Source organism: Erigeron canadensis, chromosome 7, assembly GCF_010389155.1.
Source record: "Erigeron canadensis isolate Cc75 chromosome 7, C_canadensis_v1, whole genome shotgun sequence".
In the NCBI taxonomy this organism is placed as follows: Eukaryota; Viridiplantae; Streptophyta; class Magnoliopsida; order Asterales; family Asteraceae; genus Erigeron; species Erigeron canadensis.
Window position 1 is genome coordinate 22,611,524 of NC_057767.1, and position 71,519 is coordinate 22,683,042.

The 71,519-nt window shown below is 34.4% G+C and overlaps 7 protein-coding genes across 10 annotated transcripts in view; 3 read left to right on the forward strand and 4 right to left on the reverse strand.

Moving 5' to 3' along the window:
- Positions 1–667: 667 nt before the first annotated feature.
- Positions 668–9,679, forward strand: LOC122607839 (sulfate transporter 1.3-like). 3 transcript variants are annotated; one of them, XM_043780897.1, is made up of 15 exons: positions 668–956; positions 2,161–2,227; positions 3,455–3,811; positions 4,105–4,153; positions 4,248–4,455; positions 4,876–5,050; positions 5,397–5,462; positions 5,544–5,657; positions 5,742–5,858; positions 6,183–6,309; positions 6,416–6,702; positions 7,006–7,196; positions 8,526–8,611; positions 8,708–8,784; positions 9,214–9,679. In XM_043780897.1, the coding sequence occupies exons 3-15, from the start codon at positions 3,479–3,481 to the stop codon at positions 9,355–9,357; spliced, it is 1,974 nt and encodes a 657-aa protein (XP_043636832.1). In that variant the 5' UTR covers positions 668–956; positions 2,161–2,227; positions 3,455–3,478; the 3' UTR covers positions 9,358–9,679. The 3 variants fall into 3 exon arrangements, with proteins under 3 accessions (XP_043636832.1, XP_043636833.1, XP_043636834.1); XM_043780898.1 differs by having other exon boundaries at positions 668–913; XM_043780899.1 differs by lacking the exons at positions 668–956; positions 2,161–2,227 and adding an exon at positions 2,983–3,058.
- Positions 9,680–12,095: 2,416 nt separating this feature from the next.
- On the forward strand, positions 12,096–14,420 carry LOC122607943 (pollen-specific protein C13-like). Its single transcript, XM_043781025.1, has 2 exons — positions 12,096–12,352; positions 13,897–14,420. Exons 1-2 carry the CDS (start codon positions 12,193–12,195, stop codon positions 14,217–14,219), a joined length of 483 nt encoding a protein of 160 aa, XP_043636960.1. The 5' UTR covers positions 12,096–12,192; the 3' UTR covers positions 14,220–14,420.
- A 7,106-nt stretch (positions 14,421–21,526) lies between these two features.
- LOC122609104 (protein ALP1-like) lies at positions 21,527–23,775 on the reverse strand. Its single transcript, XM_043782164.1, has 2 exons — positions 23,159–23,775; positions 21,527–21,560 (listed from the first exon to the last, which is right to left on the reverse strand). Exons 1-2 carry the CDS (start codon positions 23,773–23,775, stop codon positions 21,527–21,529), a joined length of 651 nt encoding a protein of 216 aa, XP_043638099.1.
- Positions 23,776–27,423: 3,648 nt separating this feature from the next.
- On the forward strand, positions 27,424–32,490 carry LOC122607868 (2,3-bisphosphoglycerate-dependent phosphoglycerate mutase 1-like). Its single transcript, XM_043780938.1, has 8 exons — positions 27,424–27,754; positions 29,017–29,288; positions 30,611–30,834; positions 31,159–31,277; positions 31,374–31,530; positions 31,624–31,725; positions 31,809–31,928; positions 32,086–32,490. Exons 2-8 carry the CDS (start codon positions 29,018–29,020, stop codon positions 32,128–32,130), a joined length of 1,038 nt encoding a protein of 345 aa, XP_043636873.1. The 5' UTR covers positions 27,424–27,754; position 29,017; the 3' UTR covers positions 32,131–32,490.
- A 3,070-nt stretch (positions 32,491–35,560) lies between these two features.
- Positions 35,561–38,844, reverse strand: LOC122608181 (phosphatidylinositol transfer protein 3-like). 2 transcript variants are annotated; one of them, XM_043781272.1, is made up of 6 exons: positions 38,600–38,844; positions 37,468–37,549; positions 37,160–37,366; positions 36,593–36,691; positions 36,253–36,495; positions 35,561–36,140 (listed from the first exon to the last, which is right to left on the reverse strand). In XM_043781272.1, the coding sequence occupies exons 2-6, from the start codon at positions 37,531–37,533 to the stop codon at positions 35,745–35,747; spliced, it is 1,011 nt and encodes a 336-aa protein (XP_043637207.1). In that variant the 5' UTR covers positions 37,534–37,549; positions 38,600–38,844; the 3' UTR covers positions 35,561–35,744. The 2 variants fall into 2 exon arrangements, with proteins under 2 accessions (XP_043637207.1, XP_043637206.1); XM_043781271.1 differs by having other exon boundaries at positions 37,468–37,556.
- Positions 38,845–52,993: 14,149 nt separating this feature from the next.
- LOC122609532 (uncharacterized ATP-dependent helicase C29A10.10c) lies at positions 52,994–61,766 on the reverse strand. Its single transcript, XM_043782568.1, has 8 exons — positions 61,633–61,766; positions 59,576–61,029; positions 57,218–57,406; positions 56,991–57,086; positions 56,578–56,734; positions 56,356–56,488; positions 54,502–56,271; positions 52,994–54,099 (listed from the first exon to the last, which is right to left on the reverse strand). The coding sequence occupies exons 2-8, from the start codon at positions 60,876–60,878 to the stop codon at positions 53,671–53,673; spliced, it is 4,077 nt and encodes a 1,358-aa protein (XP_043638503.1). The 5' UTR covers positions 60,879–61,029; positions 61,633–61,766; the 3' UTR covers positions 52,994–53,670.
- Positions 61,767–70,194: 8,428 nt separating this feature from the next.
- Positions 70,195–71,519, reverse strand: part of LOC122607617 (SEC12-like protein 2) — a 6,681-nt gene continuing 5,356 nt past the window's right edge. Inside the window, exons 8-10 of the mRNA XM_043780630.1 lie at positions 71,244–71,360; positions 71,084–71,151; positions 70,195–70,546 (exon numbers count right to left, since the gene is read on the reverse strand). Coding sequence (XP_043636565.1) covers positions 70,464–70,546; positions 71,084–71,151; positions 71,244–71,360 — 268 coding nt within the window. The 3' untranslated portion in view covers positions 70,195–70,463. The remainder of the gene's footprint in view (positions 70,547–71,083; positions 71,152–71,243; positions 71,361–71,519) is intronic.

Consider the following 71,519-nt stretch of genomic DNA (forward strand, 5'->3'; position numbering starts at 1 on the left):
GAGAGGTTGTTTCCAAAAGGATCTAGGCCAAAAAAAGGCAAAAGATAGAGTGTAAAAAGTTTAGTAACCATACCTGTCGCCTGAATATCGTCTGACTACATTACAATTAGAGAAGAATAGCAGACACCATGTAACACGCTTTAGCGCAAAATGAACAATACATAGTAAAAAGGACATTTAAACCTATTAAACATGTCTATGTGCATACAACCAAGCAAGGATTCAACAATTACGAGCGGTATGTGTAAGAACTCCCCTATACCCCTCCCACCAAACCAAAGAAGCAAATAGAGTTAAACCAGACATACATAAAACTCTTCTAAATTACATACATAAGTCTAATATTTTTTGGTTTTAACTTTTTATTTAAGTGGCCCGAGTTGAACCGTGTATTCATCTTGTATTAAAATAAATCCGAGTACATATTGGCATCAAAATTGTAAAAGTTTGCCTCTTGACCAAACACACACACACGTTTAATAGCAAAATCACAAACATCAACCAGTCTCGAATTCAATGAATTTTGTCAAATCGAATCCGGCTTATTTCACGTCCCAATACATTATACATATATATCTTTCCATGTTTCTCTCAGGTTTCATGGGAGCCAACCCAATTGACTATTTAACATTTGACCTTCTTTTATAATAAAGCAGTGGTGCAAATAAATCTGCACACGTTTCTGCCTATACAAAAAACTTCGCATGCAAATATTAATCAAACCTATTATTACTATAATTTATCAGCTCCAACTTTTGGTGGTGGGAAAGTCATAGCAGTGTGTGTGTGATAAAGATATAAATACACTGTATATATTATATATATATAGAACTCTATTTGAAGCATTATCAAGGGTTCATATAGCTTTTACCCATTTGTGAAAAAAGTTACCAAATATTTTGTTCTTTTAAAGGTACATTGTATTTGGACAGGTTTGGAGGTGTTTCTGGAAATTGGTAATGTGTTTTTTGTTTTTAATTGTTTATTTAGTATAAATTTATGTAAAGTGTTTATGATTGTTTATTTATAAGTGATATATATACTCTTTATTTGTTTGATTCCTTTTTAGACCACTCAGACTGCCACTAGTTACCATTACCAATTTACCATTAGCCCTGGATGTGTATTAATTCTATGAAATACCTTCAATCCATCGTAAATCAACTATTAGTCTGGACCTATTATTTATTTAAGTAACAACCTATGTTTGAGATTAAAAAATAATAATAATATTGTTAGTTTGTGGTCGTTGGAACCACGAACGTCACACCAAGAGTGGTATTAGTCCCATGCAGTGGTGTAACGGTGTGGGCTCGTGGTCAGGTGTTGTATGAGTCTATTTTGACCTATTTGCGAGTAGTATTAGTGCTTGATTGAGTTATGTGTTCATCTCTTCCATGTTGATCGTTAAACCGGTTGATAGTGACTAAGGGCCAATTGTTTGGATGAAAAAAAATGCATAGTGGGTGGGTTGGGGGGAGGAGGGTAGTAGAAATAAGCCATGTGTTGACACGTATGCAGTTCGATTTGTTAAAGTTATACATGAGCCATCAAATGTGTTATGGAAAAGGCAAGATTGTAATTTGATTTAGAGTTTTAATTTTCTTGGCTTCTAATCATGTGATGATATGAGGCTATTATGCTTAATTTATTACTACTTTTGACTTTTTGTTTTTAAGTGAATTTGGTAAAGAATGTGTAACTAAATCAACATGATTATGATAACTATGGTGGGATATGAAAAAGGTTTCTAGAATTGATCTTATATAAATTCTAAGACTGAATTATGAGAAACATTAAGGATATGGAAATATTAAAGCCATATATAGTCAACTCTAGTTTTGTTGACAAAGATGATGTTTTGATATGATGTGCTTCAAGATTGATTTTGGTTAGCTTTAAGGACTTGGGTACAACTGTAAAAGTGATTAGGATTATTGGATATCTAAGGACAATTAGTGTAAGAAAACCAATTATCTAGATATATGTAAAATCATTTACAAAATGTAACTTTAATCTACTGATTTTGTGATTCTACAAGCTGTAATACTCCCTTTAATCTACTGAATGTGATTCTACAAACTGTAAAAGGGTGCTTCTATTAATGAAAATGCATGATTTTAAGTTGTGGGGGACCCCTTTTGGCTTTTGATTTTGCAGGTGCATCTGGTTAATCCATATCAATGGTATTCAAGACAGCATACGTATAATGGAGGAAATTAAATAGGTAAGAATTCATCTTTGCCTCAACTTCACTCGTGTCAATTTCATGCGAAATGCTGGTAGATTATGTATGAACATGTTGCACGGTAATTACAAGCATCTTTCAGATCAATATTTTACTTTGCATCGTTTTCTTTATTCCTTCTATATATTTTGGACAAAGTAATACTAAAGATATTTAGAGTATAGCTTGCTGACTGCAACAGAAACTAATTAAGTTGGAGTTATGGAAATTAAATTTTATCTTCACTTTTCATGCAAATCAAAGATGAATTAATATACTTTTCAGATTGTCATTTTCCATGGGAAAGCGGATTCACCCTTATATGACATATGAAGTTATGTAACAACTTTTAATGGTTGTGATACAAAGGAATAATCAAAAGAAGAAGAAAAAGGAGTACATTGGATATTAGTTCTTTAAACTGATGCCACTCATCCAATAATGATAAAATATGCCGTAAACATATGTCATTCTATTGCAGAACACACGAACACTTGTCCAATTGTCACATTAAAAAATTCTTTGTAGCGTTCACTTTCTTCTAATGTTAAAAATCTATTTGTTTTTAGTCTGTAAATAGAACTGTTTGGCCAAAAAGTTCCAAATGCAACTGGCAAATTCAAAATTGGGTTAGTGTAGTCAAAAGCTTAATCATGTCATCACCTTTTTACTTGGGAATCTGCTGAGAAACCAAGTTTGGACTTTTATTATTTATAATCCACATACTCTAGTAAGTGCCTTATTTAAGCGTACGGCTCCCCAATTTCATTTCACTGCAAACAAGATTTTGCATCGGTAAACTTTAAGAAAATTGTAGTCTGCTTCACTTGGGTACATATCTTCTTAATCCTTTGATCTTCATGCAATATCCATTTTTGCACGGAAGACTAAATGATATCTTATGCTTTCGTTATTAGCCTTTTTACCTTTGGCCTATATGTATGTAAAATACTTTGATTTCTTGAGATATGCATTTTGGCCCAAAAGAATATCTTATATTCAACATTTCTGATTTACCCTCTTTTCTTGTATATAATTCTTTTATACTTTGATTTTTGTGTTATGTGCATTTGGCCCAAAAGAATATAACTTGCATTATTAATAAAGTTCCTACTTTGACCCGTTCCATCTTTCTTGTTAAGTAACTTGAGTTTTGGCTTCAAAAAATAGAAGATATTTTGAATTTAGAGTTTTTAGTTGAAAATCATCATTTTTGCTGAAATACAGGTGAGTAGATAAGTGTTTTCTTCTATGGCTTATGAACGCAAGGTTATCGAAACTAAAGAAATGGAGACGAGGACCTTTTTTTCCTCAGAGAGTCAAAGACACAACGTGCCGTACATTCATAAGGTTGGAATTCCACCAAAACAAGATCTCTTGAAAGAATTCAAAATGACGCTGAAAGAAACGTTCTTCTCTGATGATCCTTTGCGCCCATTCAAAGATCAGCCCAAATCTAGACAGGTTGTGCTTGGACTTCAAGCGATATTCCCAATTCTAGAATGGGGTAGAAGTTATAATCTCAGAAAGTTTAGAGGAGACCTTATTGCAGGGCTCACCATTGCAAGTCTTTGCATTCCACAGGTAGGTTATTACTTTCTGAAATTGATAATGAAAATACTAAAGGTGGCAAAATGGGTTGGACGGGCTGGAACGACCTAAATAGATATTGTTTTTGTATGAGTTGAAAGGAGCTGCATTGCCCCTAAACGCTTTGGACTTAGGCGTCCTATTTTTTTAAAGCTAATCTCATTTGCTATATCTATTATCAGATAGAAATTATAACCTGAACCGACCCATTTAATAGTAAATGGGTTCTAATAGGTAAAATAATGAATCTTAATAACTTACCTATTTGAACATGCATATCATTACAGGACATTGGCTATTCAAAACTTGCATTTTTACCTCCGCAGTACGGACTATGTAAGTTTTATGTTGGTACTTATTGGATAAGTTCATTCAGGATTCATCTAGCGTAATTTAGTTATAATAAATTTGGATTTTCCTGTTTGTGTAGACTCGAGTTTTGTGCCGCCGTTGATATATGCATTTATGGGTAGTTCACGAGATATAGCCATTGGACCAGTTGCAGTGGTGTCTCTTTTGTTGGGGACACTTCTTCAGAATGAGTATGATCCGGTGGATAATGCTCATGAGTATCGTAGGCTTGCATTTACCGCTACATTTTTTGCAGGGATCACCCAAGCTACTCTTGGAGTTCTCAGGTAAACCAGTGGCAGGGGGTAAATATGAAGGTTCGCTAACATGTCAAAATTTGTTGGGGTTGAAATTGGTGGTTATTGTACGGGTTGGAAGGGGTGGGTCACATACACTTTTTGTTCATTTATTATTAAAAATAATTAAATATGTTAAATGGTTTGACTGATAGTACTATACCAGTTTATTATTTTTAAAACGTTCTAGGAGACTATATGATGAAAGTACACTTTAAACGAATTGTAACTCGCACGGTTTATTTTTTGTGTTTTATCATCAGATAAAAATGATAATTCAATATTAGACCATTATAAATACATAAACAAACAGGTCAAAGTTGCCTCGTATTGATGATCAACATAATATCTGTTGATTGCTTGGTGTAATTTAATTAACTAAAGTTGTTTATTTTGGCCTCCTTGATCCAGATTGGGGTTCCTAATTGACTTCCTATCCCATGCTGCTGTCGTCGGTTTCATGGGTGGAGCTGCAATCACTATTGCCCTTCAACAATTGAAGGGTTTTCTTGGCATCAAACATTTCACGAAGAAAACTGATATTATTTCGGTGATGAAGTCCGTCTTTGGCTCCATTGATCATGGGGTGAGCTTTTTCTGTCCTCACACATGCATAGGTAGTCTGGTCAACATGTCAGATTTAAATGGGTCACAAAAAACAATTTTAGTCCCATTTTCATAAAGAAAGAGAATATATATAGGTCTGTCAAATATGATTATGAAAAAGACGTTATGCACTTTCTCCAAATTCTGACACATTTCCTTTTTAGCTAAATCTTTTGCTTTTACCATTTCACCGGTCACAGTTATAACGCAACCCCAAATCAACCCATTCACAAATAGATGGGTTGAAAAAATCAGCTCTGCATACTCTCATTGTACTTTGTTAAGCACTTCAGCCCATATGAATAATTGTTTTGTGAATATTGCAGTGGAACTGGCAGACAATCGTGATAGGAGCAAGTTTTTTAGCTTTTCTTTTATCTGCTAAGTACCTCGTAAGCATATATGACATTATAACTTCAACTAGAACCCAAATATTTCTGCATGTTAGTAACTCTGTTGTTTATGTTAAACAGGGGAAGAAGAATAAGAAGCTCTTTTGGGTGTCTGCAATCGCGCCTTTAACCTCCGTTATCTTGTCTACTGTTTTTGTGTATGTCTCTCATGCTGATAAGGAAGGTGTTGCAATTGTAAGTACATTTGCTTTCCTTCTATCACCCTATACATATTCTTATTTGATGGAAATTGACTATTCACATATCTTTTTCCTATAGGTGAAACATATAGAGAAAGGAATTAACCCTCCATCCGTAAATGAGATTTACTTTTCGGGTGAAAATCTTTTAAAAGGTTTTAGGATTGGTATTGTCGCTGGTATGATAGCATTAACGGTAGGTGCATATCAATGCATCAAATTCATATCGCATGCTTAATACATCAAATGGGCGGGTCAAAATAACTTATAGTATGTGTCAGATGGGCTTGGGTTGAACAGACCTCTGTTCTTCCATTTTTCTGTTTGTAAACTTTTGTGGGGGCTTTAATCCATTTTTTCAGTTATAGCCTTTACTTTAACTTTTGAATATTTTACCAATTTGACCATTATTACCTTATCTCTTAGCCTTTTCTATATTTTAAAATGGTGCCTCTTAGGTTGGAAATTATTTTTCCTTGCTAAAAACACACCATCTGACCACTTTTGCTTGATACATCAGGAGGCTGTTGCCATCGGAAGAACCTTTGCTTCAATGAAGGACTACCAAGTCGATGGAAATAAAGAAATGATAGCATTGGGAACCATGAACGTTGTAGGTTCAATGACGTCATGCTATGTCGCAACAGGTAAAAAGTTTCAAAGAAAACAACATTTTTTTATCAAGATTATTCCTAAAGTACTATGTCTAGTGAGTAGTCTACTAGTTACTATAATTTTTTTATTTGTCTGCAGGTTCATTTTCGCGATCAGCTGTAAACTATATGGCAGGTTGTCAAACAGCAGTGTCTAATATAGTGATGTCGTTGGTCGTTTTTCTAACTTTAAAGTTCTTGACACCTCTTTTCGAATACACCCCAAATGCAATTCTGTCTTCCATCATTATATCTGCTGTTATCGGTTTGATCGACTATGAAGCAGCAATTTTAATCTGGAAGATTGACAAGTTCGACTTTGTTGCTTGTATGGGAGCCTTCTTTGGGGTGGTATTTGCGTCAGTTGAAATCGGTCTTCTAATTGCTGTAAGATATGGACCATCTTATTACTTCTTGAAATGTTCACTCTTATAATGTTCATTGAAAAGGACCAATTTGAGTTGTGATGACCTACAAATACTCTTTGTGTGTGTTTTAAGTAAGATAATTTGGGTGGCATTTTGCGATATTTTATTACACTTAGAACAACTTCTGACCCATTTCCATTGTATATATTTTTTTTAATTCCACCCATGTGGAGAAAAAGTAAAACCAAATCAGCCCATTTTTTGTATAAATGAATTACAATTGCCACCTTTAATTTTGCCTTTAATTTGTGTTGATTCCTAGGTCTCAATATCTTTTGCTAAGATCCTTCTTCAAGTTACAAGGCCACGAACTGCTATTTTGGGAAGAATTCCAATGACAAGTGTTTATAGGAACATCCAACAATATCCCGAGGCAACAAAAGTTCCCGGGGTTTTAATAGTTAGAGTCGATTCTGCTATCTACTTCTCTAATTCTAACTACACTAAAGAAAGGTATTACTTTTTTTGCTTTTGGCTTTTAGTTTTGTAGTTCATCATTGCTATAATGAGTTTTCAAAGTCTGGAGAGACACAAACTTGCTCTGATTTTACTTGAACATTACACAACATTTTTGAATGTAATATAAAATGAAAAGAAAGGGAAAGGAATGGAATGGAAAGAGAAGGAAAAAAAATTATATCAATAAAAGGCATTCTTTAGTTGAAGGAAAAATTAAAGAAAAGAAAAGAAAGTAAACTAAAGTTACAATCTCGAGTTAGAAAGAAATGAAAGGAAAGAGAAAAACAACTTGGACAATATAGTTGCATTATTGAATTTAATATAAAAAGAAAAAGAAGAAAATAAATGGGTAGAGTAGAGAAGGAAAATAAACTATATCCGTAAAAGGCATTCTTGAGTTGAGAGGAAAAATTAAAGAAGAGAAAGTAAAGAAAGTTATATTCTTCGGTCCGAAGAAAATAAAAGGAAATGAAAAAATAACCTAAGAAAGGAAAGGAGACATAGTAAATACTATTGTGGTCATAATATCTCTATAATAAGTAAAACAAGATTGTTTTCTACAAATATTTTTAGAAAGTTTTTGATTTGTCAAACTTATATTTTACCTTAAAAAGTTTTTTATTTATTTATGATGTCAAATGAAAAATATAGAAATAGGTCCTTACATGTTTAATAAAAGTATTAATAATTTTTATTGAAAATAAAAAAAAAAATCTCTCTTATATAATGTTACAAATAAAATGTCTTTTTTATCTATTTTATGCAAGTTACTTTTATTTTATAAATTATTATTGTGTTTGTTGATTTATTAACTATATAATTATTGTGTTAGTTGAATTTTTAGTTTTATATCAAGTTATAATGTATCAATAACAAACATTACATATATATATTTTTTTAATGATTTTAAAATTTTAATTAAGATGTCCGGGTTGAACCCGGGTTGATTAACTAGTTCCTTGAATAATTAATCAAGATTTGATAGTACATCTTGATTTAGTATTTATCTAATAATACATTAAACTACCTATATATCTTCATTCTAACAAAATTTATGAATGTTCTACTCTCATTTTACGAAACGTCTTGCAATAATTTATTTATTATTATTATTTTTTTGCGGTCATGATATCCCTTGCATAATCAAGATTTAATAGTACATCTTGTATGTGGAAACATCTAGCTATAATTTTATTCTAATGATCTCAAATCACATTCGAAATGCATATCAAGCACCTAGTGAATGTCCTACAAGTTTTCTTAATTTTATATATATCGTTGATGATTGGATTGCATAGATATAAAAGGTGTTCCATTTTGCAGAATATTGAGATGGCTAACTGAGGAAGAAGATCATTTAAGAGCAACTTGTCAACAGAGAGTTCAATTTTTGATCATTGAGATGTCACGTAAGGAATTTGTGTTTTCATTGCATCTCAAGACATCATTTGCCTTTTACATCATTCACGTTTTTCTCACTATATTGATTTTTTTTGTCTTTGCAGCTGTTACCGACATTGATACTAGTGGAATAAATGCATTTGAAGAGTTGTATAGTAGTCTGGCTAAGAGAGATATTCAGGTAAGTGATGGTCTTTGTATGGTTGAACTACGGATGGTCTTTTGACCCAGTTTATTATGACTGATTGATTTAAGTAGTGTTTTATGTCATACGGTTAAAAGTTGGCTAATATGGGATACGTCAAATGGGTATAATGAGATGAAAGCTGCCTTAAAGCCTTACATTACTTTATTCATAGATTTAGATTATCTGCATGCATATGGTTTTGTGTTTGTGCTAAAAGCGACTGATTCCTAACCAAACTTTCAAATTCTAGTATTTAGCTTCTGACTCTTCCTTTAGGGCGGCTCATTACAAGCCAGTTTCACCTTACAAAACATTACCTCAAATTGATCCATTCTCAGATTATTGACTCAAAACTGCGCGGCCCTAAAGTTTATACTACTAGCAAGGAAATCTGACATACAAAAATCTATCTTGGTTTTGCAGCTTATTCTTGCAAACCCTGGTCAACTAGTGTTAGACAAGCTATATGCATCCGGTTTCCCTAATATGATTGGCGAAGATAAGATTTTCCTCACAGTAGCTGATGCTGTTCTCACTTGTTCTCCAAAGATTGTTCAAGAGGTATGATCAAGTACAGCAAACCAAGCCAATGTAGAGTTATAGATCAACACTCTAGGAATCGGTTTAAAATTATAGGTACATATATGGACGGTCATTACTTAAAATGCCAATAACATGATATAACCAAGAAGAATTTTGGAGTGTAAAACCAAAAGCATGTAAGAGATAGTTTTTCTATTTATGGTAAGTCGACAGTTGATGTCAAACTTGTGAGTCTGTACATTGAAGAATGTTGTAGAGTTTGAAGCCCTTTGAGAAAAATCACAGCTTGTGAGTCTATATATCAAGATTTACAATAAAGAAACATACTGAACCAATATTATCACAACTTCAGAACTCTTCTTGACTTTTGTAACCTTTTCGTTATTGGACTTTAAATTTGATTCCCTAGAGTACGTCTAGTAGCATGATAAACATCAGTGATAGCAATCAGCATAAATCCTACAGTTTTTAGTTTTATTTTCTCAATAATTACCTACCTAAGCTCCAAAGTAGTTTGAGTATAACACCCTGAAACAATCTAGTATCCGTTTCCCGCCAAACATAATAGACAACTGCATCAAATAGAATCCTTATAATAACGCTCTTAATCTGTATGTTTCTAACCTTAAATTCATTCCATACCTAAAAGGAGTAATAAGAACAAGGATCATGCGACTCAATGATTTTCCTGCAAAGTGTACATCGATCTGCTTTCCAAGATTCGGTTTTATAAGCTTATCTCGAGTCATGAGTCCTTTCTGAACTTCTACAAATGAATGCTTAGGAATAGAATGTGAGAACCATATCAATTTATTTCATTCAACCTTGTTTCCATTATCCCTCCATATCCTGCTAGCTAATTATTTACTGAATTTACCTTTCCATTGTATACCCAGCCACACTGTTACATCATCACTATTAAACACTCTTGGAACAGAAATAGATTTTAACTAAATATGATGATTATTGTGAATTTAATTAGCAAATACTTCAACTAAATAATGATAGCTCTTAAATCAATGCATTGGGTAATGGCATTTTGGTTCTTTTGATATTTCTTTGACGTATTTACCATAAGTCAATCTTCCTTTGAAAATTTTGGCCAGTCGTACGTATATCATAATTTTTGGCCTCAAGAAATACGAGTAGTAACATAGTTCCTGTGTGAACTCTGAAATCAATAAAATGTAGTTTTGATGTAAATAAGTATTGGACCAAATAATGTATCTCGTGTTTATTAAGAAAGACACATTCATTCAATTAATAATACACAAATACTTCTGAGTAAGACTTAAGTTCACATATTAAACCACAAAGGTAAATACTGAACCGGTCTCATTGTATAAAGATAAAACTATCTCTATCTTATCTTTCACATATCTTATTAACTTGTGACGGTATTGGATATTGTTGATATTAACAAAGAAAACAGCATGATTGGATCAGTGGTAAACACCCTTGCCTCTGGAGACAGAGATTATGGGTTCGATCCTTATCCCATGCAAAGGTTGGAGGACCTTTTCTACCATTTAGGTAGAAACTGGAAGCAGCCTTTCTACTTAGGTAGAGGTAAGGTCTGCCTACATCTTAACCTCCCCCATACACCGTCGAGGTATTGGGGCTCAAAACCCGCAGAAGGCGGCACTGAGCAGTTACTTATAAACAAAGAAAGTTAAATGTCGACGGATACCACATTATAACTAGGAATGGATTTTGCAATGACTACAATGAATCGATAACCACTTAAACCATTCCATATTCCAACTTGTATCATTTTGCAAACGAGTTACTATACGTATAATGATTAATTGGTTCTTCAGATTGTTTGTGGTCTTTGACCACTCACAATAATCAGTAAAAACACCCGTTTTTGGCTGGTTTTTGAACTGGCCATAAGTCCACACCATTATGTGAGACTCGTGGACGACTGGCGGTATATGGTTTGTGATTGTGACAACGAGCGGATTTTTGTTTTACACACCGTGAAAAAAATTGATAGTTTCTGGTGTTTTTATGTAGTAATACTTACCGGTACTATTGATTTTCATCTTTATTTATACTCGCTAATATGTTACATGTCTTTGTTATCAACGTTCAACCAAAATCAATATACGGTCATTTCATAATCCCAAAAGGCATATTAGTAATGGACATGAGACTTACATGAACCGGTAATGATCGCATAAAATTGCCTAGGATGAATACCGGTTCTAGTCCATATGTAGCTCGGTACCAATTTTTCAATACCTAGACCGAGACGATTTGAGGAGGGATCGGAAATTAGAAAATGTGATTGATCCCTACTATACAACGTTAGGAAGCTAAATCCACCTAAATTAGTTAGTGGTAAAAACCCATTTACATCATAATCCGTTTTAAATCAGACTCATCACTTGTCTAATTCTCTTTGCTCACAAACACACACCCAAATAGTCAAATCCGATTTTTTTCAATTTTACCATGGCAAAGTTGTCCCTGTCCAAACCAGTTACCGTCATTTACGGAAAGAATTACGGGTAAAAGGGAATGTTAATTATTCATAAAACAGCATTTTACAGCGGGCATAATGCCAAATAATTCGGCGAACTCCTTATCCCACTCGCACTCTCAAACAAACCCACCCATCCAGCCATCCTTTACCATCCGTGATACCCACGCGCATTAAATCGCGTCAATCACCCCAATCAATACTTCCACCGCCACACATAAATCATTTCACAAGAATCCCATGTGACCCCAGCCAGCGCACATTAACACAAACCCGTGTATATCTTCATCTTTATTCTTTCTTCATAAAACTCACCGCTTCTCTTTTTTGACACACACTCAAAAACACACAAAACACATTTACACACAGTTATGGCGAAATCCGTTATGATGTTAGCATTGTGCTTAGTAGTGTTACCGGCGTTGATTAGCGCCGGACGTCCGATGTCGCATCCGTTCGTCTTACAAGGAAGAGTTTACTGTGATACTTGCCGTGCCGGTTTTGAAACTTCCGCTACTACTTACATTCCTGGTATATACATATTTTCTATTCAATTTCTATACATATATATGTCTGTATAGTTTTGTATGTTATTTGTAGAGGATTGCTTTTGATCTGTAAATAAATGTTGATTTTGTAGTAGATCTGAAGTTGTAAGAGCAGTTATATATATAAAAAAAATATATATTTAGTTAAAGATAAATTTACTTAGATTTTGTAAAGCATTTTTTTATTATGTGAATCTACAAGCATTCTTGATATAGTTTTAGGAGGATTAATCATTTTCGTTTTCTCATTTTCAACTTTCAACATTCAACATTCCACAATATTAAAACCACATTACATGAATAACCTACACTACTTGTCGCCGCTACCATCACCACCGTCATCGCGCTACCGCTACCACTGCGCCGCCATTACATCATCCTATATCTAATTCATTAGATCTGTATACAAATTTGTGAGTAGATCTAAGTTTCGAGGAGATTCTATTGGTGGATGGATATGGATCTAGTAGCCATATTTTTCATAACAGTCCCAGAGAATGTTCTTTTTTAGATATTGAGATCGGTTAAGTATTAGATTTATGAAGTTTTTGAACATATTTTTCATATTTTACAATACGCCGGAGCTTTTATATTGTTGAATTATATTATTATATTATATAAGTCTATATCAATATTTATGCCACAAACTAACGTTTGTTCAAGTGGTTGGGAACTTGGGATGTTCATAAGTATATTAAATGTTGACTGCCATAGATTCATTAAATTTTCTTTATTATACATTCAGATACATTATACGCCATCAAGGATTCACCTGTAAATTTGAATGATTACTATATGAGTCATCTGTGTTTGTGCATGTATATGGATCATGAAATCTATATCTGATATGCATTGTGGAGCATTACCAAATCATCTGAAACGACTAGGCGATGTACCCGAAATTGTCTTTGCATATTTGTTATAGTTATACGGAATCTTTAGCTTTTAGTCTGGAGTTTGTGATTTATGTGATACTTCTCGGATAAATCCAAATATTGGTTTGTGATTCATGTGATACCTCTCGGATAAATCCAAATATTGGTTTGTGTTTTTTCTAAGCTCATAATGGTCAAACACAATAACTTGTAATCTGTTGTATAATCATTATGCAAAAAAGGTTCTAGATCACAATAGTTTTCTATGTGGGCAACGTAAGAAATGAAAATCTTTCAAAGACTGATGCTATTGTTTGAACAATGTTTCACAAGTAGCTTTGTTTCTTATTCGCGAATATGCTTTTTGCATGCCAAATTACATATAGAAACCCAACTCTGCTCATAACTAGAAAAAGAGGTGATAGTACACATTGAATAGTGAACACCTTTGTCTTGCTAAATCATATTTGCTCCCTTACCTATGTTTTTGGATCTTATGTGTAAGATGGTTTTATTTTTGAATGTATGTGCTAAAACTAATGGATTTGAAGCTTTTGTTATATGTTGCATATCTTTCTGGAGTATCAACTATCCTCGGTGCCTGTTTAAAACTTATCATTTACTGACTCTGTCATTGTTTTTTGGTGGGTAGGTGCTATGGTAAGAGTGGAATGCAAGGACAAGCAACAGAAAGTCCTGTATACCAAAGATGGAACCACTGACTCAACAGGAACTTACTACATTAATATTAATGAAGACCATGGTGATGAGACATGTGATGTGGTTCTTGTAAGCAGCCCAATGGGTGGTTGCAAGACAGCGGACCCAGGACGTGACCGTGCCCGTGTGGTTCTTACCAGCTACAATGGAATTGTCTCGGACAATCGTTTTGCCAATGCTATGGGATTCATGAAGGACGACATCATGTCTGGTTGCACTACACTACTCCAGTCTCTCATGGAAGAAGAGGATTAGATGTATTTCTTAATGTTCAGCATTTGGCAGTAAGAAGCAGATTAATTTCTTCTATAGTATGTCGTCGTCTTTTATCATTAACTAATATGGTTGTTTAATCTGGAACTCCCATGTACACGGTCTAGCATTCTTTTCATTGTCGTTGAGATTGATATTTGGATTTATATATAATGAAGTAACAATGAAACATCTTGTTTCGGATGTCGATGAAATCTTTTTTTAATTTGATATTTCCCCATATTTTAACAATAGAAATCCATGGCCGTTGATGGTTGGTGGGTGAGATTCATTGCTTCTGTTTCCTCTATACATGTCGCGTGTTTTCTTCTAGTCAATTTTTTTCTATTGTTGCTTTCCGTCACCAGTTTCTTTCCTTTGTAAGTCATTCACGTACACTGGTCCTCAAAGCATTGGTATACGGTATACTAGGTTGGAGGTGTTTGTCATTATTTTGTGGATGCTAAACGGCTAATGGCATATAATAAAGATTATTGTTGCTGAGTATGGACTTCGTTTTACTTTGGTTAACTTGGACATGACATCAACTTTCGCTGGACCATTCAAGCAAATCAAGGTCCTTGCTCTTAGGGGTAAACCTGTCGTACTACTTGGGTTTGACATATGCCCAAATCTATGGATTTAATTTCTTATTTACAAAATCAAATACATCATACATTATATATCATACCTATTCTCATACTCTTATTTCAAACCGACAATCCAGACACGCAGTTTGTCATAAAGGATCTTACATGGCTTATCATTTATATTTTCGGTATGGTTCTTTATCCGGCTGATATTCAATACGATTATTTATTGTTAGACTGTTCGGAGTGAGGCTCCCTTAGCCTGACGCCGCCCCATGTCGCCTGAGTGTCGCCCGGCACATTGCCCTGAGGGGCTGCAAGTGCATTAAAAAGGTTGGTAGCGGAGGTATTTCGCCACCCAAATTGTGTTGTTTTCCAAAAAATTCGACCGTTACACCTAGTAAACTAGTCGTTTACTATTTTTTTTTTAATTTTAATTTACCCCCTATAAATACTCCTCACTGCTTCCTCATTTTTATACTTATATCTTCCATCTTTTCTCTCTATGTTTTACAAATTGTTTCATTTTTCCTCTCTATAATCAAATGACTTGAACTCGGTCTGAAGAAATAAGTTTGACACAAGCTTGGGTCGAGGTGTCAGGCGACCCTTTGTGCGGTAACTAAGGGAACATACGTTCTGGTCGAGAGTGACCCAACTATTCCTCTACATTCACGTATTCGATATGATATTCAACCGTTTGAACGAAGGTCACGACGATGAACATGGTGCAATGGTTGAAAGAACTATGGCCGAGTACACGAAGCTATGTCGAAACAGTTTTCATCACATGGAGGAGTGGGAATTGGTTCAAAGCAATTTGAAGTTTAAACGAATTTAATCGTTTAGTTGTAATGTAGGAATCGTGTAGTTGTAATGTTTGGAATAACTGTTTAGTTGTGTTGTGTGATGTTTGGAATAAAATTATGTTATTTTTTATATAAATTAGTATAATGTATGTCTTTTATTTTATATATATTATTTATATATATTACTTATATTTATATTTATAAAAACAAAAACAAAAAAAATAAAAAAATTGAAGGAGCTCCCCAAAGAGAAGTCCCACTCCAAGAAAAAGGAGAGGCATCTCTTTTGGGAAGGCCCGCCATATGACGGAAGTCGCCCCCATGTGAGGAGCCCCAAAGGAGCCTCACTCCTAATAGTCTTACTATTTATAGTTTGATGCGCTTACTTTTCAAATTTTATCATCTATCATCTATTTACTTTACATACATTCATCTACGGTCTATCTACTAACATTCATAAAAGTTTTTTTATGAAGTAAGAGTTCAATAAATCATCTTTAGCAGAATGACGAATATTCGTTGCTCATCATCATACAATCACTTGTTTACAAAATGTATGTTAGAATATAGTTTTCAATTTCCATCTCATAGAATACCCTTTTCGTTCAAGTTAGGTCACAAAACAATATCTCTTGATCAATATACAGGGGCGGATGTAATTTGTAGAAGCAATTTCTGAGAGGCTTTTGTTGTCCGTCGCAATGCAATTCTATGGGCTGATTATGAAGAAGAAAAGATGTCTTCAAGGTCGTGATGACGTCATCATCACTTCGCGATGACGTCAGCACGAAGTAGCAGTTCGTGTGAAGAGATCCAAAGCCCACGAAAGTGCTTGAAGTCCAGCCCACTTCGCAGCCTATATATAGACGACTTAGGTTATTGTTTAGGGTTAATTGTTTTAGACTAGTCAGAAAGCTATTCATAGGATCGGTGTAGAGATTTATACACCGTGTTCGCCCATGTAATTCATTATTGTTGTCGTCTCTTTGATTGTAATCCGTAATCATTGAGATGTTTTCTATACGGATTTATCATTGTATTGTAATCGAGATGACTGAATAATAAAGGAATTCGTTTTATATCTCTTGTTCTTTGTTCAATTCGTGCATATATGTTCATGTTTATTCAGAATCCTCAAAGACAATTACAATCGGATTCCGCACGTTTGTAGTTGTTTAGATCACGATTTGAACGATCCGACGTGTTTCTACATAATTGTATAGGAACGGGGGGCGATGCTCATGCGGGTGCATCTGAGTATTCTGTTAGTCTAAGACATGCCCATTTAATGACCCAAACTTGCAACGGGTCAGATTTTGATACAGAGGGAGTATTTGGGTTTAAAGCTATTGGAGGGAAGAACCTGATCACATGGCAACCCAACAACCCATAAGTCAGACCAAAACCCATCTAAGTTTACAGTCAATGAACCTACTAATGCGTATTAATTATCTATTAATGTTTTTCTTTAATTTTCAAGTATTATTATATCTTCCCAAGTAAGTTTTTAATGTTTGCTTTGGGAACTACTCTAATATCCAGCCTATATATTAAGGCTTCCCAGTTGTAGTTTTCAGCAGTTTTTAAGTATACAACAGCATGTGAAGCTTTTTCTCGAGTGTTTTACTCTAAAAAGGAGTCGATAGTTGGCTGTTTTTAGTGTGGTGCTGCTGCTTTATCACTAATAACATCTTCTTTCGCCAATTTGATTAATCTTGGTAGTGTTTAAGTACTTTATCCTAGATTCAATCAGATTGTTAGGCTTGGTGGTGGCAACTTTATCCAAGTCATATTCATTCTTCTATGTTCTAAAGTCCTCATATCTTTTAACCTATCTCACACGTATCAACTGGTATCAAAGCAAACCAGGTTATCCTTGGTTTGTCTTGTCATTCTACTGATTCTTCTAATCCTTTCTGAAGTCTTCCTATGGCAATTCCTCCCGCAGAAGCCCAAAATCTGAGGCGTGATAGACAAATTGAAGAACTCTATAAGCAAACAGAACTTATCACTCAACAACTTGCAAGGTTACTTGATGAACCATTACGAAGGTTCAATAGAAGAAAACAACATGATTTTCAGTATGCTAGTGGCAGTGATGATGACTTAACTAACTCAAGTGACTCGAATTCTGATATTTCAGGCCAGTCTTCAACATACAAAAGAAGAAGGGTTAAAGATGATCTAAGGGATGTAAAGGCTGACCCGCCTCAATTGTATGGAGGTTCAAATCCGGATGATTTTGTTAAATGGCTGAATGACATTGAAAACCTTTTTGATGTCAAGGGGTATACTGACGAGAAAAGCTACAAAGTTGTTGTTTTGAAGCTTAAGAAATATGCCTCATTATGGTGGGAGAACGTGAAATCCAAACGAGAACGCAATGGTAAGCCAAAGGTCAGGTCTTGGAGAAAACTCAAAAGTTGCTTAAGGAAAGATTTTTACTAGATTCATACAAACAAGATCTCTATGTTAAGATGGCTAATCTCAAACAAGGTAATCTTGATATTGATGATTATAATTGTGAGTTTGAACAGCTTATGCTACGGAGTGGTGTTCAAGAGAAACAAGAACAAACAATTGCTCGGTACATGGGTCGGTTAAACCATGAGATAGCTGAAAAACTGGAATTGCAACCTTATTAGTCATTTGATGAGGTGTGCAAGTTAGCTTCCAAGATTGAGAAACACGTTGAGAATAAGAAAGCAGAAAAAATAGCCCTTAAGTCATCTACCAAGGATGGTGATTCTTTCAATAATCATTTTCACATGCCAGCAAATCCTTCAAAGGTCGAAAGTTCAACTAGACAAGACAAAGGCAAAGGTCCTTCTTTAGATACTCCAAAGAAGAAATACTTCGAATGTCAAGGTTTAGGCCATTTTCAAGCTGAATGTCCAAATAGGCGAGTCATGACTTTGAAGGAAGTTGAAGGGGTTAGTCTTGTAGAGGAAGAGGCGATGCCGATCTATGATGAAGAATATGATTATGAAGAAAGAATCAAACCTGATGAAGGTGAACTGCTGGTCATCAGGAGGATGTTACATGCAAATGAGGTAAATTCCAATGAAGCGCAGCGAGAACACATATTCCATTCGAGGTGCACCATCCAAGGAAAGGTATGTAGTTTAATTATTGATGGTGGAAGCTGTACAAATGTTGCATCCACCACACTAATCAGCAAACTCAACTTTCCAACCTCTACTCACCCGAATCCTTACAAGCTTCAATGGCTGAATCATGGAAACGATGTAAAGGTAGCTAAACAAGCCTTAATCTCTTTTTCTATTGGCAAATCTTATCGAGATGAAGTTCTTTGTGATATTATTCCAATGGATGCATGTCACGTGTTACTTGGTAGGCCATGGCAGTTTGATAGATATGTTTTACATGATGGTCAGCAAAATACCAACTCTTTTTTCATGGACAAGAAAATACCTTCTGAAAACTGATCTTGGGCTGAGTAACAAGGCTGTAAAAAGTTTATTCATGACTAAAACACGGATTGGGAAAGCCATTAACAAACGGAAAGATGTTTGTGTTTTGCTTTTAGCTGAAAACGGGTCAAAAAAACGCAAGAGCTCTTTGCCTGCTAATGTTTGTCTCCTTTCAAACAAATTCAAAGTTGTATTTCCTACTGATTTTACCACATGGAAGAACTCAGGAGCAACTTGTGCAATTTAAGCCCCTTCCTAAGGGTAATGAAGTACAGTTTGAAACAGCAACCCATGCGAAAGATATGCAGAAAATACGTGAACAGTTGACAAGGATTGAGCATGCCAACAACATGCACAAGAGAGGAGTAAACAAGCATAACAAGAAGGCTCTATCTGGCCCTGGTGATCTCGTATGGCCGCACTTAAGAAAGGAACCATTTTCTTTAAAAGGAAATAACTAGGTAATGCCGAGGGGTGATGGACCATACAGGATATTCGAAAGTCTTGGAGATAATCCCTGCAGGCTTGATCTACTGGGAGATTCAAAAGTTTCAGCAACTTGCAATATAGGGGATCTCGCCCCTTACCTTGAAGATGGACAACAGGAAGAATTGAGGGCAATTCCTTCTCAACCCGGAGAGGTTGATGCGGGTGCAGCTGAGTATTCTGTTAGTCTAAGACAGGCCCACTTAATGACCCGGACTTGCAACGGGTCAGATTTTGATATAGAGGGAGTATTTGGGTTTAAAGCTATTGGAGGGAAGAATCTGATCATATGGCAACCCAACAGCCCATAAGTCAGACCAAACCCATCTAAGTCTATAGTCATTGAACCTACTAATGCGTATTAATTATCTATTAATGTTTTTCTTTAATTTTCAAATATTATTATATCTTCCCAAGTAAGTTTTAAATGTTTGCCTTGGGAACTACTCGAATATCCAGTCTATATATTAAGGCTTCCTAGTTGTAGTTTTCAGCAGTTTTTAAATATACAACAGCTTGTAAAGCTTTTCCTCGAGTGTTTTACTCTAAAAAGGAGTCGATAGTTGGCTGTTTTTAGTGTGGTGCTGTTGCTGCTTTATCACTAATAACATCTTCTTTCGCCAATTTGATTAATCTTGGTGGTGTTTAAGTACTTTATCCTAGATTCAATCAGATTGTTAGGCTTGGTGGTGGCAACTTTATCCAAGTCATATTCATTCTTCTATGTTCTAAAGTCCTCATATCTTTTAACCTATCTCACACGTATCAGATGCCCTCTATAACTTTGAGACAAGCAACCAATATGTTTAGATTTTTTGTGGTAAATAGCTTGGAAACTTAGTATTTCTTCTAACATGCCCTTGGTTGAAAGTATGCATGCCCTCGTCAATAGTTTGATTCAATGAAGTGAAAGGTTCACAGGTACTAATGGCGGAAGAGAAGTCTCGAGAAAGATGATGTGGTAGAGTGAATGAGAGATAGACCTGAGTGGGGTTGCAACTTACAAACATAAAAAAAGAGATATAATGGACTTATGTATGATTTTACTACTTGGGTCGTAGCTTCTCTTTCTATAATTCATTCATCTGACTAGTTATTTAGAGCAGGGGGTATGGAGGGGTAACCCCGACTGTGACATGGCACCTCGGCACTCGACCACCAACCATACCACCCCTCACACGGTGCCACACCTTGTTCGTGGTTGTTTGTTTGAACTTTTTACCCTTACAGCTCTAAATTATTACCAAAATAATGAAATACTAGTAGTTATACTATGACGTTTAAAATGCTATCAAAACAAAGTAAGTTCTTAGTTAACTTATAAACAATTTACATGATACATCTATAAGCGTTACTTCTGCAATTTTTTTGTATACATAACATCCTAATACTAGTTGATTAGTTTATTCTCATAGAAAATAAAAATTTTAGTATTCAAAAATTGTTTTCATAACTTGTTTTTATAGCTTTTTAGTAACAAAGAGAGTTCTTTAACACATATAAAACAATTCAAAATAACAATGTTTTGGCACTGGTGGCTCCACCTATAACAATGTTGACCCAACAAATGACAAACAATATTAACCCCAACTATAACAATGATGACTACTTATATTAGTATTATGGAATTCAAAATAAATAATGATATGTTCTGATTTTAAATAGATAATAGTTTTTTAGGACAACCAATGAACCAATCCAACCTGATTCGTTCCAAGAATGACGTTTTTTGGCTCATTACCTAAAACACCCATTATACTCCCTTTAATGAAAAGAATAAGCATATATATTGATTTCAAAGTATATAACATATAAACATATATACCTTGATATTAGGTTGAATTTGTTCATAGTTATTATGATTTTTATTTCCTCCATCATCATCATCATCATCATCATCGGCCTTAACAAAAGTGGCTTTTACATATAAACAAATATGCACTTTGAACTAAAACATCAATCATATTGAATCAGTGTGATTGTGTACCTCTTTACTCCCTGCTTCTTCCATCTACTACTTCATATCTATAGAAAAAAAAGAGAAAAATTACTTTAGATCTGAAAGAAACTTCACCTTTTTTAGAACAATGGTGGAAAACAAAATACCTTTTTTATGTCTTCTCTTGTAATGAAAGTTCACCTTCATCTTGAATCTGATGATATTCAAATGCCATAATAGAATTATTGATATATCAAAAATTGGTCTACTTTTCATAAAGTGGTTGGTTTTCACTTTTCATTCTTTGTTTTGTTGATGCAGTCACTGAAATCAAAGAAACCTACACAACTCAAAACCAATAAAAGCCTCCATTGTTAATAATCAAGATATATATATATATACACACACACATACATATACCCCCATCAAACTCCAAAATCAAAATCTTGTTTTATTTGTATACCAGAAACAAGATCTAAGATGAGAAGATTATATATTATGGAATGTATGTTATTTTTGAGAGAGGGAGAAAAAAGCCTAATAGAAAATTGAGTATACAGTATCTTACTATCTTTTCTTTTAGTCTGTCCACTCCCCATTTTCCCCCCACTCTTTTCATTCCACTTTCAAAAATTAAAAGACTCGCCCATTTTTACACCCTCTTAACACACACTCTTACCGCCCAAACCTCACATTATCTTACACACACTCTTTACACTGTGAAATACACACGAAAATCATCACCAACGACGTCATACTTCCAATGTGGCATCGTTGTTATGCTGACAACTCAACTTTTTGTAAAACCGGAGCAACCCTCCTTTAGTATGTAAAGAGGGATAAATTAAATATGTTGAACAATAACGTTGTTGCCATTTTCAAAAATGGTTAAATTTTTTAATTATTATAAGCACCATATATGTGTTAATATCTTATATATATATATATATATATCATAAAATACTAATGATATAAAACTAAATACCTATAACCAATTTCCACTCATTTACTTTTTTTTATATTTATTACGTTAGATGATAAAAGTTGTATATTGAGGTGGCAACGACATATTATTAATTATTATTAGGTATATGCGAGTTACACACAGATCAAGTAAATATTAACAAAAGTTTTATTAAAATATCCGAGTTGAACCAGGACCGATTAGCTTGAGAATTACAAAATCTCTCGATAGGTGCTATTTTGATTTGTTTAATTTGCTTTTGTTAATAAATAAGTTACTACCGAGGAGTATCAATTTCTACTTCGATGTTGGAGCTCATTGTTACCATCATGGATTCCCAGACCACATGATTTCTACTTCGATGGAGATGATGTTGTAAGGCCTTATACTAAGCTAGAATCTCTTCCACCTCTTCCACACCTTTTTCACACTGCCACATCAGCTTTTGTCTCTCTTCATCCACCTCTTCCACAATAACTCCCTATAACCCCTCTTCCACACCTCTTCTACACTTTTTATTTTATTTATTTTATTTTATATTTACATAAAAAAAATAAATAATTCAACATTTATTTAAAATTAAATATTAAAAAAGCACACTACATTTATTAAAAAAAACACACTACATTAATAAAAAAAAACACAATGCCTTTATTTAAAAAAAAAAACAATATATTACAATTATTAATTAAAAAAACACAACTAGAAAAAACAAAATACACACAACGTTCACGTTGGTTTTCCGGCAAGTTCCAAATGTGCTCGACTAGGGCGCCTCCTAGATGGTTGTGTGTCGCCCTATCACGTAACTCCCCTGTCATATGTAACTGAATGTCAACACGTTTGTCCCAAGAACGCGTTGGCGGGTTATCGGGAATTAGCTCCAAATCCAAAGGACTGATTGCACGCCCGTTATATTTAACGACCATGTTGTGCAACAACACACAAGAGTACATGATGCGTTTAATTTTGTTAATACTTAATGGACGCGCACCCTGTTGAAGGATTCTCCATCGGCCTTGAAGTACCCCAAAAGCACGCTCCACGTCTTTTCTTGCAGACTCTTGGAAGCGTTTGAATTTAGAGGTCTTAGGGTCCATGGGACACTTGAAAGACTTGACAGGTGTAGCCCATTCTGGATAAATACCATCAGCTAGATAATAACCTTTTGTAAACTGTTGGCCATTAACGGTGAAATTTACCGCAGGAGCTCTATCTTGGAGAAACTGGTCGAACAAGTCAGATTCATTAAGGACGTTGATGTCGTTGTTCGAACCGGCGGGTCCAAAGTAAGCATGCCAAAGCCACAAATCATACGAAGCAACCGCTTCAAGCATAATCGTCGGATGTCCTTTGTCACCACGAGTGTATTGGCCTTGCCATACCGTTGGGCAGTTTCTCCAAGCTCAATGCATACAATCAACGCTTCCAAGCATACCCGGAAAACCGTGTACCACCTCATGTTTAGCGGTCACGTGGTTAACATCTTCTTGTGTTGGTTTTCTCAAAAACTCGGCGTGATATAATTGAACAACACATTTGTAGAAGGAGTTCAACGAATCGGAACACGTTTAAGCACCCATTTCGAGGTATTCATCTAACTGGTCGGCTGTAGAACCATAAGCCAGTTGGCGTAAAGCGGAAGTACATTTTTGAAAAATGTTTAACGTCGGGTGACCCACAGCGTCAGTTGGAGCGTTGTGGAAGAATGCAAAGTGGGGCGGTAATGGTTGTACGACGTCAAAGTTATATATATCGTTCACTATACGAAGAAACATTTCTTTCGGCATTCGAAAACGCCTTCTAAAATAATCGGCAGGAAAAATGGGTTGCGGGGCAAAGTAATGATTGTATAAACGTGTGGAGGCTTCCACATGGTTTTTGGTTATTGTTCGTCTCGGTATTTTTGGTCTGATTGCCATTCTCGAGCTCTCTGCTTCTGCTTCTTCATCTTCGATTAAAGTAACGAAAGTGTTTAACATTTCCGCATCTATTGTATATTTACTCATGTATGAAACTGAATCTTCATCGGAACTCGACATCTTTAGTGAAAATGTAAGGAGTATGTGTTGTTATGTATAAAAATATATGAGTGAAAAGAAGTGAATGAGATGAGAATGGTTGAATAGAAGTTGGTTTTTATAGAGGAGGTTTTTTTTTTTTATAAAAAATCTAGCCGTTTGAATAAAAAAAAAACAACTTAACGTTAACAAGGTCCCACCACCACCACGCTCCTCCTCCTCGTCAATGGTTATCGTCCGAACGAAACAAGTCGAAGGAAGCTCCTGTCGACGGACTCCCTCCCTAAGCCTTGCCTCGTCGACGAGGCGTGGAAGAGGCTGTCGACACAGTTTAGTGACCGGCCTAAGGTGGATTCATAGAATAGTAAAAAAGTCAAGTTTTTTTCTCTTTTGTGGAGAGGTTAGGGATTGAAATGGGTTTTTTATTGAGAAAAATGTGCACTGCACGTGTAGTGTCAATATAAAAGGACAAAGCCATTTCTCAAGGAAAAAAACACGAAGAAATTCAGTATGCAAAACCCATTTCTTCACAAATTGGAAAGAAATTGAAATGCAAAACCCATTTCTCAGCCCCTTTATTTTTTTATTGTACTAAACAAAGGAATTTATATCATTTTCATTTCTCTTACTTGAATTCTCTCTACCAAATATGTTCTAAGGGTAAAGAGAGAGCGTAACTTTTTTAAGCTTGTTGTCATTATGTCACAAATTCACTAAAAATGATAAATTGGCTCAAATTATGGGATTGAGTTATGGGAAGTGCGAAACGTCATGGTATTAAGATACGACCTGAATCATCTGATTTTTCTTTTGAATTGAATATCATCATCGTCCTTACAAAAGGACGCGTCAAGATAAACATGAGGTATCACATAATCATAGATAACCTATTTGGATTTCAGCAACAATTAGCTTTAAAAATTGAATTCCAACAACACGTACTACATCGGAATCTAAGATTCCAGGAACGCTACATCATATAAACTACCATCAAGCTAATCACAATCAACTAACGAAAATATAAACTAAATTAAAGAAGTATAACAGATTATCTATAGTAAATGTAGGCAACTCAAAAAAATGACGCCGAGAACGAAAGCCGACAACAACAATAAACTCCCAAAAGGGGAAGACATGAAAATGTTTTTAAGCAACAGAGAAGAGGATACAAGTATAGAAAAAACCTAAATAAGTACGCTCTTAACATTCCAATCAACCGACATAATCTTGCCGATATATATAACCAGTATCATCCCCCACAAGTCGTACATCGGTGATCAACATTTTAATTGCCGATGTATGCCGACCGGTGGGTAGCGACGATCCTGTCTTCCAATTTGTACCAAAGTCTCATGATACCGACCAGACTAATCAACCTCAAGGACACGTATTAGACTAGGAGGAGTAGAGCATTCATGGAATGCCCCTCCTCCACTCCATACTTGACATGTGTCCAAGCCCAATCATGAGGGACATTCCACTCATTCCCTTGGGGTGGGGGAATGCCCATTCCCATTTTATTTATTTTTTTGATTTTATAAATAAATTATATAAAACATTATACTTTTTATTAAATAAATAAAAAAGATATTACTCTTTATTAAATAAAAAACACATCACAATAAAAACCTTACATAAAACATAAAATAAAAGTACCGAATAAAAAGCAAAAAAAAAAAAAAAAAAATTGACAATTAAGAAAAACAACTAGTCGGCGTATTTGGCAAGAATCTTTCGTTTCCTTTCCTCCAAAACATGTATTTGGTTCGGTGGGAGATGCGATAAGCCTGTAGCCAAGAAATTCAATTCATTTGTTTCTAGTTCCGCTCTCTTAATTTCAAGCATCTGTTCGGCTGTTTCATCCTTAGATTTGCCCTTATGTGACGGCTCCACACGTGATGACCCTTCGCCTTGTTGACCCGTTCAACTAGAACTCGGCTCACCATCACTATCCTTCAAACCCCAATTTTCCACTATTTCCCAAACGGAAGATGTCCTCAACAACTGCCATTCTTCAAAGAATACAAATTCTTTTAAATTCGTTGCCTCGTACTTCTCGATAGCAAGACCAACTATAATATCGTCATACGAATCAGTTTGATAATTCGAACCACTCAGTTCTTTGTAAATTCGATCAAATTCTTGAACAGCATTTCGAATTTTGAACCATTTCCCTTGCAACGAATCGAGACTTCGATAGGACGTTCTATTTAAAATACTGTGATATTTTTCTAAAACTCCGGACCAAAAGAAATTTCGTTTATGATACAAGGCTACAAAAAAAAAAGTTAGAAAAACAATAAATTTTTATAAATATGTATATAAATGTAAATATACAAAATTATACCATAATTGGGGTCTTCAGATATAGCAACCCAAGCTTGACACAAAGCCATGCCTTCGTTCTTTCTCCAAGGGATTTGATTTTGGTTTTTTTTTGGCGCATCGGTTTATTTTGTGACGGTGAAGTATAGCTATGTTCAGGTTGTGTTTCATCGAAATCAGGGTCGTCTGATGATCCAACGTGCATAATAAAAGGCTTGTTTAGAGGATTCATTTTTTAAAGACAATGTAGTATGGTTTGTTGTAATAATATAAAAAATAATGTGAATGTGGTTTGGTTGTAAAATATAATATGGATAGTTTTTTTAATCAGACGATATATATTCGTATATATAAATAAACTTGACACACGAATTAAGGCATTTAAATGGTAAGTGACACACCAAAGGTACACCTATGCAAGCTAGAAGACAAAAATGAAACCGCCTGAGCCTCCATTACAAATCTGAAGGGGCACGGTAATTAAGAAGGTGGAATGCCCCCAGGACCGAGACCAGGCGTTCCGAAAACATTCCCGGACGTTCCATACGAAAAAAGAGAGTATGAACGGGATACTCCTAATAGTCTTAATAGGTCGTTTGAAAGAAATAAAAGTTACATACACCCTAGGCTGTACCTACCAAAGGCTGTACCTACCAAACCTAACCTTTTACAAAACCAACTGGACATACAAGAAGTTGGCATTGGCACAAGAAAAGAAAAAAGCTCCAGCATTCCTGTCTCCTTCTTCTTCCCCTATTTCCGTCAACATATTTACTCCAACTCCACAATTTTGACCAAACCAATACATACATACATACATACATACTTACATAATTACATATATACATATACATACACCATTAAAATCTCTCCAAACTCCTCATTTTAAATTCCATCAACTTTCTTTGCTTTTCGTGCATCGATTATATCTCCAGATCATTCTGTTTATTTCTTCTAATTATATCAACATGTAATGTCTCTTTTTCTTACCTACATTTACTTTTCTCTGCACTTTTATTATTATGTCAACTTTATCATAAGTTTTTTTTTTTTTTTTTTATAATTATGAAAATAATTTATATATCTCATTTATTAGTACTTGTAGTTTTGTGCCCTATAATCCAATTTATGTAACACCCAGTTGCTAGTATTGTAGAAATGTTGTATATTACTTATTTATACATATTGTGATGTGTATGACTGTGTGTTAGTTTAGAATCAGATCTGCATATGTTGACTTTTGTTACTTTATGTCAAACTAATATATGAATTACTAGATACAAAATAGATATAATTTATGCTGTAAATCACCACCAAGGTGGCCTAGTCACAAGATTTCTAAGATTCGAACCTCCATAGTTAAGTTCGTAAGCGGTTGTGGGGTACCTTAGTTAGACCAAGTATATTTCAGTCAAAGACTTTCTCTCCCCATTTACTTGATAGGCAAAACCGTCGTTTTTATAAAGTTTAATCATGTTAGGGAATTTCTTACAAGAAGATTGAACCGTTTGAAAGTTAAACTTCAGGAGTGTATGTTTGACATTTTGAGTCAAAGTTTAGCTCCTCTTATAAGGGAGGAATATATCGGGTGTTAAATAGTTGGTGGAATTATCATAGCTATAAGTTTTCTCAATCATAAGTTATATGATGTTAAGAGTTTAGAAGTACATACTTAACTTTCTAAGTCATTGTGCAGCTTGTCTATAGAAAGGCTTCAAATAGTTTGCTCTCCGATTGTTGCGCTGATAAAAGCAAAATAAAGCCTATTGAAGCATAATGTGTATAATGTGGGTTAGTTTTGAAATGAGAAGTATAGTTTCTTTCTTCTTGCTTGTTATAACTATGAGGTTGAATTGCTACTTATGATATGATTATTATTGACTGGAGATTTATGACAAAAGTTTAATCATTTCGGGTTTTGCTAGATGGATACATAGGCTACCAATCCCTTTGTCGCATTAAAGTTGCGAAATCTGACTTAGTAAATAGTTAAAGATACATGTCAAATATCTAAGAAAGATACTATTTAGCAAAAACAAGAATCTTATGCATTCAAATAAATAACATCAATGCATTTGTAATGACGATAGCATGCAAAAAGTAATTTTAAAATACTTGTCATAAAAGGAAATGATGCAATATAGTGGAATTTACTAGAATGAATCTGTTGCACAGGTTAATCTTTGATTTATACAGTTATACTAGAATCTAATAAATGGTTGTTGATTTCAGAATGTCTGCAAGTACGTTTCACCAAGCCATTGGCAGTCTCCACTCTATTGGGTATGTCAGTAATTCTACCTTTCACAACGAATGTGGCAATGTTTCTATGAGGTTGATCACAAGAGGTTTTAAGTTAGAGATCAGCCCATCAAAAAGAGAAGATTATTGCTCCAGAAACAGAAGTTGTGGGACAATTCAAGCATCGTTGTCCTCTTATCAGACTCCAGAGAGCAATCCAATTTCATCAAGTGGCACCAATAAGGACTCTTCAAAGAAATCAAGTATACTTCTTTTCTCATTAGATAAGAGTATAATACAAATTTATCTATGAAGCTTGCAACTCATTACACTTTCATGTTTATCAATCTTCAAACAACCCTGAAGAACATTCTTCTTTCCCAACGGTTGTTCAGAAGTGCATTTTGAAAGTGACTATGTGCTATTTAATCATCAGAATCAAACAATCAATTGACAATTATATTAAAACAGGCTCCAGAGAGTAGGGAGCGGATTACTTCTATTGTTTAGAGTTATAATAGCGAGAAACGTCTTGTGAAATGGCATAAAAAGCCTTTCATCTAAGGCTAATCAATTATGTATTTATGTTGCAGATGGTAAGAAATTGCTTATTTTATACTAAACATTGGACCTTGAATAATCAAATCGGAATAGTTATATTATCAGTTTTCAAATGCAAATCCGATCATCACATATTAGTAATTAGTAAGGTATAGTTGGTAAGTTAACATATATGTCAACAATTAGGGCCTTTTGGCAAGAGTGCAGACCATACATAATTATTCAAATCCACGTTATTTTGACCAGCAATAATGAAAAAAGGTTAGATCACAAAAATCAGTTGAACACACATCCAAACACCTCATGATTGTAAACAAATGTCTATTGGCATGTAATTTGTTTGAAGTCTTGTTATTTATGAATTACAAAGAGTACCAATCAATAATAACAGGAAAAGGAAAATCTTGCTGACCAAAATCAATGGTATCAGTATTTTGTAATGAGTATAAATGCGCAAGAAGAGGTAGGTTGAAATTAGGGAATGTTAATGAGACTAGACTTTATGGTGCCTGAGCATGAAAATAAGTTCCTAATATATAGCTACCTGAGCTCGAGTTTATAGGGGCTCTACACGACTTCTTATTGAGTGTCTTGACCCTTGAGCAATACATGCTGAAATCGAGCATGCTTGTATATTTGAAATGAGATTTATTACTGAATATACTGTCTATATATATTTTTGAGTTATTCGAGCCGGGCGTGAGCCTTTCTTGAATCTTCTCGAATGGAACTGAAGCACTCAACACATCATAATGAAGGCTTGTCTCACTATCGAGTTGAGTTCGATAATCAGCATTATAGTTTTAACAGAATAGGCTGCAAAAGATAGTATTTGGTTTGCTTCTGGCGCTTGAGGTTGTAATAATCAGATTATCGGTTGAGCTCTTGGCATAACTAATGATTTTGGAATGCAAAGGATAGTAGTTAAGTTTTTTCAAAATGAACGTGTAAATGATTCCGATATGCCATATAGATTTTTTCTTGTTTTCTGTGTAAAAAATCTCAAAGGTGGTTCATATTTCAGGTGAAGCCGCTTTAATATTGATTAGGCATGGAGAGTCTCTTTGGAACGAGAAGAACTTGTTCACGGGGTGTGTTGACGTGCCTTTAACAAAAAGGGGTGTGGAGGAAGCCATTGAAGCTGGAAAGAGAATAAGCAACATACCCATTAACATAATATATACATCATCATTGATTCGTGCACAGATGACTGCTATGCTTGCTATGACTCAACATCGCCGGAAAAAGGTAGTTAAATATCTCTTTGGTCACTACTAGTCTGGTGGCAAAGTGGCTTGGTTGGTTAATACGTCAAAACAAGTAATCCTTTCTTGGTAATAGATATACCCTGGTTTGTACCTGTAAAGGTGGGCGGGTCTTGTTGGGTAAACACTTTTTGTCCAAGTTTTTTATAATTAATTTGTGTCAGTTTGATTCTAAAAGTTATCATTTTGATGATGAGTAATTTCTTGAATAAGATGATTTACAAAGTTTATAATGCATTAAAGATACATTTTAGGCTACTTATTCTATGCATAGGTTTGAATGATAAGGGTTCTTATTTGTTTGTAGGTACCTATTGTCGTGCACAATGAAAATGAACAGGCGCATGCTTGGAGTCAAATTTTCAGTGAAGAAACAAAAGAGCAGTGTATACCCGTTGTTACAGCTTGGCAACTAAATGAAAGAATGTAAATTTTATACATCGAAGTTGGTTATTCTAGTCATTGATGTTCCTGTTTCAGCTTTTTACTCTTCTTGCAATTAAAATCCGTTTATTTCGTTAGGTATGGGGAACTACAAGGCCTAAACAAGCAGGAAACTGCGGATAAATATGGAAAAGAACAAGTTCATGTGTGGCGACGTAGTTATGATATACCTCCACCAAATGGCGAGAGTTTGGAAATGTGTGCAGAAAGAGCAGTTGCATACTTCAAAGAAGAGGTAAGATAGTCATATTATTTCATATTTCTTCTATCTTTTACCAGGCTGTCCTTATAGCTATTGAACATTCCAATCTAACAAGATAAGTTTCAGATTGAGCCTCAACTCCGAGCTGGGAAAAATGTAATGATTGCTGCACACGGGAATTCCTTGAGATCCATCATCATGTATCTTGATAAACTCACTTCTCAAGAGGTGAGAGAACATATATTCATAATATCATCGGTGTTATTGTTTTCTGTTAGTTCCCTTTGAAAATCTTATGCTTCATATATTAGGTTATAAGTTTGGAACTATCAACGGGAATACCTATGCTTTACATTGCTAAAGAGGAAAAATACATCAGAAGGGGAAGTCCAGCAGCCCCTACTGAGGCAGGCGTTTATGCTTACACAAAGGTCAGCATTAGTTCTTTTATTGTGGCATTGTTGGAGCCTCAAAAAGACATTTGACTGATAGTCAAAATCTTGGCATGATATAGGAAAAACTTTTTTACTTGTATTTCCCTAATGTGTCAGCATCTAATTTTATGTATGTTTTCGGTACTTGTTACAGAATTTGGCCAAATACAGGCAGAAGTTAGATGAGATGCTTCATTGATGCAAACAGTTTCTCATGCTTATGAATATCGAGACGTTTATTGCAGTTTTATTGGAGCGTGTTTACAATCCATTTTCTTCATGGATCAGTAGCTATACATGTTGCTTTCGAGTATCTATAGGTAGCAAAGAGAATCTTATTAGATGCAAATATTGTGAAACATATATGAACGTTTTCTAAGCAGTAGAAAAGCAAACTGTGTACTGCTTTTGATATAGAAGATGTCAGTTTCTGTGTGATATTAGGTACCCGTATATGATATTCTGGGTCAGGAATTTTATTTTATTTTTTCGCAACCACTGTTTTGTAATATTTATGGAAGTTATGTATAATCAAAATATGCAAAAGACTCTGTGCTTATATATCCGACCCATCTTTTTTCAACTTATCTCGTTTATTCTTTTTGGAAATTTTCGAAAGTATAATGGCTGTTGCTGTTCAAGAAAAGGGCAGTACAAAGCAAATTTTAGGAATGATTGTGTTACTTTCACCAAAGTATAATGGTGAGGCAGCAGATTGATATTGGTGGTAGGAATTGTGTATTGTGCCTAACGTAAGCTATTCTTTGCTTGTTTACAAGTTAGGTTTTTGTGTTCTATTAGCAAATGTTAGGATAAAAGCTTCACCCTCAGAACAACGTTAATTTGTTTGCTTCCAAGTTGGGTCTTTGTGATCTACGTATCACAGGTTCAAGGACTAAGATTGGAATACTTGTAAAGATGATAAGTTAAAGAAGTTATTGTTGGAACCATGTTAAGGTGATCATATTATTTATTCTTCCTTGATATGATAATTGATAATAACTGAAATCTCTGTCTTAGTAAATGTATGATGGACTTATTTACTTTTAAACACATACTATATATGGTTTCTCATTAGGTGATTGGAACTATGAGTACTATTGTTGCACACACTAAGCACCAAAAGGTTAAGGTATAAACACTCTCATTATAAATAGATAGTCATTAACTCTAATTAAAGGTTAATCAAACAATCTTCTCACTAATACCCTCTTTAAATTCGGGTGGCTTTCTCCCCTGGTTTTGGCATAACTCCAGTTGAAATCTTCATCCCATAATTTACAAATATCTTGTTTTAGAAACCTTAAATCAATAACAATCATATTTAATGCTCTTATAGGTTTTATAAGATAATTGAATATTTAATTTTATTTGAATCGAATCATGTTAGATTCTAACAGTTATTATCACTGCTAAGTTAAAAAACAATAACCTAAATAAAATGACTTGTTCACCATACTCATACTAGAAAGATCATTAAACTATTAGTGGCAAACATCGGAAGTCATATATGTGGATGGACTAGCCCCCAACGGAAGTCTAGATAATTTTTAGATGGGAAATAATAAATCCTCTTAATACTCTAAGGGGGTGTTTGGTAGAAGTGAATAAAAGAGAATGAAAATGTAATAGAGAATGAATATAGTGGGAAAGAAAATGAATATTTGGAAAGAGAATCGATTCCGTCGTTTGGTATAAGCAGAGAATGAATATATAAAAAATACTAAATTTTAAATAATAATCAAATTTAATACATATAACATCACTAAAACAAAACAAAAATTAAAAAATTTTCATTCTCATCAATTCTCTACATTTCATTGAGAATTGAGGGAATGAAATCGATTCCCTATTCTCGATTCTCTTTCCCATTCTCCATTACAACCAAACATGGGAAGTGTTTCTCATTCCATTCCATCCTTTCCATTCCATTGTACCAAACATGGTGAAAATGGAATGAGAAAGACTTCTCATGTTTGGTGACAATAAAGAATGGGAAAGAGAATCGAGAAGTGGGAATCGATTTCATTCCCTCAATTCTCTATAAAATGTAGAGAATGGATGGGAATGGAAATTTTTTTTTTTTTTTTTTTTTTGGTTTTAGTGATGTTATAAGTATTAAATTTAATTATTATTTAAAATTTTTTATTTTTTATATATTCATTCTCTGTTTGTACCAAACGACGGAATCTATTCCCTTTCCAAATACTCATTCTCTTTCCCACTATATTCATTCTCTATTACATTTCCATTTTCTTTTATTCAATTCTATCAAACACCCCCTAACTACTTAACAAGTGTCATCCACTAATCTCTTTCTTAATCTCATTCTTTGCTTTTGACAAATGTCACAGTATTATTGTTAGAAGGTTTTTAGGCCATTTAGTTAGGATTATCAATCATTTCCCATCTTAAAAATAAGTCCACATTAATGAAGTATATACTAAAAATCAACCTGTATTTTATAAGTCTTTATACACAAAGTACAATATACAAATATATATATGCATAAGTTACAATGTATTTGAGATTACTCCTTTACTCCTGCTTCATCTTCTACTTCTTTTCACCTTTACTCATGCTGAATAGGGATTTTCACCTTTTTCACCTTTACTTCTACTGAATAGGGATTTGAACCTGGGACCTAAAGGTCACAGGGAAACCCCAAACCACTGTCCCAACTCATGATTGATTAACCATGTCATATGCCACATGTGTTTATAAAGTTTTATTTATATGTTGTTTGTAAATTTAGCATTTTCCAAAAAATATACCAGTGATTTTGCTTTCTTTTTTCTTTCTTTCTTGGTATGTAATTTAGCAATATGTTACAACGTATATGCAATAAACATTATGACCCATTTCATATCATTGTAAATTTTGAACACGATTGATATAAAGTGTCATTGACATTAGTTTTGGGTTGAGACAGTTTTCAATTAATGAAGTCTGCTTATAAAAGATAATGTAGCCACATGAAAAGAGAGGCTTATTCCATGCTAGGAACTTGCCGTGCTCTGATTTAGTGTCCAATACGACGATCAGGTCTTTGTGTGGATGAAGGCTAGGTAGAAACTATGAACTCAGACAAGCTTCAAGTCATTCTATAATAAACATAACCTTACCAAGTTGACTTTATACATTCTATATTCCATCTAGTACACGTGGCAATACGACATATACTCATAGGTGGCTCAACAGTACTATGGAACAAGACGATCACTTTAAGCCTCCAAAAATATAGGGCCTCAATATTTTAAACTATACTTATTGTTTGGACTTTAGACTAACTATCATTATATAATTTGCATTGCAGTAATACCCTTATTGGATTTTACATCAACATCGGTATCTTTTTATTACTGGTAATTCGATAACATAAGTCGAGCTAGCTACCTTCTTTTTGTTTCCTTTTATTTTATATGCTAATGAACTAGACCCCTAAAACTAACACCGCTTAAGGCCTCTAAAAACCTTAAGCCGCCACTGCATATACTCCAAGCTTACTCGCCTATTTGCCAAATGCAAACTATTAGCTTTATACGATGCAGTTTTGCATTACCGGCAGTGGGCATTTGACGTAATGTATAGGAGCTGGAATCTTACGACCACCCTTTCCTTTCCTCCCATTTTGAGAGAGAAAATTCGACAACATTATATTTAAATAGAAAAACAAAATTATGATCCACGAAAAACATAAACTGAGACATTAGTATAAAAATATGAAATAAATAGACTTCATCGACATTGGGTTAGCTAAAAACAAAACCTTTGATGTGAAAAACAGAAAATGCGCTACAAATGGCCATAATATTAAGGGTCGATTCGAGCACCTCTTCCAGCACCATCAGATGCTGCGATCTTTTGAGCCTCAGCTAATACTTCTTCTTCATTAATGTCAGGTGATTTTGTTTTCTCATCAGAATCCGAGTCTGCATTCGTGTGGTTAGATCCTGAGACTGTGGAGGCCTGGCAGGATGCTGCACTGGAGCTGCTTTCTTGTTGGAAAGCAAGTCTCTTTGCATCATCTGCTTTCATTCTCTCTGCATATATTTTAATGTCAAACTTTGCTGTATTTTTCCCACCAAATGCAGACTCGAGTTTGTCTATGTAAAACAAACTTTCCATGAAGCTTTTTGTGTTTGGATCATCTGAATATACAAATTTCACTTTATTTGCAGTTTTGGGTTCCAAAAAAGGCTTCACAACCTACAATAACACAATCTTGAAGTCAAACTGACTAAACGTAAATTCGTTGATTTAGCAAATATCAACATTTTTTGACAATAAGTTTCCAAACCCACATAAAAAAAGTATGTACCTTCCAAAATGGTTCAAAAAATTTTGGTGGATTATAGAGAATAGCCAGGCCAAGCCTCTCGGGATAATGATCTTGCAATATATGAGCTGTTTCCTTTGTTGACTTGATGGATATATTAGACATACCAAAGCCATGAAAATCGATCAACCAAACCATTTGTTCTTGTTCTGGTGGCAGATTAAATATAGCATTTTCCATGCAATATACCAAATACTTTATTTGAGCTCGTGTTGACTTTGAGTTCTGCAGGTGGATATGGAAATAAGAGTGTAACAGAAACAAGTTAGGATATGATATGTCTGACTTCAAAAGTCAAAAAGCAGGAAATGTGAAATGAAACCTGGCATCTTGGTCTCATAACAAGTATTGTTCTCCCTTGCTTGTCCATAAAACTTGATCTGTAGATTTTTCCTGTTTCTGCCTCGGCCGCAACATGTTCCTACATTATATAATTACTAAATTTAAAATAGAATCTATCGGGTAACCACAAATTCAAGCCTTGGATTGACTCACACATGCAATGTTTATCAGTCCCTAATAAAATGGATGCAAAGGGAGATATATGTATCCAGAAACATATTTTTCCAAGTAAACTAAGCCCAAATTAAAAGTTCTTAGTCTAGTGTATCTGGTAAATTCTATTTTTGTTACGATAATGCATACCCTGGTCATTAGTACCAGACTAGTTTCAAGGGTCATGTCTGCTTTACATGTCCCATTGATGCTAAAATAAAATGAAAATTTAGCTTCTACAAACCACTAAACTAGAATCAACATATAATTTTAGTAGATCTTTTAACAGTTCAGAATGGAAAGAGCTTAGAAATGAAACAAAGAAGAAATTATTAGAAGAAGTTGAGCAGAAAGCGAACTATAATAGTAAAGATTCATCGAAAGAGGAGTTTACCCAACGAATCTCTGATGGTTTGTAATTCATTCTCCATATTAAGGATGTTTCAAGCATTTTTTCTGCCTTTTTAACGTTCCAACTCCGTGCCTTTAAAAATCTCAAAATTGATTGATCGGAACAAAGACTAGAATAGTCATGACCAAGTTGCTGCTTAATCTTGTTAATCTCATCGTTATTCTCAATCGCCATGCGCAACTCATTAATCTAACATAATGCATGATCTTGTAAGAATTATGGTTATTATATCTAAATGTTCCTTAGCCAAGTATTTAGCATACTGAAAACTTGAGGAATTCAATACATACCAACTTTTGTTGATCTTGTTGGCTAATACAGAGACTCGAGTTTGTTTTCCTTAGTTGTGGATTCATAACTCTTTATGAGGTCCTGCAAACTTTAAAATATCTAATATTTAGTAAACTCAAATACCCATAATTATTTTCAACTATAAGATTGATGTGAATTCCTTAAGTTGCTAGAAACTATATACAATATCACAAACAATGTTGAAGGCAAACATGCTGCAGTCCTGCTTTTTCCCTTCTTTTTTTTTGACAAAGTCCATACCGAAAACTTGAAAGCAATGGTTTTGTCCTTATGAGTAAAACCAAATATTTCTCATCAAAAGGCGACTACGAATTAAGAAACTAAACACACAAACAAGTGAACAACACGGCAACTCAATTCATGGGAGAGTCGGTATGATATGTACAATCATGGACTAAACATATGTTACTTGCATTCAGATAACCAATTGCTTCAATATAATTCAAAAACATTTGTGCATTCAGGTTCCAGTTAAAATACTATAAATATAAGTGCAGAGTCTGCACAACTAAAGAACAATCAAGCATAAGTACAGTCAAGAAAACTTGTCGTCAATCGAATATTGAACTTCTTTCAGATCACTACAATTTATATCAGTACCTAAACCCACAAAACAGTATCAAAGTTTAAAAGTTGAATTTATTTTTTTCTTCAAGAATAAAATCACTAACATCAACAACAACGGCAAAAACAGGGTATTGAGGAGGTGAAACGTAGACTGCCCTGCCTCTACTCTAATGTAGAGTGGTCTAATAATATAATAACATATTAACATAAAACTGGATAAACAATCAATTGAAGTTAAATAGATAACAAAAGATGCATGATGATGATGATCACTTGATCAGTCATATTTATCAGTCACATGTCACTCTTTGAGGAAACAAAAAAAAAACAAAAAACAAAAAACAAAAAAAAAAAAAGCATGTTTTGAGAACAAAAATCTTGCATGTTATCATAATTATCAGTGTGATCAGTGATAGTACATAATTATAACAATAAGAAAACATTTCTTTTTATCATTGGCTGAGATTAACAAAATATTCAATACATAATTGTGTGATCACTGATATTCAATATATATTATACAAGTAATATTCATGTGGGTACCTTTTGTGTTGTGATGAGAGAAAGAAAAACAGAGTACACAAAGATCTGAAAGAATATGTAACCTTCAAAAATTTAGGAGGTCTGATTTAGTTAAGAGAGTGTTTGATTAATTAAAGAATAAAAAAAAATTATATCTAAAAAATAAAAGAATGAAAAAGTGTGTGTAAATATTGGTTAGAAGAAGAGATGTAGGGGTGGCATTTGGAAGAAGAAAACAGGGAGTAGATGAAGATGATGATATCAAAGAAGAGCTGCTGGTGATTAATTCTATTGTAAATTTGTAATATATTTTTATATGGATTTTTGGACAATGTCAATTTGGATGTGCCACCACTAACACTCACTATCGTCTTAATATTCATATTCTTCCCATGCAATCCCACTTTCTTTTAATAATAATAATAATAATAAAAATAATAATAATAATTTTTGTAAAGTTAGTTTCGATTCAGAAGTGCTGGAAACAATTTTAACCAGCGACTTGCTGGACCTCCAACCCTCTGTTCATGAAAAATACTTTGATATGAGAAACTCAAAACTCGAACATAATATCTTGGGAAAAATTCACATCCGGGACCCACATAGTGGATTTAGAAAATACCCCTAGCCCCTCAAGTATTTTATGGAATGCATGAATTGAAAAAAAAAAAGATAACTCAAAGAAGTGGTAATGGGAGCATTTGTATTATCTATAGTTCTATACTTCAATATAAAAAAAATAGCTCATTCTTTTTATACTTCTATAGAAAGGAAATAGCTCATTTTATTTATGGTAATGTTGAAAGTTACTCTATGCAATATTACTAAAATACCCTTTACTCTTTCTCTAAATCATCTTCTTCTTTTTTTCACTAATTTAATATTTCCACCAATATATGTAAAATGCCCTTAATGAAATAAATTACACCACTAATCCCTCAACTACTAAAATAATTACACTAACCATTATATTAAGGGATTGGTTTCCTGAAATGTAACTATCTTTGACCGAATGCCTATAGTAGGAAAAAACTAAAGTTATGTGTATTGTATGTAAGCAACTTGAAAAAATGTTTATTGTATATAAGAAAATATACGTGGCAACCATATACAGGTGCCGCTTGTCAGATTGTAATTGGTTGAAACGAAATTCTTACATACAATAAACATTATTTCAAAGTTGTTTACATACAATACACACAACTTTAGTTATTTCCTACTATAGACATTCGTTCAAAGTTTCTTACTTTCGAGGGAGCTAATCCCATATATTAATTACATTTATATCAATAGCCTACATTACTAATCGTCATCACTATCAGTTGCCACCGCCACCAGTCATCACCACATTGCCGTCACCGCCGCTGCATTTGCACGGATACTATGTTAGTATGTGCAAATAAAAATAGCGCTGATCTTTACCCGGAGTTGGTTAATAATAATAATAATTATAATAATATCTTGTATTATAACATAACGGAATATAACTTTACTATAAGTTATTATAAAATTTATATATTTGCCCTCCTTACTTTGATTACTAAGCTTTTCCTTTTATTTCGTACATTATATTATTAAGAGGATTTCCATATACCATAATTATGGACATGATTATGTATATAAATATGGACATGATTATGTATATATCTTATGTATTAGTATCCGTATGATGTATGGTAACTATATAGTTTATATCATAAAAGAAATTTGAATATACCTCATACATGATTTGTGAGTTTGAAATAAATTGTAGTTAAAGTAAATCAATGAGCGAAGCTAAATTATAATAAACAATATTTATAAATATAATATATGTTTAGTTAGAATTTTAGATTTACCTTAAATTTTATAACCACATCAAAATCGGAACTTGTAAGCATAGTGGATGATAACAAATAGTCTGGTGATTTTGGATCGTAAACTCAAATTTTTGAAGTTTTCATGTTAATAACTTATTATAATTAATATAAATAATAGGAGTTGAATAATTGAGAAAGAAAAAGAGACAATTTATTAATGGTAAAACGATCAATCAAATAAGGTTATAATATATTTGTAATAATAAGCCAAGAGTTGGAGTTTAAATCTAAGTCTAATAAAAAAAATTGAATTTATATATAACTAAAAAATATAATTTAACAAAATAAATAAATTAAAAAGACATGCGTCGATCAAGGATTACGCCACATGTCATTTCAAGAACATGTCAATCCTATTTTAGTTTATTGGTAGATATCTCTATTTATCTATATCCGTATTTATATTATAAAACAAAAATAATTTTTAACTCTTAACTTTCAACATTTAACAATAATCAAAATCACATTACATTAATAACCTAAACCGTTCCCGTTACCACCACCAATTACCGCCGCCACCACCCGTCACTGTCACCACCGTCGTCGCCATTACATCGCCACCATCGTCACCACCTCCACAACTGCCGATACCGATGCGCACCACCAACACCCATCACCGCCATCACACCGTCGTATCGCGTGGTTACCATTATGGTTAATTTAAAGGGTAATATTTTAATGCACAAATACTCTTAATATATGTAATTGTTATTAAGGAAAAGTGAATATAAGGTTGTCCGACACCTAAGCTTTGGTGTAAAACCCCTCGCATAATAATTTTTTAATATATCTTGTTTAATGAATAAATGTATGGCCTCCATGAACTTTATGAATTAAAAAAATTAATTTTGGAGGGTTTCACAAATAAATTTAGATACCTAACAACTTTATATAACCATCCCTTATTATTCTAAGTTTGGTGTATATGAAAATCACATTTTATATACTTACTGAATGAGATACCAATGCAAGATATTGTTATTTGTTGACCGGCTCTAGCCGGCCATCGTATTATAAACAATCTGATTCACAACATCTCGTCATTCAAACCAATTGAAGGTTATGCATATGCTTTTCCTTAATGAAAAATATAAAATGTTTTTTTCCCCATCAATTATCTCAGAGATATCATTTTCTATCTCTGATTGCCCTACCTCTAAGGCCGCTCGTAGTAATCCTCGTCCAAGCTCATCCAACATCTTTTCGTCGTCGACGTTAATGCCACAGCCCCTTCCTCCTCGTCGATTTTCACTCATTTCCTAAATAAGAACAAGATACGAGTGTGGTGGCCCCATTGTTTTTGTATCCGTTTGTTGACTAAAATAAAATAGAATAAAAAAAGTTTAGATAGAGATGAGGAAGAAGTGAGGAATGAGTGGGATTTCATTAACTTATTAATATAAAATGGGTCGGGTGACCAACCTGGTTTGAAAGATATTTTAAATTTTACAAAACATGTCGCGCAGCGGAAGCGTGTTAATGAACTATTAGCAACTATTAAAAACATGTGGTATCATTTAAGGAAACATTTAATAGTTCTCATATCCTGGCTTAAGATCACCATGCAATGCAATATAAGTAACTTTAATAAATAAGAAAACTAACTACGTTGCGGTAGACAAGATCCTCCATGATGTACAAGAATCCAGAAAGAAGATTCCAAGTGTAGAAAGCCTCCATAAGTATGTACACGAACAATGCCTCAACCAAGGATCTATTAGACACCTTTAACCTTACGACCGCAACTGAACGAAACCCTTGCAAGCTCCCTAAAGTCGAATTCGACTCTCCTTCAAAGAAGAAAGTTGAAATTTGAAAACCCTTTTTAGGGTTCATGAGTTCGACTTCAACCATACACAAAAGGCAAGAAATCTTTTGTTGAAACTAATTTAGGGTTTAACTAAAACCCTAAATAATTAAATCTAAAACAATTTGGGATTTTGGTTTCCTTTGGAAGTGTAGTTCGACCCACACAAAGAGAAAAAAAGGGATTTTCACCTTTGTGTGTGACTTAAGGTTTTCAAGAATGTACATGAATTAATGAAGGTTCTATGGGTTTATATAGGTATAGTTTCCTGATTAGATTAGGAAATTAAAACCCTTTAATTCCCCTATGGGAATTTCGATCCCCACCTCCAATCCTTAAGTGGATTTTCGGCCATGAGGCCTTAGAAGGGATGGACATGACTTTCCATATATTAATTAATCCATCATTAATTTATTTAAACCATTAACTAATTAATTATCTAACCCGTTAACTCTCTTAATTAATTAAACTCAGTTAATTAATAAGTTTATTTATCAATCATTTAAATTAAACTTTAATTGACTTCTATAAATAATATTTGTCGGTTATTCCATTTATCCTTAATTAACTCACGTTAATTTATAAATGAATAATTTAATTAAAAACAAGTTTAATTAAATGCGTAAATGATCAAATATCATTCCGTAGCTTTATGGTTAAACATTATAGATATTCTATTATGTATGACCTTACGGGCTCAAAGATCCGAAGACATATGGTTAGTCGAGTCTATGAAAGTTCACACAATTTCAACATTAATGCTGGGGGTAGTTCTTGGATTGAGAAAAACTGACGTGACAGTGAGGAAGAGGAGAGAAAGAAATTTAAAAACAAGCCTTAATAAAAAAAAAAAAACCTAACAAGTGTCAGATATGTTCCGTTAAATCTGTCATTTTCATTTTACACATGAAAGCATTATCTACTTACTTAAATAGTGAACTTTGAAGTTTGAAAAAGAGAAATTGTCACAAATCGTCCCTGTGGTTCGCTAAATTAGCATTTTCGTCCCTGTGCTTTTTTTTTCATTAGGTATCCCTATACTTTTTATTTTCATTGCCAAACGTCCATGGCACTAACAATCATAAAAAAAGGCCCGTTAAACCCCTCGCGTGCAATACACGTGAGGGTATAATTGTCCAGCCACTTTAATATACAACCACAGGGACGATTCGGTACAGTATATATATAAACCCTAAAATATATTCAACCCCAAAATATTATTCACAACTTTCCCAACCCATTTCCCAACCCTAAAAAAGAACCCCCAAATCGTATAATTCAATTAACATGGATGATGAAAGCCTCATTCTTGATGCAAATGGATTACAACTCTTCAGACCTAAGAAGTTAACTAATAAGGAATCTAAGTTAATGAATCAACATTATGGTACTGTTTATCTCAAATTTCAATATGGTGAATTAAAAAATAAGTTCCATTGATTTATTTTCTTACCTTTTTCATTTCTTATTTTGTTTTTATAGTGACATATCCCAGTTTAATTTCTATTCGGATTCACCATGGTGGGGTATTCACAAAGTGTCCTGGTAGAGAGTATGTCCTTGGTGAAGAGGTAATCCTGGATTATGTTGACCGTGATCATTTTCCAGTTCATGAATTTAACTTTATGGTTAAGAAATTAGGCTATGATGAAAAGATGACCATGTTTTATCATTTGTTAAAACTTGGTACAATTGATTTAGATAAAGGTCTGCTACCTTTTGGAAGTGATATCGATGTGATAAATTTGATTACTTATGTTAAAAAATCACACAGAATGTTTGATATTTACATTGAGCATAATGTGTCAACTATGGAAACAAATTGGGCCCTAGCTATAGAATCTAATGTCATTATTGAAGAAATATCAGATGATGATGTATTTTTACATAAACCTATGAGTTGTAGTAGATTTTTATTGGAAGGTGTTGAGAATGATGGATTTAAGTTTGATGTAGGAGGTCCTTGTAAAAATATTGAAACTGATCATGTTGATGTAGGAGGTCCTAGTCAGAATTTTGAAACTGATCATGTTGATGTAGAAACTGATCATGTGAATGTAGAAATACCAATTGATACTGCTGATGAGTTTTTCCCAAATAATCTAGATACAAGTGATAAAGTTAATGGGGTTGAGGTGGACATGAGTGACTTCAAAGATCATTGTGAAAAGGATGACTTTTGGCTTATGAAAGGTGTGGATGTAGGAGCAGGCAATTTGGGAATTAATGAGGAGGTGGTGGGTATAAACTTTGATGAGTATGACAGTGGGGAAGGATCAGATGGAGATGGGAGAAACAAGAAGCTGAGAAAATTAAACAAACAAATTAAGTGTCCCCTTCAACCAAGGAAAGCTTTCATAGACAAAAAACAGATTAAAGCATTGGTGAAAAAGCATGCAGTGCAGAGTAGAAGAGATCTTAAGTTTGTAAGGAATGACAACATAAGGATTAGGGTATGTTGTTTTGGCAAGGTGCCATGTTATAAAAATGATGAAAAGGAAACAAAAGATAAAGAATCTTGCACACTTGTACAGACAGAAAATGAGGAAAAGGGTTAGCAAAAGTGGGAAGAAAAGGGTAAGAAAGTAATTAATACTACCCCCACTTGCCCATGGGCCCTACATGTCTCCAAAACCAATCAAGATAAGCATTGGTATGTGAAGACATTAAATGAAGAACACACATGCTTAGAAACCAGACATCTTAAGTGGGCAAGTAGTACCTTTCTTTCTCAATATATAGGTGATACTTGTGCTAATAATAAGCATATCAGTGGGAAAGCATTACAAGACCAACTCCAGAAACAGTTTGAGCTGGGAATAGATAGGCAGGTTGTTTATAGGGCCAAAACCAAGGAAATGAACCAATTAAGGGGAAACTATGTTGATCAGTATGCAAATTTGAGGAATTATGCACTTGAAGTGCAATTTAGGAATCCTAGAACAACTATGAAGATAGAGGTTAAACATGAGCCCAATCTAGAAACAAAAGACACAAGGGTGTTTAAGAAAATTTACATTTGTTTAGGGCCAGTAAAGAAGGGATTTAAGGCATCTGGTAGATAGTTGTTGGGGTTAGATGGAACTTTTATGAGAGGTCCTTATCCGGGGCAAGTATTAACTGTTGTAGGTGTAGATGCTAACAATGGTATCTACCCTGTAGCATATGCCATAGTTGAAGCTGAAACCAAGAGCTCATGGACATGGTTTTTAACTTGCCTAGGTGATGATATGGATTTGACAAAAACCATCAACTACACTTTCATCAGTGACAGACAACAAGTGCATACTTTGAACTTTGTTAAATTATTTACGGTTTTAATTAACCTTTACTGTTTTTTAATTTACAGTTTTAATTATTTAAAGCTCACTTTCATGATTTGACAAAATGCTTATTAACCTTTACTGTTTTTAATAGGGTATTATTCCAGCTCTTGCAAGTGTCTTTCCAAATGCAGAACATAGATATTTCTTAAGACACATCCATGAAAACTTGAAAGCTCACTTAAAGTGTGGAGAGATTTACAAGGACATTATATGGAAATGTGCTACCTTAACAACTGTTCCATAGTTTGAAAATGCAATGGGTGAACTAAAAGGTTTAAGCATCAGGGTTTATGACTTGTTGAGGGCAATTCCACCAAAGCATTGGGTCCGGGCTCATTTTTCAGGTATACTCTCACTATTGCTTTCGTATAAATAACTTTGCTTTAGAAAATTAATTTTAGAAAAGTTTTACCTAATTAAACAGGAAGAGCTCACTGTGATATTCTATTGAATAATATATGTGAATCCTTCAATAGTAAGTTAGTTGATGGAAGGGAAAGGCCAATAATAACTTGTTTGGAATTTATTAGAGAGTATATGATGAGAAGGCTTGTGACAGTTCAGGAAGTAATTGACAAATGTAAGGGCCCTTTAACCCCCACTGCAAGTCAAATATTTGAGGCAACTAAAAAAGTAGCAGGTAGATACAATGTCATATTCAATGGTCATACTAAATACCAAGTTAGTGATCCATGGCAGGACCAAGCAGTTGTAGATATGGTGAAAAACACTTGTAGTTGTAGGAAATGGGAGCTAACTGGATTACCTTGCAAACATGTTGTAGCAACTCTTTGGGATATGTTTGACCATGGTAAGAAAGTGGGGAGTCCAGAGGACTAGGTTCATAAGGCCTACAGGTTGGAAACATGGAAGGAGGTTTATAACGAAAAGATTAACCCAGTTAATGGTGTGTCAACATGGCCTATAAGTAACTGTCCTACAAAATTGTTACCCCCATATCATAAGACTCAAGCAGGGAGACCTTGTAGAAAAAGAAAGCCCAGTGCTGGGGAAAGCTCATCCAAGCCAATGGTGAAAGATGGCAAACTGTCTAGGCAAAGAAAGACTGTCACATATAGAAAATGTAATAAGATGGGCCATAATTCTAAGACATGTAAAGGTCAAAGCCAGGCATCATCAACACAAACAATAATAAGAAAAGAAAGAATTCTTCTCAAGAACAAAGGTTTGTTTTGTATTGTAATTTAGTGTCATTTTTTGTTGTCAATTGAATCTGTAAGTTTGCTAATATATTGTGGTAAATTTTAAGGTCTACTGAAGCATCACAACCAAGTCAAACAACACAGCCACCTCAAACATCACAACCAAGTCAACCAAATCAAGCTGGTTCATCAAAGACCGGTGCTTTTGAAAGAACATGCCATGCTAGTCCAAGAAAGATCAGAAAGTTTTCTGGGACCAAATTCTCCCCAACCAAGTCTTGCTTTTGAATGCATGTCCCTTTGAAACTTTACTTTGAAACTGAAATGTAATTCTGGTAACTTATGTGGTATTTAGGGTATGACTTGTTATGTAATTCTGGTGCCACTTTTGTGTTACTTATTTCTAAGCCAATTTTGGATTTTGTGGCATTCAGATGTTGGATTTTATGACTAGTTTGCGGATTCTTTTTAAATGCATGTCTCCTTGCAACTTTTCTTTTATTTCTGTACACAATTTATTTTGTCAATTGCCATTTCAAAATTGATTTCACAACATTACATAGCCATTATAAAGACATTACATTACTATTAACCAGTAAAAAAACCACAAACTGATGTCAATACAACAACATTTAGATTCTAAATAAGTACACATAAAGAAAAAAGAACGAATTGCATTTTTGGTCCCTGTGTTATCACACCTTTTGCAAGTTTGATACAAAAATGTGAAAAGTTGCGAAACGTATCCTTATCATATCACACCTGTGCAATTTTGGTCCAAAAGTAACGTGCCATTAGAATTCAGCCGTTAATGCCCCCATGTGCTTGTCACATGGGGGGTAGTTTCCTCCATTTATTGCTCATAGGACCATTTCTGCAAAAATATATATATATATATATTTATATATTTTTTGTATACGAGTATATCTATGAGTCTATGATCATCATTAACAAATACCATCAGATTAAATCAAAAACATCAATCACAGTTACATTTATCATCAAAGTTAGCTCACAAAATCATCCAAACTCTAAAAACCTAAAAATCAAATCTCAAAAAAATAATCAAATAATATTAGCAATAAGAATTAAGTTCTAAACAAACCGGATGGAAGGTGTACTATGTGTTTTTTCTCTCAATTTGGGCGATTTTCTCACCTAGGGATCCATGACTCTTTGTCTTGCAAAATCCATCAAAATCAATCAAAACAATCGAAATAAACAATCTGATCTCATTCTCTTGTTCCTTTTTCAATTTCGATCCAAACCATGCCTAAAAAACCTAATCAAAATCATGGAAAAGGGGCAAATAAATCTAAAATTGTGGAAAAAGTAAAATCTGAGATCTAATTCCTCCAATTCTGAGTCATTTGTTGCAGATTCATTCGAATCTAATGTTGCTGCTACGCTATTTCCTTCAAAAACGGTGGAAAACCCTAAAATCACTAGACAACCGTCGCTCGCCGCCGCTGGGGTGGTTGCTGATGTGCCATATTTTATACCATTTCCCACGTGATTTTAGGACCAATTATTCGTACTTTTTATAGTTTTATATCCAACTTTCGATGCTTTGAGGTATTGTTAAGTGTTTTCAGGTTGGAAAATGATTATACGAAGGAATTGGTTGTTTTAGATGATTTATGGAAGAAACGGGAGAAGGGTTCGGTCGAAATCAAGTTAAAGACGGAGAAAACGGAATCTGGAGCTTGAAACTCCCGTTACGTGAGTAACACCCGTTACAAGGAGAAAACCCAAAATCACCTGTAATGGGTCGTTATGTCACATAACACATAACGGCCGTGAAGACTTCAAAGGAGTGTAACGGGCGTTAAACGCGTAGTACAAACGTAACGGGTGTTACTCTCTTAACGGGCGTACCCGGGATTTTTGTATATATAGTCATCTAGGGTTCTGCATTAAGGGACGAATTCTTGGCATAATTTTCTTTAGTTTCTCATTATTATTAACACTTTGGATCAGACAAGTTGTTAGGGTTTTATCTCTTTTCAGCTTTGGATTGTAATCATTATTGTTACCGGATATTCTTCAATCGTTTGGTATAATATGATTTCTTCTCTATTTGTTTGTTCTTGTGTTTTGATTATGAGTAGTTAAATCTCTTGCACCCGCTTGGGTAGTAAGCATGTCATAGGGTCGATTCGAATGTTACTTGCAATTGTTAAACAAGGTTTTTATGTTTAATCGTTGATCCATATTTATTTGAGTTTAAATATTGTATTTATCTTTTATATATATATTGATTGATAATTGTAATTAGAAGTTCGGAAGAAATCTATATCATTGTCAATTGGTTTATGAAATGGTTAATCGGTCTATAATTAACTTAAAGTCGTTGGAGTTCGGAAGAAACCAACGATAAAGATTTTAAACAATTAAATTCACTTTGAATGTGTAAACACGTATGATAGAGGAATTTGATTAGGTGAATAAGCAGTTCGGAAGAAAGCTTTTAAAGGTTAAATCATAAAAATCAACTCAGGATCTTAATGTTTAATTGTTTTGAATAAAAATTAAACGCGGAAGCAATAACTATATTTAGAGCAATTAAAGTGTCAAGTATAACGGAAGTCCGTCTTGTTTATTTTTTGAGTCATTCAACAAATGCAAGTAATGTTTAGACCCGATGATTGGCATGTGAGCTGATCCAAGTAGGTGTCCTTTTTATTATTATTGTCATACAATCATTTTTACTATCGTTTGAGGACGATCCCTGCCCCGGTTACACCGGAGTTAATTATTTTCTTTTAGTTTAATTTTGTAACGTGGCAATTCGGCCACAAAACCCCCTCTTTTCTGAATTACTTTATTTCAACAATTACTTACAAAGTCCTTGTGTTCGACCTCGTACATACCAAGTAAACTATACCATGCGATCGGGTACACTGCCCGTAAGTGTGTAGTAGACAGTAGCTAGGTGATTCGTGTTATAAATTTTAAGACTCGAAATTACACATCAGCTGCCGGCCACCAGGGGGAGGCCATGGCAGCGAATGTCGATGGTGACGGGATTACTTTGATTAATTCTGGTTGGAGAAACGATCTGGGGGTGGGGGATCGAACAAAAACCCTAAAAATCCAGAAAACCATAGCCGCTCCATATTTTTTTTCCCACCACCCATGGCTGTTGCTGCTACTGTTCAGATTCCGGTCAGCCACCAGGAGGCTCCTGGTGGTGCGACTGATGGATCCCAATTGGCTGCTGCTTCGGGTAGTGTTGGGTCTTTGGGTTCAAACTTGAATGAAACACAAACCGAAAACACTTCTTTTTCATAGACTCATAAATATACTCGTATACAAAATAATTTTATTTTTTTTTGCAGAAATGGTCCTATGAGCAATAAATGGAAGAAACTACCCCCCATGATTAACGGCTGAATTCTAACGGCACGTTACTTTTGGACCAAAATTGCAACAGGTGTGATATGACAGGGATACGTTTCGCGACTTTTCACATTTTTGTATCAAACTTGCAAAAGGTGTGATAATACAGGGACCAAAAATGCAATTCGTTCAAGAAAAAACAACCCACTACATACTAAATACATCTTCAACCTCCACACTTTGTTATTCTCTTTTATGCAGTGCTGCTTCAAGATTATTTTTTTTTCTCCTAATAAACCAGGGATTATATCGGCAGCTCTTTGACACATAGGAGGATCGACCCATCGGAAATACTCACAACCATTTACCTTGCGATAACAACCATAGAACCTTCGACCTGGATTACGAGGTGTCCAGGATGTTCGAAGTGTTACTGGGTTACCACAAGAACAATAAACCATTGATGGTTGTTGGATTAGAAAGATAGAAGAAAGAAAGAAGAGAGATGAGTTAGAAAGGAAGAAGATGGATAAATAAGGAAGAGAGATGAGTTAGGTTTATGGAATAATGGGGTAAAACAGTTTTTTGGGGAAGATAAATAAGATGAAATCGTCCCTATGGTTGTATATTAAAGTGGTTGGACAATTATACCCTCACGGGAATTGCACGTGAGGGGTTTAACGGGCTTTTTTTTTACAATTGTTAGTACCAGGGACGTTTGGCAATGAAATTGAAAAGTAGAGGGAAAATGGAAAAAAAAAAAAAGAAAATGCTAATCTAGGAACCACATGGACGATTTGTGACAATTTCTCTTTGAAAAAGGAAGGGAACTTCTCACGCAGTAGGAATGAAGGAGGCGGGTTCCAAACTTCCAATATTGATATTCATACAGAGTACACCAGCCTTCACTTTTCAGGAGAGGTCCTGAGTTTGAGTCTGGCCAAAGGTAAATTTGAGATAAATTATTAAGTGGTCGAGATTCACCTAGACACTAGCCTAGCTGGGAATTAGTGGGTACCAAATGCTACATGGAATCAAAGGGTTCCCATCCAATTATCATTTTTCTTACGAAGTACACAATACTGTGTATACGAGAAAGTATTAGTATATATTATCATTTACTTCCACAGTCCCACTAAATATGTCCACTTTTAAATTTTCAAAGTCAAAATTTTACAACTTTGACTTTGAATATCATTTACTTCCACAGACCCGATTAAAACAACATAAATTAGATCCCCTGTTGCGAGCGAATGATTCACATCTTTCAAAAAAAAATTACACAATAGAAAGACCTTTCTCAAATTAAAATTGTATTTTATAAACCCTTCTTGTTTAAAACTTTTAGATACAAAGCATAACTAGAGAAATGAACAAGGCAAACTACTCTAAAATCATTTGAATTTGACTTGTTAAAAGCTGGATTCAAGTAGATCTTACACAAGTTCGTGCTTAATTTAGAGTTCATTTAGTAACCGGGCTCAAGCTTCATACACTAAACACACGAGCCTAAATGACTCTTTTATTACATATATCTATATATGTACTATATATTGCACTATATTATAAAGTAAATAGCTTGGTCTAAATTTAAATTTTAATATTTATTTCTTTAAAATGTCTCTTATATCTATTCAGTATTTATCTAAAATAACTATAATATTCTCTTTCTTTCCTCAAATCTCAATCAATTATTTTTTTTTTCTCTTTCCTCCATAAATCATTTTATTCATCCAATTTATTCAAAAAATTTTATCTCAAAAACCTTACATCGATAAATTATAAAAATTATATGGGTGTTCTTAAAATTTCATGCTCTTTCATCAGAGAGGTCGCTTTCGACAAATTTTGAAATCCGAGGGCGGAGCCCGTACGGCTAACGACAGAGCCCGTCAGATAGATGACCTCATCACCGCCACCGCCATTACATCACCACATCGCCATCACCTCCATCACCGCCACAACGCGCAGATATCTTGCTCTCGTACAAAATAATGCACAATCTAGTATATAGTTGAACATTAGATAGTATCATTTTATGCGTTATATAACTTTAAGTTAAATAAATAGGGAGATTTCCATATATATCTCATTTTAAAGATATATATATATATATATCCCTGTGAACTCGTTATAGGAATTCACATGAGCCGAATTCCAGCTTTATTTATAAGACTCAAAACGAGCTGACTCTTTTTACCACAATGATAATTAAAGTTACAGAATCTTTGTTTTTCATATTTTGAAAAAATAAAAATGAACAAAATAACCTTTTCTAATTGAATGGTTTAAGATGGTGGTTGTGACACAAAACATTAATACTAGTAGAGTTCAGTGTTAAATAGAAGCACAAACAACATCAATAAGAAAAATAAGCATAGAAGTATTGTGTTTGTGACAGGAGAATAAGGTACATTTAACTAGTTCATAGTTCAGACTTCAGAGTATTATTTATCCCATTTAATTTCATTTCAACTAAATAGGTATCTGCGCAATGCAGCGGTGGTAGCGGTAACGGGTGGTGATGGTGGTGGTAATGATGTAGTTATTAATCTAAAAGTAATTGATGTAAATGGTAGTGTAGTAATTTTATGGTTAAGGTATGTATTTTTTGTAAATAATTTTATTAAGAGTATTATAGAGATATTAGGTGAAAATATTTAAATTAATGAATAAAAGAGATAGATTATTTGGATAAATATGGTTAGAAAATAATTTAGGGATATATTGAGTAGATTTAGTGTGTAATTAATAATGTGTTGAAGATTAAAGGTATTTTGGGTATTTTAAGGGTAAAAAGTTGAAAAGGAGGGTAGTTTGATTTATAATAGAGTATAGATATAGATAGCCGACAATTCTCAAGCCCTTTCAACTTTCAGTGTAACAAAATGTCCAAAAGATCAACTGGCAATTTGGCATAGATACAAAAGATAAAAATTAATAAATATTATTGTCGAAGTAAAAGTATGTACAGACACAAAGACTAATATCACCCCCAAAGTTTACAAATTAGCAAGTTCTTTCCCTTAATTAACACCACCATTTCTATACAAAAAATAAAATATAATCATGACACCATATGCCATGATTGTTCAAGTCTTCAACATAGAACCATATGAATCCATTCCCATAACATATCCTAATTATACTTGTATAATCGTATCTTTTTACCCCCATTTCAGCAGCCATAAGTTGAATTTCATCAAACGAATGCAAAACCTGAGGGCCCATGAATGTTTCAGGAGCCAATCCTCAGAAATCCGTGGCGTCCCACATGATCATGCAATTTATGCCATGGAATAAAGGCAGACTGTTCACCTGCATACACTGGTAGAGGATAAGGGTCGAATTGCACGGCCCGAATGCACCTTTTGGTGATCAACAGTTAGTTTAGAGCTAATCATCCACATTTGAAACCGTTTCTTCATCATGAATAATCATCCACATTTAAATTCCTGTCTTCATCATGAGTAGGTAATTCTGGCATATTCAAGAACTTTTAAGCAGCTCCATTATTTTGGGTCATGCCCAGGGTCCGATTTAGGTCAATAATCGTGAACCCGCAATAAAAACCTTGACATCCAATAAATTTGGATCATGAGTCTCGTTTACCTGCAACCGGGGTTGAATTTGGTCTCTTTTGAATACCATGTTGCCATGCCTCTCTTGAACGGTCACCTGACTGATCAAAATCATCGAGGGATCCTTCCATGGGTGTCTTAAAAGGGCGGTAATTACCATTCCTTGGAGCAAAAGATGAGTATGTTTTCTCATCATCTTCTGATGGTGTGCCTGGCCTGGAATCCATGTGGTCATATGATCTGTGTCTTGAACTAGGTCTCTTCAAACTCCTCATGTTAGAAAACCTAGCCTGTGGTGGACTGTATGATAAAGGTGGCACCTTTTGTCCCATAAAATCTTTAGGAATCAAGTCCATATCCATGTAACATTCCCTGGTCTTTGCATCAGCAATTAGTGCAGCCCAATCATCTGACTGAATCAGAGTACTTGCATTCCCCATAACCTATTAGAAACGTCATATATAGAACATAAAAAACTAGCAACAATACACCTAGCGTTATGCTTAATATTTAACGGGTGAAAAAGGGAAAATATAATAAGGAAAAAGGATATGTCAAGCGAGTCAAAAGTCAACTAAAGCATATCTTAAATGCCGAATGCCTCTTAAATCATTCTACTCCAGAAAATTGATTAGTACTGATTTAATATATTTTTTTAATTATTCGTGACACTACTAATATATTGTAAAGGTAAAAGGCTTAAAGACATGAAGTGTCTTGGGTTTGACCAGCCCAAACTGTTCTGTCTAGAGCCATTAAAAATTACCCACGTTGACCAGTTACCCAACCCGCTGACCCACCCACTGTGGCAAATTGGAAAGGAAATGTAAAGGAGATTTCAATACCCAAAGTGCCCTTTTTGCACGTGTGAGAGCAACATTCATTCGACGAATATCAGCAACAAAACCCACACCATGATTCGAAGCACGCACACATGACATAATAATAACATCACGTTCTTGCCCTTGGAATGCATCAACGGTATTAATATAAAGATCCTTTCCTTCTTCAGACTTCAAAACTTCATCAAACTCCCGCTGAATACATTTCAATTGCAGCTTATAAGGGGTAATTATGCCCACCGACACTTTAGCTATGCCTAAAGACTTTGCACTTTTTTGAAGATGTTGATATAACCGAAGACAAAACTGTGCTTCGTGTATGTTCTGATAGGAAACTGACCCACCCCGATGCGACTCACGGCCATGGGTAATATCATAAAATATATAAGGCTTTAACATTGGATCCTTGTAATATAATTCATCAGGTAAATTAGCAATACTTTCACTATCAGTCAGGCGACCTTGGTAAAAGTATCGGGATGGAAATTCTCTAATTTGAGGGTGCATTCGGTATTGAACGGAAAGCAACATTGTAGGGCAGCCTGCTTGTTGAAATCTCTCAAAAAGACTTCTACTGTATAGCAAAGTTCCAGCAGCTTTACTTATAACAGTTGCAGGAAGTTGTTGTGGATCCCCCACAAGAACACATCGAGCTGCACCAAGAGCAAGAGGAGGCAGCACTCCTACTTCACTGGCTTGAGCAGCTTCATCAATGACCACCATGTCAAACCCATGGGTTAGCCGTGAGAAAAGCTTCCGGCCACTACTTGAAACCGTAGTGAAGACAACCTCGGCTTCATTAGCAAAACTTGCTTCCAGACTAGCACGCGCTTCCTCTAAATTGAAGTTCCCTCCACTACGAAACCGTCCTTCTAATATAAAAAGACGAGACATTTCAACTAGAACTTTATCCCGGTTCTCAACCACAGCCGCTAGATTTTGTAACAACAAGTCTCGACTCTGATCACGGGCCACAAGAACATCCGGGTCCACGCCCACTGAACCTTGGGACCGCCCCGTGAAAGCAGCAGCACTGAGTTCTCTTTGAAGTGAAGCTATTTGTTGAGACAATTGAGCTTCACGGCCTCTTAACTGGTGCATCCACCCGTAAACTTCATCTCGACTTTTCACCAAAAGTTGCTCAGTCCTGCGCTCAACTGACACCGCCTGAGCGGCCCGTGTTTGTGAATCAACTCCAACTCGAGCCACATCAGGCCGGTAAACTTTCATCTCACCATCAATGAAGCCACGATCAAGAACACGTGTAAGCAGCTCATCGGTTGCAGCATTTGAAGGTGCACAAACTAACATTCTTGGTTTTGGGCAGAGTTTGTGAAGGGTACGAAATAGGTTCTGATCCATGCTTTGGAGAACTTCATCAATTGACCCATTTGAGACATTATCAGAAGATAGACTCTCTGTTGCTTGCTTGTAACTTTCGGGTGCTAGTTTTTTAAGCAAAGCAGTATAATAATGCTGATATTGGACAAGATGTATAACATTCAGCATTCCCCACACTGTATGAGTCTTTCCAGTTCCAGGTGGACCTTGGACCAGAGTAAAGGGCCATGGTTCTTGCCTCTTGGTTGACCCATTTGTCGTACCAGCTGCAGTATGGGTTGCAGCCCAGTGAATTGCCGACAATTGTGGACCATTGAAGGTCCGGTGTAAATGTTCAACAAAGTTCGTTGTAAAACAATCGGGCATTGTAGGCGCCTGTTCTTCATATTTGGGGAATAACTCTGGGCTCGGTTGAAGAATTGCGGTTTGCATCTAGAGAAAAATCAATCATAAATTTTTGTTGGAAGAAAGTAGTACTTTAAATTTACATTTGGAAACTGCAATTCTGGGACGCACCTGTGAATTGAGTCTACGAAATGCATGCAGTGCAACATATTCTCTTTGAGTTGTAGCAAGAGCACCAAGAACAGTTAAAAACCATATCCCTTTCGGGTGTAATTTTCTTAGAATATGATCATCATCGATCATGCTGTAGAGTAACCATAAGTAATTCTTAATCAGCAAACAAACAATCAAAAAGAAAAAAGTATGATTCACAAAAGTGATGAATCAACAGACCTGTTTGAATCATATGAATCCCCAACATAAAAGTGAAGAATCGCCCCGGTAGGATCTCGAGTATCTATTGGTATGTGTCGCCTCACAGTGCCTGCCACCCGTCCGCTAACCTCAGTTACCTCCCCAGTAGTTGAGCTGCTGCTTCTCTTCGATATGACTGCTTAATGGAAATAGTCATAAATCTTCTAAATTATGAAACACTAAAGACCAACCAAAAGTATGCATAATCCATTAAACACTAGACACATGACTCAAGCATTTTTCTCCTTATTTTCTTTTTATTTTGCCAGGCATACCAGTTAGGCCTCTGACACATTTGGCATTATTTTAAAATTTTATATCTCAAGAGATTAGATTGGCATTGTTAATATAGCTTCATTTAAGTTTATTAGCACAGTTTTGTTTAAACAAACCTGTTCCCGGTCTAGGGGTGGAGAGAACTGCCACGTCGCCTTCTTTAAAGTTCCATCTGCATTCATTTGTAGGTAAAAGTATTACATCATACCAACCTGTGAACACCAAAAAATAATACTTCAATAGTAAAAAACATGGTATAGCCAAATGACATCTACACTAACATTACTCGATGTTTATAATATAAATATTTAGCATAAACAATATAAAAGATGAAATTTAATACCTCTTTCGCGTCTCTCAACACTTTTGATACGAACCATTGCATGCAAATCTCTAGACGGTGTTTCAGTTAATTCCTCCCATGTACTGTAGAGCTGTGCCCGACATTCCTCAAAAAGCAAGGGCTCAAATACTTTAACGTATTCTTCGACTGATTCAAAGCTTCCAGGAACACACTGAAGCTCTGCCTCCTCTGAATGTCCAAAATTCGTAGTTGTTTCATTATATGATAAGAGATATAAATTATACAATTTAAACATGAACTTTAATCTACCCTCTACTTGAGATAGTTGAGCCAACTACAAATTCATTATCAGATAAACGGAAATTAAAATCCTAAATAAGAACCCATCGCCACATCTACTAGGAAGTGAAATTTACACAAACCATGCATAGTGAATCATATTGTGAGATTCTACAAAAATTGCAAAAGATGACTGTGAAGATTCCAATGCCTTTCTTGAATATAATGTTCGAGTTATCAAACACCAGGAAGCTAAGAGCGGCATTACTACCGTAGTCTATTATCAGACTTAATATATGAAACTTTTGTAATTTTTTTAGTGAATGTAGAAGGTTGATAGTTCTTTTCAAATTAGAAGCACTAGTTCGTAGTTGCAACTACTTATTGTAGTTAAAATTACATATCCTTCCAAACCAAGTTTAACACGATTGCAAATGTTGTGTCTTTAACAAGAAGATAGACATCAAGCGCTATTATTATATTTATAAACAAAACGAATATCAGACGTTAACTCTTAACATAACATAAGAAGGTAAAGTACCACTTTGGCCAGTGTGCCCTTGTGGGTTTCCCTCTAATTCTAACACCAACTAATGCAGCAGCTTCATCTTCACAAGGTTTCTAGTGGGTTGACTGACATGTTCAGTCTACAATCAAGATGCTAAGACACAGCTAATTCCGAACCATTTTCTTTCTAACATGTATACAGAACAAAAGGTGGGTTAAATAGCGACTCTGTACACTCTCTGTTTATAAATATCACACGCCAAATAGCAGAGTTGTGGATACAACTTATATTCTTGCCATATACAGACACCCACAACCCAAAACAAAGATCTTTGTAGACAAATGAGATTATGAAAGAAGATAGAAGAACATAAGTCTGATTCTAGGGTTCCATAGTTTCCAAATCATGATGAACTTGCCATGGGGCCAATCTGATCCCCGCCAACAAGCAACAACCATAATTTCGAAGACAAAAATAGCCCATATCTATCAGTCCCTGGCAGCCTCTATTTTCCGATATCTATCCAAGATCCACCCTTAAATCTCTTTAAGTGTCATCCGTCTGTAAAGAAAGAAAAACGAAATCCGACAAAGGGAGAGACAATGAGACGTAACTGTCAGGCCTAAATTTCTCTAAATCACTTGTGAGAGCATTAAGTCTGCCCCATAATCATTTCAACATCTGCTTTTTTATGGAAGTAAAACAACTCTGCGACAAGCCAAACATAAAGCAGGGACTACAAATCAGCTCATTTCAAATGAGCAACTATGATATTTAGGTCTTGAAAGCATGCCTTTGATCAAATGAAATACCAACTGAGAAAGTAACTTGAAAAGTGTTCAGAACCATGCTCTCCTTTGCCAGCTCCATTAAAGTTCAACGAGGAGAAAATAGGTATCAATTGACCAAAAGTGCAATATTATTATTCTTAGAAAATGATCTTCCATCACAAGTCAAGTAAACATGGACAAATCTATTACATCCATTCATATTAAAAATATATGTTTCTTATTAAGTGGATCGGATACTTGTTACATCGAAAGTCATTTATCCATCAGATGCTAGATTCACCTAACATAAGCAGGATCACTAACTAAAGGTAAAATTGCAAGTTCAGTTCTGCTCTCTTAACATCAACAATCAATGACACTAGTATGAGACAAAAGGGAGTATCAGTAATAGTAGTAGGTCAACCTACTTGCTTAAAAATCAGTCAAATTAGGTTGTACCATTCCCTAAAGGTCAAATAAAAACAATTTAGCTGAATAGAAAATGGGTCAAATAGCCAGAAAACGTTCAAGTCGCCCAACGTCTATTTTGAAAAGCATACAGCCTGCTAGATCATATTAATCAAATTGTATCAAAAGAATGTTTGAATTATTACAAACAGGTGTCAAGAACCCAGCCCAAACCTGTCAGTTCCAACCTGCTCAAAGATTTTTCCCTTTTCAATCAAAATGTGTTTTGACCAGGTAAACAACCTTCCCAAAACATCTTGCCACCTTAACTATAGCAATAGCAAAACAAAAAGAAGAAAGGAGTATGCAATGATAAATTTCACAAAAAAAGCATAGTCAAAACATATAGAGTCGTTGTATAATGTTACAGACCTGGATGCTGCCAGAACTTCTCGTTCGTCACCTCACGAATTAGCCGTTCCACCGATGTATCCTGATATTGATTCGTGACGGTCAAGGGCTTCTTGGAAGGAAGTTTTTTAACTCCTGCTTTCGGGTCAACAGAAGTCTGACTAACTAACGGAACAGTCTTTCTACCCGGAACTTGTGCATTCTTTGTCAGCTTCATTACACTCTGCCTCTGATTAGAAATTAACTTATCCTCCGCACTAAGTTCCATACTACTATTTGACCTCTTCGGATGCCCTAAAATTCCAGAATTCATGTCACCATTGTTAAATTCAGACTTAGCATCACTGGACTCCACAACACTGCCATTTTCGTCTTTTATTATAGGTGTCTGAATCTGTTTATCTTTCACAATACGGGTTGTGACAGGTGGTGGAAAGTTCTGCCTTCTAGGAGTTGAAGTTTTAATGGTTCCTGCTTGTTTAACATCTTCCAAATTAAGAAACATGGTTTGCCTGCTACGTTTTTTCCCCAACATTGCTTCTTTTTGATGGTCAATTTTAGGACGTTTAGCCGCGTTATTTGCAATCTTCAAAGCATGAATTGCTTCAACCCCTTTGACATCCTTTTGTTTTGGTGCCACCAGAGAATCTTCTTGACTATCACTACTTTTCCTATCAATTGAATCGCCATTAAGTCCTGAAGATACATGATTACTATGTTCATCCTTCACATCAACAATTGAAGAGGTATTAACCGCCACATCAGAATCCCTTTGATCTATAAAAACCGCCATTGGTTTCACCTCTGACTTATCATCATGAGAAGGAGTCAACTTTTCAGGTGGACTACTGCCCTCGGCATCAGACCACTCACCTTCTTCTTTATCAGCAACTGATCCGACATCAATTGGCCTCTTTCGTTCTTCAATTTCAGCCGCCGGTACTACATTTTCAGACATGTGTACTACATTTTCAGACGCTTGCCCTAAATTTGCAGATGAGTGTACTACATTTTCAGATGCTTGCACTACATTGTCAGACGTATTTACTACATTTTCAGACGCGTGTACTATATTTTCAGTCGCTTGTACTACTTTGGGTCTAACAAAAGGCTGAAACCCTGAAACAGAAGATGCATGAGAAAACGCATTGTTGTTTATTATTCTACGGGGACTATTAGTTGTCTTAATAAATAAATCCGAAGTATGTGTAGTTGACGGAATTGCCCTTTGAGGTTGGAAGAAGAGGACAACATCATCAGTCTCTTCATCATCCTCGGTAGCCGGTTCATTAAGATCAAACAACGGCTTTCCTTTAGAACTCATTACTCAGATACATAAATAATCAATATATACCTAAATCTCGAAAAATACTCCACCTCTCACTTCTTTGACCTCAACCCCAATATCACATTAGAATTAACAAATTTAACTCAGACCTCAGAAGCTTTTATATAATTGCAAACACAATCACATCCTGCAAATAAGTCCAAAACCCAAAAACATAATCAATACACAAAGACTCATAAATTATCATATACATCATGAAATCCTATTACACTCTTTTACTCAGAAATTTGAATATATTACACAAAAATACAAAAAAAAAAGACACAATCCACTCACATCAGCATTCACAATTCATTCATTATACCGCATAAAAGTCGTAAAAATATCAATGGAAACAAATACTAAAAATTTGCTAAAAATAGAATCAAATCATCAAACTTGGTAGCCTCAAAAGATCCTATTTTTAAGATCTAACAATCACATTGAGTCATCTAGAGTATATATACATCATGTATATGTATGCATATTTATATTTATATATAAAATTCCCTATGATCCTAGAAAACATACATGTACGGATGAAATCAAACAATTGAGATCTCTAATGTAAAATGAAAGGGAGATAGTCATCACTTAATATAGATAATTTATCCAACTCAAATTGAATTATTTTAATTAACTTAAGTTATGTGTGTATATATATACACGTTTGTATGTATCTATATATATGTATGTATATGCGTATGTGTGTTAATTAATCAATAATTAATTAGGGTTACAAAGGACGCACCTTTTTTTGATATGATTGTGTATAAGTGTGTTTGTTGGCTGATTCAAATCCAAAAAGTAGAGAAGGACAGATGGGAAGTATATATATATATATATAGAGAGAGAGAGAGAGAAAGAAAAGAGATGATTCACACAAAGAATGAATTGTGTGTGAATTGAAAGAAGAGGGGGTGAGTGAGAGATGTATATATAGGGGAAGGGTGTGGGGTGGGTGGGCAAGAAGGCAGATAGATACAGATACAGACAGATACAGGGTTTGGGTCGGGTTAGATTTGGTTTGGAATCTGGTCGGTTGGGTTAGGTTTGGTTTGGAATCTTGATCCGAACCATAAGTTTGTGTGATCTTTCTTGTGTAATTTGAAAGGTTCTTGTTTTGAGCACGTGTTAAAGAAATATTAGTTACTACAAGAAGTCCATTTATGTTTTACTAGCTAATTATCCCGGGTTCAATCCGGGTTAATTTATAAATAAATAAATCGAATTCTACCCGGGTAACTTTAAAATATGTTATCATGTTAAAATGTATAATAACAACGTTAAATAAGTTGAAAAGTTGTGATAAGTTATTATGTTAATAATGTAACTAAACGGAAACAAAACTTGTGTAGTTGTACACACATGTTGAAACACATACAAATAGTAAAAACAAAAAGTAAAACATATACTAAAAGACACCATAGTTTCAGCCTATTATAACAGAAATTAAGGTGATTAAAATCTTACATAATAGTGTGAATATTTAATAAAAATCTATATTAATGAGATATATTTAAAAAAGTAGGATATTTTAAATTTTAAATCAATAAATTATGATGATGTCATAATTAATTGAAATGATGCATGAGAATACACAATTTTTGAAAATCTTAGGTCATTACAATCTTCCTTTATTTATATAATAGATAGATGTATTGTCTAAGTTGTGGATTATCCTTTTAGTTTCCCTTTGTTTCTAATTTTAGTTTTTGAAGGATATAATTCATATTCTAACTTAGTTTTGTAATCCGGGCATTGCCACGTGTGAAATAATGTTAGATTTTAGAAATGTTAACAAATGGAAGACACATTTGTTTGATCTTATTTAACATCTGCTCGAATGTTAATCATTTAGCAACTGTATATGATTAATTCAAAAAAAATACAAATCAAATGAAAATGTAACAAAATGGAAAAAAGAAGAATGGAATGCACTAACATTATACTACTAGCACAGTAGTTGCGCAATGAGACGGTAGTTGTTGCGGCGACGATGTGATGGCGGGGGCAATGTTGGTGGCGGAGGCCATGTCGGATGATGTAAATTATTGATGTAAAGGGTTAATAAAGACATTTTGAAAGACCAATGATTGATAATGTAATTTACTTATTAATGTTAAATGATAATGTAGATAAAAATATTTTAAAGGGTGTTATGTGTAAATATTACACAAGTTTCAACACTTCCAAAAATAAGAAGTTATGCTTTTTATAATACGAGGGATAGTGCCCGTGCGTTACGGCGGTGAGATGGTGTGAGTGATACGTCAAGTCATAGAATGTGATAGCCAAATGTCTTATCCGTACGGGCTCCCCCATCGGATTTAAAAATTCGTCGAAAGTATATCGAATGACATCTCTAACGAAAGAACATGAAATTTTAAGAACACTCATACAATCTTTATAATTTATGACATACGGTTTTTGAGCTAAAAGATTTTGAATGAATTAGAGGAGTAAAATGATTTATGGGGGAGAGAAAAAAAATTAGTGGTTGATATTTGAGGAGAGAGAAAAAGATAAGTGGTTGAGATTTAAGGGTATTATAGGTTTATTAAGTAGAGATGTTTAAATTAATGAATAAAGAAGAGGGGTAATTTAGGTAGTTCAAATCATCTTTTCTTAAAAAATGGGCAAAATGCTTTATAAGATAGTATTAGATATAAGTAACAAGTATAAGTATAGATTTGTGAAACACAAAAAGAAATGAAGAGTATCATACAAATCTATGTAGAAAATAAAAAAACACATGAACGTGGATACCATGTTAAATTTGTACAATAAATTGTGAAAAGCCAAAAACGACTGAAAGAACAACAGCTTTAGTTAAAGTATAAGGCAAAAATAAAAACGTATAACAACAAACTTAAGCTCTTTTTGACATGGAAGACCGATGGACAATACCAATTTAACACATATGATATATCCTCAAACATCTGTTAAAAAAATGGACTTGATTTGCAGCAACTTTTGTAATTCTCGTTAGACCCTCAAATAGCATCTAACGATTATTAACACCCGTTAGAGAAAAGGACCTAACTCTCGGTTAGAAAAAATGACCTCATTTGCGGTTGTTATTGTTACTCCCATTACACCCAAAGAGTACTTAACGGTCATTAGTGTTTGTTATTATTTTTTAATATTTTTTTTAACAATACAGACCTTTATTGTAAAATATTTAACGGCAGGTATTATTTTCGTCAAAAGAGAGGCACACGCCTTATATAAAGATATAGAATGGGACGTTTTGGAATGGCATTTTTGAATTGTTATTTAATTATTACCTTAATGAAAAATAAATAAGGATGTCAATGGTTTTGTTCGAGTTGCCGGGATGAAAATATCTGATCTTAACTCGGCCTATTAAAAGTTTCTAGTCTGAAATTTCAACTCTGACCTATACCAGTCAACCAAACTCAATCCACCAACTTGAAAAAAATATCAGGTTAACAGGTTAATTTCAGGTCAAATAGATTGGTAGGTAGAATATTAACAAAAATTATAGAAACTTAATATTTTTTTGAGTTGATGGGGCTGTCAACACAAAAGAGTTAACGCGGACTTTACCCTAGAAAAATCAGGTTAGTGGATTGACGGGTTGAGATTTCACAATCATTACCCGTTTTTTTGCGGGTTATGCTTCGAGTTAAGCAATTATTGACATTCGTAAGAAAAATTATTTTGTGTAAAAAAATAGTTTCCAAGCCTTACAAAAATAATAATTTTTGCAGAGAGAAAACATGATTCTTTTAAATAAAGACTTCAAACTAAAAAATTTATTTTGAAACGATAATACCAAAACTAATTTGGGTTTCTTCATATGTGAAACAAGTTTATATAAAGAAAGAAACTGCTCAGTGCTGTTTTCCGCAGATTCTGAACCCTAATACTTCGACAGTGTATAGGTTAAAATGTAGGCAACTTTTATCTCTACCTAAGTAGAAAGACTGCTTCCATTTTTTTTTTATCCAAATGGTAGAAAAAACCCTCCAACCTTTGCATGGGACGAGGATCAAACCCATGACCTCTGTCTTTAGATGTCAGAATGTTTACCACTGATTCAAACAAATTTATATATTTTAAAATATGTAACTGATTTGACAAAACTTCAAATCTTAAATCGATAAAGTTTATTGTTATATGTTAGTGCTACTAATTCTTTTATGATGGTATTTATGGAAGAATAGGAATCAAGCTATATTATATATTTATAGAGTAATTTATTATTTATTATATATCATTTTATGTTTTTTCTCTCGATGTATTAAGCTTAGTTTGTCTTAGCCCTTACGAGCATAGTACCCGCGCGTTGCAGCGGCTAGAAGATGAGGACAATATAAAATGAAGGCGGTGGTGGTGATCGAAAAATGCGAAGGAGAAGGATGTTGTGTGTTTTGTGGGTTTAAATTTTTGATAAGGGTACTTTCGTTAGATACTTGAGGAGGTGTAAAAAACAATAGAAGTAAGAAGGGTATTATGGGAATGAAAAAGTTACTTAATTTCTTAAAACCAATACCTTTTATAAGGGTTTATAGATAGCATCTTAGTGCTTTCTACTTGATGTAAGCGTTATTTACATTTTGCGTCTTGTCAGAAAGGGTCATTAATAAATCTTTTGCTGTTAATTTTTTTTTAGATTTATGAGTTTTTCCACAAGGCAATCGGTTTTAAGTTTTGCTATTAAACGAATTCACAAAATCTCACTTTTTCATATATTCCTTAAGTTCCACTTCAGATATTATAGAAAAGCCATTTAATTGGACCTACCAATTCTATGAAGTCATTTAAAATTTCAAATTTTAGTAACATACCTAAAGAGGAGGGAGTGGTGTTCGGTTTTTCCAGGTGGTAACATCGCCATTGCCAATACACCGAAGGAGAGAGGCCAGATTTTTCAGCGAAGAACACCGAATGGAGAGAAACAATGGAGAGGAAAGAAAAGTGAAATGATTGGCTAATGCGTGGGGTCCCACCCAACGGTCTAAATATTTTTTTACCTTTTTCCTTTACCTTTTCACTATAAAACCTATTACATTTTTATAAAAACTCATACAAACCCACTACCATTTTTTCTTCTTCTTCTTCTTATTCTACACTAAATTTATACAAATCATGGATCCAAAAAGGGTAAAAAAGAAACACCACCCCCAAAAGTAATCGGGGTTGTTTTGTTAACTATCCGCAACAATATTCCTAACCCCTCTCGAATCAATACCATCCCTTCCAAATCAACAAATTTCTCAATCATCATCTTCTTACATTCCACAACCCGCTTCTCCACATTACGGGTATAATATGGGTTTCCTTCCGCCGAATGCCCAACACTACAACGTTACAAGGACCGCCCACTTCACACCAATGAGGGCCGATGATGAGGACTTTCTCGACGAGTTTGTAACCGAAACTCAAGAACAAGAACCAACGGATATACTTATGCCATTGTTATTAATAGTGTTTAATTTTTTTTTATCAGATATATACTTATTAATAATGTTATCTACGTAATAATTTATAATTATATACTTATTTATATACTTTTTTAAATTATACACTTGTTTAAGTACTTTTATCAATTTTGAGGAAACGTGTCAAGTGTAGTGGGTGCAACGATTTGGACATTATAAAATGGCCATGAAATACAAATGAAATACTACAAGAAGCGAACCAAGAAAGATTTTGGCCATATCCATATGGTGGCATGGGAGGCCCTGAAGACTCAACACAAATGGATTGAGCAAAGTTGTTTTCATGATATTTTGGCGGTTGCGGGATGTTTGGCTAGTGGTTCTACAAAAAGGAAGTCGGGGAGTATGAATCGGGTAGTAAAGACAACATCCTTTCCGACATGAATAAAGACTCCTGCCCTCCCATTGAATCAAGAAAGTCGAAAAAGAAGCAACCCGCATCCCCTTCCTCTCATGACGTTGTGGCTGATGACATTAGCACCTACACACCAAAAGTGTGAATATATGGTGCTAAAACGCGAGAAGGGCCAATTGGCAGTTAAGTTTTGGGCTACACAACTTGACGCGACGAAGTCGAAGGTTCGATAACACGATTTGAAGTTTTTCAAGGACTCGCATGATCACATTGCCGATCTTGTTATGTTGGACCTCATTCTTATCGAAAAACATGAACTCACCAGTAATTACATATGGACATGACTTCTTATTTTTTAGGAATTGTTAGGATGTTTTTTTAGTATTTCACTTTTTTTTTTTTATTTTAATATTGTTAAGTATTTAGGAAAATTTTTTTTTCAAAAGTATTGTAATGTTTATCTTTAGTTTTTAATGAAATGTTTTATGTTTTAGTTTATATAGTTTTTAAATTATATAGTATTGAAAATAAATGAAATAAAAATAATGCAGTGAAGATTTGAGGAAATTTGGTGAAAACGATGCTAATGTTTTGGGGAAGTTTAGTGAAGTTTGAAGAAAATTAAAGTGAAATGATGAGGTGAAGATTTGAAAAAGTTTGAGGTTAGTAAAACCATTCGCTCCCCTATATACACAAGTACACAACCAGAGGCGGTGTCGGATGGGGCAAAATTTAAAAATCTGTGAAATAAAAATATAAAAAAGGTCAAAATGTTAAAAACCTATAAAAAAATTTTAAAATCGATGAAAAATTTGAAAATAAATAGAAAAAATCTAAATTTTGAGGGGAACATTTGTCTCTTTTGCCCCTCATGTGATACCGCCCCTGTACACAACCTAACTTAAATCACACCGTCACACCCCAATCTATTTTGATTTATTTAAATGTTTGGTGTACATTTTTCATATCAATTATTTTCATGAAACTTAGAACTTCACCACTTCAAAAATCTACATTTTTCTCATTGATTATATGACTTGTTTTTGACTTCATATGTGAGCCATAAAGTTTTTGTTATGGGTTATGGATCTATAACTATATATGTACATTGTATAATGACAAATGATGACTTATTCTTGCTTCTAATCTCCTAATTTTTAAATCTTGGATCCCGTTGCAACAAAATTCTTTAAAAGGACATATTAAAACGAGATCAGGGTGCTTGCATGTTACGACAAAGTGACTCATGCACAAATTGCAATAGGAAAGATTATCATAGATAAAAATAACAATAGTTTGTTGTTCTAAAGAGAAAAATAAGTAAATAAATAAATAACAATAGTTTATTATTCATATTATATAATAAAAATTATATTTAATACCTATGGACCAGGGGCAAGAAATGGAGTTATCATGATTGTTGCTTGAATTTCGAAACCAATGTCGACAGAAGCAAGCAATACTAAAGTTTAAATGTTTCATGAACTTCTTTTTCTTGGAATAGAGTTATATGATGTCTTAGACTACTCAACATTGTCTCTGTTTGTGGTCTTATGAGATCGTCTTTCACCATCGAGTTAGTTTATGTAGTAAAACTTTATTCGTTAGTTATTAAAAAGAACTATTTATGTTGCGTCATTTTATTAAGATAGCCAAAAGTAATATTACACATCTTTTGGGTATGTTTGGCACAAATGTTTGGAGTTAGGGTGTGGTCATGGGCTTGGAGCTGGAGCTTAGAAATGGGGCTAGGAGTTGAGGCTTCTATTTAAACCTTTCTTCCACTAGCTTTTATTTTAAAGACCTTTTGGAACTTTTAGGGGCTTTTTGGTCTGAGCCTTTTGATTTAAATTGTATATCCAAATAGGGCTAGCTTTTTGATGGAGTTTCATTTTAAAAACTCGGGGCTTTTAAGCTCTAAAAGCCCTCTACCAAACAGACTTTTTGACTCTATCTATACTTCTATATCTATACTATATTATAAAAAAAATAGTTTCTTCTTTTTAGAAACGTTGAAATTTGTGTAACATTTACACATAATACCCCTTAAATACTTTTATCTCCACTATCTCTTAACATTAGTAATTAAATTACACTATCAACAATTATCTTTCAAAATATCTCCATTAACCCTTTAAATCAATTACTTTTACATCAATAATTTACGCCACATGACACCGCCTCCGCCACCAACAGTTGCCCCCACTATCACACCATCATCGCGACCACCACCACCGCATTGCGTGGGTAATGTGCTAGTATATGATAATTAAAAAACACTTTTCCAATTATGGACTTAACAAATCTTGCACGGTTAAAATGTCATTTTTTGAGAGAATCATCGACATATAAAATCATTATAATTCGCTGACTATTCTATAAACGAAGGGCTTGTCATTTCTTTTGTTAAAAATCCAAATTTCCTGATCAACCCGACTACCCATCAAAGTAGAGAATCTAGCTTTGAATGTTTTCTTCAATCCATAAGGCTGCTCTTAGTGACGACAAGATCGTTTGCTCGTCATTTTGTCACATTAGCGTTATGTCATTGCTAAACTGGCACACTCTATAACACCACCCTATCACATCCATCATTACATTATATTACACACATACATATTAAATTATAATTATATATCCATATAAAAACATACCTGTCCAAAACTGATTTCATCAATTAAGCGATGCACTATCACTTTTTTCTTAAAAAAAAAAAGAAAACTGAGAAAGACGAAGTGGTGTCAATGGTATCCCTTTAGTGACATAGTCGACAAGCAAATAACTCACATGGGAGAGCCGTGTTATGGGTGACCTTATTGCACGGTTCAGCTGACAAGACCGTTGGGACGAGCCTAAATTAACTTTTCACGATATGTAAAACCTTTTATATCAACATTAAATTTGAGAAGTAAATAGCACACGCTTAAGTTTTCAAATATATATATATATACTAAATGTTCTTTTAATGGAAGTAGAAAGAAAAGACACAACTTAAACATTTAACATTGTGTAAAACTTATTTATAGCATAGAAAACAAAATTGAAATCAATGGTCCCCATAAAGTTGCACCAGAGATGCATAAAGATAGCACATTAGCACCCACAGAACTTGTAAACATTTCCATTGTGTATTGTCCTTATCAAATTGTAACATTTGGTTCAACACAATTTAAGAGTTTGTAAGTATATTCCCCAAACACAGATGACAACTTTCATAATAAAAGAGCCTAGGTGAAAATCAACGGTCATTACTTGTATTCATAATTGGCAGTTCGATCAGGATTGTAGATGTTGTATTCCCTCCAAATATTCTTGCCTTTCAACGTGACAAGATCACGATCCATACCATGTATGTTCAAATGTAACGCTATCTCAAACAAAACATAGAAAACACAAAAATTAAAAATAAGACCCCCAAAAAATATGGGTACAAGTTCATGTGAGCATTTACTTGTGTGAGAAAAGACGACCAACAACTATTCAAGCGTGACAAAAAGATTGTTGTATAACTTGAAAATAGGATTCAAATCACATATGAAACTTGTCACAATCTATGTATATACACTATTAATGGTATAGGTACTTTCTGACATAATATAAGCAATCATTAAAGGCTAGCCAGCTAGGACCATACAGCTGAAATTCAGCACATCCCATGCCCTACAGTATGGGTATAGTTACCAAGGTTTTAGTCAAGTGAAAGGGTACAAGCGAGAAATTTTGTTTCGGATAGTTGAAAGTAAAGGTTCAGATGTTCTAGATAAGAAAGCCTTCAGTTCTGGCATAATATAATGCTGCTGCAAGTAAGATGAATAACAATATGATCCAGTAGTTAAATCCTGCAATCAAAAAAAATGTAAAGGTCAATAAAACAGAATCAGTGGTTGATATTAGAATTATCATTCAAGCATGAAATTAAATCAACTTGCTAAAAAACTGAGCCCAAAATTCTTAGCCCTAAGAATGGGTAAAAATGACATTTAACGTCAGAGTTGGACACTTTTAAATGTTTGAGCTCTCAAATAACATGTGGTGTATTGAGATGTCATGCAGCAGCTCAGAAGAGAATGGGTTGATCTGGGAATGAGTCAACACATGTCTCATGCTCATGGAAAATTTCTACTTAACTCAAGAAGCATACATCAGACTCTATTCTGCCAGCTCACGTGAGAATGATTGATCCGACTAACGTTTTATCATGGATCAAACCAGAAAACTGAAATAAAAATACCCTAACATTCAGGCAATGGTTATTGATAATTGTTCCATGTGATGCCTACTTTGTCGGTATCGAATTATCGATTCCTGATGCATCTACTGTCCTATACATTTTGACTCCGGTTAAAAAATGACAAAGAGAGCAAAGAGAAATGTACCCTTTTCCTTAATTTCTTCAAACTGGGTCACCCTTGCACTTGAATCCAGAGATGCAGATGTCAACGCTCTGCAGCAAAACAAGTTTCATCAAGATATGGTATCGAAAAAGCACACGTAAGCTACAAAAACAGAATTAGAGAAAGGGAATAAACGGCGAACCTTGCATCTTGTGAGAATGCTAGGGTTGTTACAAGGCCCAGATGTGCCTTCTTGACTACTGTCTGCACCTTCATATTGCTAGCACTCAAAATAAGTATGTCTCCCTGGATTGTACCACTGTCAAAATAAATATAAAATAAACGAGTAAATATAGAGAAGCTCTATGAAATGTACCAGCCATGTTATGAGCTTAACAATTGAGTTATCTTTTCCAGAAATATAAGAGTATCATGCACTAGATATTACATTACACTTAAAGGCAAAATTGTCGTAACA

Bases quoted from the DNA above. Each gene is read 5' to 3' on its own strand.
- LOC122607839 (XM_043780897.1), top strand. From the start codon at position 3,479: ATGGCTTATGAACGCAAGGTTATCGAAACTAAAGAAATGGAGACGAGG. The intron at 4,154-4,247 runs GTAAGTTTTATG...CTGTTTGTGTAG, and splicing joins ACCTCCGCAGTACGGACTAT to ACTCGAGTTTTGTGCCGCCG. The intron at 5,051-5,396 runs GTGAGCTTTTTC...TGAATATTGCAG, and splicing joins TTGGCTCCATTGATCATGGG to TGGAACTGGCAGACAATCGT.
- LOC122607943 (XM_043781025.1), top strand. From the start codon at position 12,193: ATGGCGAAATCCGTTATGATGTTAGCATTGTGCTTAGTAGTGTTACCG. The intron at 12,353-13,896 runs GTATATACATAT...TTTGGTGGGTAG, and splicing joins CGCTACTACTTACATTCCTG to GTGCTATGGTAAGAGTGGAA.
- LOC122609104 (XM_043782164.1), bottom strand. From the start codon at position 23,775: ATGCTTGAAGCGGTTGCTTCGTATGATTTGTGGCTTTGGCATGCTTAC. The intron at 21,561-23,158 runs GTATTTTGTTTT...TTTTTTCTATAG, and splicing joins AACCAACGTGAACGTTGTGT to ATATGAAGTAGTAGATGGAA.
- LOC122607868 (XM_043780938.1), top strand. From the start codon at position 29,018: ATGTCTGCAAGTACGTTTCACCAAGCCATTGGCAGTCTCCACTCTATT. The intron at 31,531-31,623 runs GTAAGATAGTCA...GATAAGTTTCAG, and splicing joins TTGCATACTTCAAAGAAGAG to ATTGAGCCTCAACTCCGAGC. The intron at 31,929-32,085 runs GTCAGCATTAGT...TACTTGTTACAG, and splicing joins GCGTTTATGCTTACACAAAG to AATTTGGCCAAATACAGGCA.
- LOC122608181 (XM_043781272.1), bottom strand. From the start codon at position 37,533: ATGAATCCACAACTAAGGAAAACAAACTCGAGTCTCTGTATTAGCCAA. The intron at 36,692-37,159 runs GTAAACTCCTCT...TATATAATGTAG, and splicing joins AACCATCAGAGATTCGTTGG to GAACATGTTGCGGCCGAGGC. The intron at 36,141-36,252 runs GTACATACTTTT...GTGTTATTGTAG, and splicing joins TTTTTGAACCATTTTGGAAG to GTTGTGAAGCCTTTTTTGGA.
- LOC122609532 (XM_043782568.1), bottom strand. From the start codon at position 60,878: ATGAGTTCTAAAGGAAAGCCGTTGTTTGATCTTAATGAACCGGCTACC. The intron at 57,087-57,217 runs GTATTAAATTTC...TGGTGTTCACAG, and splicing joins TGTTGAGAGACGCGAAAGAG to GTTGGTATGATGTAATACTT. The intron at 56,489-56,577 runs GTCTGTTGATTC...GTTACTCTACAG, and splicing joins GATTCATATGATTCAAACAG to CATGATCGATGATGATCATA.